This window comes from Malania oleifera, chromosome 8 (genome assembly GCF_029873635.1).
Source record: "Malania oleifera isolate guangnan ecotype guangnan chromosome 8, ASM2987363v1, whole genome shotgun sequence".
NCBI lineage: Eukaryota > Viridiplantae > Streptophyta > Magnoliopsida > Santalales > Ximeniaceae > Malania > Malania oleifera.
In genome coordinates this window covers 96,180,009-96,241,996 of record NC_080424.1, presented here as the reverse complement: position 1 = coordinate 96,241,996, position 61,988 = coordinate 96,180,009, and the positions used below count along the sequence as shown (strand labels likewise).

The window sequence follows — 61,988 nt, the reverse complement described above, 5'->3', positions numbered from 1 at the left end:
ATATATATATATTTTATTATTGTTAATATTCGTATTATTATTACTATTGTTTATTCTTATCATTATTAATATTGTTATCACTATTTTTAGTATATTGTTATTGCCTTATATGTTTATTTGTATATTTATATTATTTTGAATGCACATCTTTTTGTATAGTTTGTATATTTGTATTATAATTTTGATTGCCTTATATAATTATTTACACATTCATGCACATTCTATTGTATATTAGCTTACATATTTTCATATTATTATTGTGTTTCAATTTTAGGGTTATTTTTTTATGTTTCCATATTGTATAGTTTACATTTTAATTGTGGGATTGATTTGTTTCTTTAATTATTTTCATATTGTATATATTTATATATATTGTTCTATTGTTATATTATTGTCATATTGTGATTGTTGTAGCGAATATTCCTATAGTGTATATTGCTATATTGTTATATGGTGTATATGAGTATAATGTTATATTAAGTATGTTGTTATATTTAGTATCTTTAGATTACACGTTCATATTAAGAATATTGGCATATTTTAGTATTATATTAAGTTTAGTATTTTGTTCTATATTATTATTATTATTATTATTATTATTATTATATTTTGTATTATTAGTGTATATATATATATATATTTTTTTTTAGTATTCTAATATATATGGTATTATTTTGTTTTAGTATCTTTAATATCTTCATATATATAGTATATGGTATTTTATTGCTTATTATATGTATTGTGGTAGTTTAATATCTTAGTTTTTTATCCTATTATCATGTATTGAAATCTCCTAGAGAATTTTAGAAAATATTTTAAATTATTTATGAAAAATCTATAAATTTTGAAAATAAATCTGGGAGCTATTTTTATAAAGTATTTTCTTGATTTTTATAATCCCTATGATTTAATTGCGGGGGGTATTAGCCTTTGGGCTTCACGTACCCTAAGCTCTGAGGGAATATATATATATATATATATATATATATGTATATATTTATTTATTTATTTATATTTTACATGTATTTATAAATTCATAAAAAGGAATAATTTAAAGAATTATTAGATTAACTTAGGGATAATTTCAAATTAATTAGGTACCGTTCTTAAGGACGGGCGCGTAGGGGGTGCTCGTACCTTCCCCTCGCGTAACCGAACTCCCGACCCCAACTCTGGTAATGTAGACCGATTCTACCCCTAACGGGGTAGTATTCATGTGTTCTAACCGCACTAAAGGTTAGTGGCGACTCCGATATCCATGTTTTTCCTTAAAAATTAAAATTGATTTTAATTCCGCCGCCCGGGGCACACGCGCTCCCGGGACGTCGCGACAAGGGCGTTATGGTATTGATAAACATGTTATTATGAGATTACTGAAAATGCATATTTCTGAGTATACTGTACACTGAAAAATTCGTCATTCTATAACATGCAAATATTATGGTATTTCTGTTAATAACTATAAACATGGTATTCACAAATTCTATAAATATAGTACTGTTCTGTTATCAACTCAAGCCACACAAATAAATATTAATATTTTCAGGTTCTGGAAACTGTATATATATATATATATATATATATATAATATGAATAATAATTTGATCAAACATATAGTTCGTACTGAAATCGTAAAAGGGTTTGCTAGCATAGCATATTGCCCTTACCTGATTACTGGAAAGCCCCTACTAAATATATGTCCTACCCCCGCAAGGTTTCCCACTCAATTCCTTGAAAACAACATTCACCAGAACAAAACATCGTTATTTTTCTGTCTACTTCATTTCCTACAACTGCTGAAAAGCCTAATTACGAATAAAAGACCTTACCCTGAACTTGGGAAGAAATTCAACTCAATCCTACCGACAATCTGCCCCGGTAACCTTGGAGGGAACTTCGCCAGGAGTGTCGTGGTGGCCTCAGATCGTCGATCCAGCAACTGACAGGGTCAAAATCGAAGAGAGATGGAGGAGAGGCCGTAGAGAGAGAAGAGAGGGAGCTTCTATTAAAAATCATGTGTAAAAATATGAGGTTTACACTATTTATATTGCAGCCTTTGTCGACGAGCCACATCATCTCGTCAACGAGTCTAAGAAGCAATTCGTCGACGAGCTCTCCCCTTCATCGACGAAATTCAGAATCGCCTAAAAACATCCTCTCAGTATCTTCTTATCAACGAAACATGCCCTCGTCGACAAGACCCTTTTGTACCCTCGTCGACGAATCCCTTGTGTTCGTCGACGAGGCCATTAGAAAATTCCTTAGGTTATTACATCCAAAGTGGAACGTCACGTTCGTCGATGAAGTCGGCTGCTTCCTTCTGTTACTGTTTCCATTTTCCCCCATTTTTATTATTTAAATACCATTATTCTTCGGGTCGTTACATTAATTATATATTAAACACTTCAACTACACAATGTTATAAACTATTTCTTCCTTACTGAGAGGTGTCTCACCCCGTCGATGATTTAATCTTTTCAAGTTATCTAGGTGATCGAGCTTAGGTAGCTCTAGGGCGGGGTAGTTTTATGAGTGGTACCAAAACGATTATGTTTTTAGTTTTTATATTTAATATGTTTTGTTTAGGTTTGTAATATGATGAAAGAGGTTGTAATTATTATGGATTTGCATGTTTAAATATAGAACTCTGGTATATTTTGTTGAGATTATTTTATTATTATCGCTGCGTGAATGGTATCAGTGATGCGTGTTGGTCTCATAACATTCTGGGCCCTACGTGGCGGGTCTGGGGCGTTACAGTTGGTATCAGAATATAACGGTCTTGCGGACTTTAGGATGGTCAATACTAGAGTATAGGTTTGAATTGAATAAGGGTAGGAATGGGTAGATTAGGGTGTTGACAGGAGTTTGAGTTTGTTTTGTAGCTTGGAGGCAGAAATCTCTTGATGGATTTCTGTGATTTTCTGAATCAGTTGACAGTTTTAGAAAACCACGATAAATCCATCGACAGTGATGTTTCCGAGCGGAGTAACTGAAATTTGGTATTTGAATTTGAAGGTTAATATGATTGCAAATAATTGGATGTCAGATGTTAATGAATGATATGGATATTAAAATGATTACTTGTTATATGATTTTGTTAGATATATTAAGATATGAAGATTCTAAATTGCCTCTATTGTATATTTATATTCAGGGATGGATCCTAGAGGCAAAGGCGTGGAAGAAGGAGGAGGAAGCAAAATGGGAGCTTCCAGCGGGGATGAGATTGACACCTCTCAACTGTTACAAGGAATAGCTCATAAGGTTAGGGAAAAAATGAGAAGGGATTTTGGGGGAACAAGCTATCCACCAGTGCACCAGGGTTGCACCATTGATCAATTTACTCATCTGAAACCCTTGTCTTTTGAGGGCGGCACTGACCCAATTAAGGCTGAGATGTGGATACAAGAGATGAAAAAGATACTGGCGATATTGAACTGCATCGAGGAGCAGAAGGTTCTTTTCGCCACTTTCAAATTGGCCGGAGAAATTGAATGGTGGTGGCATACAATGAAGCTGTTGGAGGAACAGTGGGAGGAGAGGAAATTATGGCAGAGGACAGATGCAGGAGATTGGGGGTCGTGAGGTTTAGGGAGTGCAAACCTACCCTTTATATCAGACATGTGGAAAGAGACACTTTGGAGAGTGTCGAGCAGGGAGAGGCGTTTGCTATCGCTGCGATAGTTTGGGACATTTGGTGCGAGATTGCCCTACACCACCTGGTGCCGCTCCTGCTCCAAGACCTTACCTGAGAGGTTATCAGGCGCCTTGTGGAAGCCACTAGAGGAATGTAGCTCTGGAGAGGGTATATGCGTTGACGCCGGGAGACGCGGAGGTCGCAGGCAACGTCATGACAGGTACCCTTTTTGCTTTATCATATCAAGCTATTGTTTTATTTGATATAGGTGCCACCGTTTCCTTTGTGTTTGTGGGATAAGTTAAATTGTCTGGTGTTGAGACATAGATATTAGATGTTGAATTGTCAGTAGCAACATCGACAGGGTCAGTGGTGAGATGTCGTAGGGTGCTCAGGGGCTATCCAGTAGAAATTCAGGGGAGAGTATTTTCAACTAACCTAATTGTGCTATATATGCATGCATTTGAAGTAATATTGGGTATGGACTGGCTAGCTACTAACTATGCTAGTATCGATTGTCATTTGAAAAGAGGTGATTGTAAGAACTCAACCCGAAATATGTAGATTGACTAAATAGCGAAAGGCTAAAAAGGTAAATTTTGCAGGCTTCGTCGACGAAGGCCCTCGTACTCTTCGTCGCCAAAATTCAGAGCCTCGTCGACGAAGCATGCCGAACGTGTTGTAAAATAACAGGATAGGATTTGTCGCCGAGGGAGCCGGTTTGTCGAAGAAATGTATGGATGATTCATCGACGAAGGCACCATCTCGTCGACAAGGTTGTTCGGGTCAAAGGGGCTATAAATATTCATTTCTCTAAAGAAGATGCTTTCTTCCTTACTGAGAGGTGTCTTACCTTGAATATACAAATATTTTTCAAGTCTTGCGAGTAGCCGAAACTAGCATCCTAGCGTCTAGAAGCGTGGGTGTCGATTAGCTACGTTTAGTACCTATGTAGGTACGAGTTTTGTAATTGGGTTGTCATTGTTGGGTTTTATAGACACTCGGAGTATGTATTGTATTTTGGGATGTGTATTTATAGTTTTGTATAGACTCTAGTATGGTATGATGTATGTATAGAAAGAACATTTTTCACTGCATATTTGATGAGTATGGATACGTATGTGAATGTGTATAGGGTTCACATGTACCCTACGGGGTCGGACCCTCATTCAGTATTGTATCATGTATGTTTAATTGATACAGGGACAAGTTAGGTTACTATATTCACACTTGGGACCCATCTGCAGGTTCGGGGCGTGACAGTGATATTCAGACCACCAAACAGGAATCAGATTTGTGGGGTCTTGGGTGCATTCCCCGCCTCAGTTAGTATCAACCATTTAAGCGAGAAGACTACTCCTGGACGGATGTCAGGGGTTATAGCCTATGTAAAAGAGGTGATAGAAAATAAATTGAAGCTTGTCAGTATACCAGTGGTAAAGGAGTTTTCAGATGTTTTTTCAGAGGAACTATTCGAGTTGCCTCCCGACCGCGAGGTAGATTTTGCTATTGATTTACTTCTAGGGACGACACTAATCTCTAAAGCTCCTTACCGAATGGCTCTAGTAGAATTGGGAGAATTAAAAGATCAGTTGCAGGATTTATTGAATAAAAGGTTTATCAGAGCCAGTGTGTCGCCCTGGGGAGCTCCAGTTTTATTTGTGAAGAAGAAAAACAGGTCTATAAGGATATGCATAGATTACAGAGAAATAAACAAAGTAACAATTAAGAACATGTATCCTCTATCCTGTATAAATGACTTATTTGATTAGTTTTAAGGTACACGAGTCTATTCCAAGATCGACTTCAGGTCAGGTTATCACCAAGTGAAAGTTAAAACTGAAGATATCTCAAAGACAGCTTTCAGGACCAGGTATGAGCATTATGAATTTCTAGTTATGCCATTTGGTCTAACGATTGCTCCTATTGTATTCATGGATTTAATGAATAGAATCTTTCATTAGTATTTAGACTAGTTCATTGTGATTTTCATTTATGACATACTAGTCTACTCAAGGAGTTTTGAGGAGCATGAGACACACCTAAGGTTAGTACTTCAGATGCTCAAGGAAAAGAAATTATATGTCAAGTTTAGCAAATGTGAATTATGGTTAGAAAAAGTTGCATTTCTGGGACATGTTATATCAGGAGATAGAATCTCAATAGATCCCAACAAGATAGAGGCGGTGGTGAATTGGGTCATGCCAAGAAATGTTCAGGAAATCAAGAGTTTCTTAGGACTGGCAAGTTATTACCGTCGATTTGTAGAAGGATTTTCAGCATTGTCAGAGCCTTTGACGCGACTAACTAAAAAGAATGCCAGGTTTGAATGGGACGACTGTTGTGAGCAGAGCTTTTAGGAATTGAAGTCGAGGCTCGTCACAACACCAGTATTGACCATTCCATCAGAACGTAATGGTTATGTGATCTACTGTGACGCATCTTTGAGGGGGCTCAAAAGTGTAGGGTAGATTAGTAGCATATGCCTCTAGAAAATTGAAAGAATATGAAAAGAATTATCCCACTCATGATCGGGAATTAGTTGTAGTGGTTTATGCACTAAAAATTTGGAGGCATTATTTGTACGGAGAGAAATATGAAATATTTTCAGACCATAAAAGTTTAAAATACCTTTTCATGTAGAAGGAGTTGAACATGAGGCAGAGAAGATGGTTAGAGCTCATCAAGGATTATGACTGCACCATCAGTTATCATCTAGGTAAAGCTAATGTGGTGGCTGATGCGTTGAGCCGAAAGTCCATGATAGCCGCATTGTCAGCAGTAGAAATTTAGCGTCTGATCTAGATGGACTTGGAGAGGCTTGGCGTGGAGTTAGTAGAAAGTGATCATCAAACATTTATTGCCAAATTGGTTGTGCAGCCTACCGTACAGGAAATGATTAAAGCTGCTCAAAGGGATGATGCAGAATTAGCAAAACTTATAACTAAAGTGCAAGACAGACAGGGAGAGGAGTTCTGTATATATTCGATGATGGAACTTTGAGGTTCCGTACCAAGCTATGCGTGCCTGTAGATGTGGATATCATAAGTACGATCCTAAAGGAGACTCACAGATCTTTATACATGGTTCATCTAGGTAGCACTAAAATGTATAGGGATCTGTGAGAGTTTTTCTGGTAAAGCAGCATGAAGAGGGAGATTGCTGAGTTTGTGCAGTAGTGTTTGAAGTGCCAATAAGTAAAGGTTGAGCACTAGAGGCCGACGGGTCAGTTACAACTACTTTACATCCCAGAGTGGAAATGTGATCACATTTCTATGAATTTTGTGACAGGTTTACAACCGGTACGGAAGGGACAGAATGTTATTTGGGTGGTCGTAGATCGACAGACAAAGATTGCTTACTTTATCCCTATCAAATTCAATTACTCCATGGACAGACTGACAGAATTATATATTTAGGAAATAGTATGATCACATGGTGTGCCAGTGTCTATAGTATCAGACCGAGACCCATGTTTTATGTTACGATTTTGGAAGATCTTGCAGGAAGCTATGAGGTCTCAATTATCATTCAACACGACATTTCATCCTCAGACATACGGGCAATCTGAGAGGACGATTCAGATATTAGAGGATATGCTACGGGCATGTGTGCTGAATTTCGAGGGTAGTTGAACCCAGTATCTGCCGCTGGTAGAGTTTGCATACAATAATAACTATCAGACCAACATCGACATGACACCTTACGAGGTGCTTTATGGTAGGAGATGTCGTTCTCCTCTATACTAGGATGAGATAGGTGATAGACGAGTTTTGGGACCAGAAATAGTGCAGCAGGCGTACGATAAAGTTTGGCTTATTAGAGATAGAATCAATATAGCTCAGAGTCGGCAAAAAAGCTACGCAGATAGTCGCCGCCGAAAATTAGAATTCGAAGTGGGAGACCATGTATTTCTGAAAATAGCGTCATTGAAAGGTACTATGAGGTTTGGGAGGAAGGGTAAGTTGAACTCTAAGTTTATTGACCCTTTCGAGATACTTAAAGAGAGTGGGGTCAATTATCTACCGGGTAGCTTTACCACCAGTTTTATCCAGAATACATGACGTATTTCATGTTTCCATGCTAAGGAAATACGTCCTAGATCCCTCCCACGTGGTCAATTATGTAAAGATAGAACTCAGAGATTCACTAGTTTATGAGGAGAAAGTAGTACAGATCTTAGACAAGAAATAACAGGAATTGCGTAATAAGAGAATTCCTTTAGTGAAAGTCCCGTGGAGGAATCATGCGGTGGAAGAAGTTTCATGGGAGCTTGAGAAAGAAATACGACAGAAATACTCGCACTTATTTAGTGAGGACCAGCGGTAATCAGGAAAAGATACAGGTAAGTATGTTAAGTTTCTTTTGTGCAGGTTAGTTAATACATGTAATAATTTTCTGATAGTAGGTAGTATTTTGGTTTGGGAGAAAATTTTCTTTTATGTATTTGTAATCTCCCAGAACCCTGAATGTAACCACGGTATTCCTCAGCTACAAGTGAGGGTAAATAATAAAATAAGTAACCCATTTTTCTCAAGAGATGGTGTATAGTTCAGATAGCAATTTCGGGGACAAAATTTTATGAGGGGAGAATGTAGAGACCCGAATAATTATAGAAATTAAGTAAATAAAATAAAGGAGAGATAATGATTTTTCAAAAGGGACACAGTAGGGTCTTGTCGACGAACGCAAGGCATTCATCGACGAGCAGCCTTCTTGGGCTCGTCAACGTGGACTCGTGTCTCATTGACGAGAACTTTCCGAGAGGGATTTAGCAAAGCCTGAATTTCGTTGACGAGGGTTACAAGTTCATCGACGAACTCCCTTCATGGACTCATCAACGAGGTGACGGGTCTCATCAACGAATCCACATTTTATAAATACACCAACCTCGAGATTTCATCGTGAATTTTTGCATGAAACTCTCTCTCTCTCTCTCTCTCTCTCTCTCTCCTTCTCTCTAGATTTTCGGCTTCGATACTCACTAGTTCGATGATCGAAAGCCGCCACGCTACTCTTGGAAAAATTCTATTCAAGCCTGCTGGAGTAGTTCGTTGGTTAGGCCAACTTAGGCACCATCCCAAAATTTAGGTAAGTTGGTTATTTTAAGTTTTATAAGGTATTTGATGTTTCTGAACTAAGAAAAATGTTTTAGATAGAACAATACCGAAGTTTTGTTGGAAAAAATGTAATTTTAGGGTATTGAGCTGGAAAACACCACAAGAGTAGGTTTGGTTAATTTTTTAGGCTTCTCAGTAAGTCAGGTAAGGGGATAAACTAAGTCAACATTTTTTATGAAATAATTTATTATTATACAACATTTATTTTCAGAAAATATGTATGATATGGAATTGTGTTTAGGAAATACTGCTGTTGAACAAGGAAATGGTTTTAATACATTTTATCAGGAAATATGATTTTAGTTCAGATTTATGTTAAAACATTACTTACACTTGTGTGGCATGAGTATGATTTTCCATGAAAATTATGTTATACCACGATATTATGTTTTCTTTAGAATAAGCATGTTATGGCAATTTTCAAAAAAACCATAAAAACAGCATAGTAACTATGGTTCTGAAGTATTATGTTAAACAATACATAAATATCGAGATTCGGTATACTATGTTTTATGCCGGCGCAGATGTCGTGATTTATATGACATGATATATCGGCGCAGATGCCGTGACTTACATGTTATGATATGCTGGCGCAGATGTCGTGATTTATGTTGGCGTAAATGCCGTAATCATGTATGTTATGTCAAGAATTCATGAAAATATGATCATATCAAATATTTCTATAAAATATGAAACAGTTATGTATCAATATCATGAAATATATTATATGTTATCAAAACCTGGATGGCTTAGTTTAGTTTCACGAAGTACGGTACCGTAGCTACATGTTCAAGATCATGATTATGTTAGTACTACCACACATCTCAAATAGAGTATAAGAGATTGCAGTCGATGTCACTTCATGGTAGTGCAGGTGTCCCACTAGCAGTCCGGACCAGGTGAGGGCAAGTCCATTGTACTTACAAACTTATGTTGACTTAGCGTGGTCGGCCAACCATTGCTAGGTCTCGCCTTCGGGCCGCACAACCTTGTCATGTGGGGGGTAAGACATGACATCAGCTAACTATCCATCTAGGGTATTATTTCACGTATTATATAGTTATATAAGATGATTTACATGTTACAGAAATATAGCCTGATATGTACGTTACGACTGATTATGTTTATTCAGAAATTAAACAAACAGTTTTTACGAATATGATTTATGTACAGTATACATTTACCACACGGAAATACCCATGTTGCAATATACTGATGTTAGTTTATTTTCCTTACTGAGAGGTGTCTCAACCTAATATTACAAACATTTCAGGAAATCCAGGTAGGAGGGTGGGTAAAGCCCAGCAGCAATAGAGGTTGACCGTGCTACCCTGTCAAAAGAGTAAGTAGGTGAGTTAGGGTCAGATGGGTTTTTGGGTTATGACCCTAGAATACTTTTTGGGTTCTTTTATGGGCGTTTGTATACATATGACAAATTTAGTAGAACTCTAGTATGGTTCTGGTGTTTTATGGCATGTATGTAATTTTTATGTTTTCCGCTGCTTAGGTATCAGAGTTGTATGACAGATATATCTTTGGTACCATAGGTCCAGGTTGATCACGACTATGATAGCTTAGCAGGATTATTATGTATGTTATTATGGAAAAAATATATATAGAAAAATAGGCAGGTCGTTACATTACAAACGAAATATTTTGATTTAGCTTTGGTCGGCCAACCGAGTTAAGTCCAGTTTTCGGACCGCACAACTCGTCATGGGAGTTAAACATAACATGCATCGGCTAAAAAGGAGTCTTTTACACATATTTGGGTATTTATATGATTACAGCTTTTAATAGGCATAAATATTGTTTTGGAAGAAAGTATGAATATTTATTTATATATGTGATCTATAGTTTACAAATGAAATTTTTAGTCAAATAAAATGATTATTAAATTATTTTTACACTAAAGCTTATATTAGTCACACACTGATAATAATCTAGTTCTTACTTACTGAAAGGTGTCTCACTCCAATAATTAATTTATATTTTCAGGACGTTTCGGAGACTAGGCCTAGCGAGCTTCTAGGCGGGGATAGAAAAAATATAGTTTAGAGTAAGTGTTTGTGAAAAACCAGTTATATATATATATATATATATATATATATATATATATATATATTGTGGGATGTAAATATTGTTACTTGGTGATACCCGTATAAATTTAGTGATTTAGTACTTTGGTATTATAATATTTAAGGTTTTAGATTATTTTCGCTACTTGTATTAATTTTATTTATGAAAAGTGGCATCCTGGACCCCACTGGGTTCAGGGCGTCACATTCGTGACTTTATCAATAAAGTTCCTACATACAAACCCAAAAAACCAAGCACTTCCAATTTTATTTTTATTTTTTTTTTATATTTTAAATATAATATAAACATGTTTTTTCCATTCTTTCAAATTTTTTAATATTTAAAACATAAAATTTAATTAAGTTTTTAGAAACTATGATGTTTTACCATTTGCCCACAGGAGTAAGAAATTCGATTGTGCGGGGACTATTGGACTTTGTGATAAATAACTTAAATTTTAAAAATTTATAACAAAAATATTGTATAGAAGTTGACGGTATGAGTTTTTAGTTCTAAATTTGAATTTAAATATGTTTGGAGATAAAAAAAAATCAATATAATTTTTGTAATACGTTTTTTTTTTTTTTTTTTCTTTCAAATTTTTACAAATCCAAATCAAAGCTTGAAATCTAAACTCATAATTAAATTTTATGTCATACCCTACTCCTTTTTGACAAGTCTTAATGATAAGGGTGAATTACTAAAAAACTTCTCTCGTATATTTTGCCCATTTTATTAGTTGTGATTAATACACCCATTTTTTAGGCCCTCTTCGTTGGGAATGATGAGGGATCCATACCAATGGCAATGGGGTTTGTGTTTAAGTATGTTGTTTTAGCTTCATTGTTATGTTTGATGTCTACTTATATTTTATGTCATTCAGGAGATGACATCTTGACAATCTGATTATGAGACTTCTATAAAAGAGATTTCTGATTCAAGTACTAAGAAGAAATACTGAAAATTTGGGAATATATGGATTAATCTACGTAACCGTGCTTGGATAATTAATTTTTTATAATAATATAACTAAGTCATTTTGAGGAATTTTTGTATTCCCTCTATTTTATTTATATGGTGTTGTGTCTCTTTGCATTGATGTTTTACTACTATCATTAATTTCAATATTGTTTTGGATCTTAACACATAACGAATTGGGTGTTGTGTTTATACTTTTGACTCTTAGCTATATTTTTTAGCCCATAGTTGCAAAGTACTCTAATAAAAAATACTAATGATTAAATTTGTAAAATCGGATCACTAGGGTTGAATTGTTGAAAGTGTTTTTTAAATAAAATATAAAAAGAACTAGTAAAAATATATGTGCTAAGAGCAAATTTAAATGTACAATCCCAAAAAAGAATAAATTGCACCCATTTCATCAGGATATTACTCATACCCATATTTTTTCAAATAACATTATACAAATTTAATATCCCTAATTGGACATCCAATCCTCATTACCCTCCTACATGTATTGCCTTTTATCAATTTTTTCATTGAGGCTCCTTTTTAGGGGCGAGATTGTAACGATCCGAATAATAATGGGATTTAAATAATAAAGAGAAAGGGAAATGGAGACAGTAACAAAAGTCAACTTCGTCGACGAACACGACATTGCACTTTGGAAGGAATAACCAAAAGGAATCATCAGAATTCGTCAACGAATACAGGGGACTCGTCGACGAAGGTATAAGAAAATTCGTTAACGAATACAGGGGATTCGTCAACGAGTGTATAAGAGAATTCGTCGATGAATACTCGACGAAAAGATACCGAGAGAGGTTTGAGCCGACTGAATTTTGTCGACGAATTTATTAAAGGATTCGTCAACGAATGACGTGGCCCGTCGACAAATCCTTTACTCTATAAATAGCAAAATCCAAATTTTTAACTTCCTAAAAAAGCTAGCTCTCTCCTCTCTCTCTCTCTCCCCTTCGGTTCTCTCTCTTTCTTTCGTCAATTTCGGGCTAAATTTACGCCGGATCGACAATCCGAAGCCACCACGACGCTCATGGGGAAGCTCTCTCCAAATCTGCCGGAGTGGATCGTTGGTGAAAGCAAGTTGGAAATCATCCCTAAGTTAAGGTAAGACTTTTTAAACCAAATTTGGTCTTACAATAGTTATAGGAAATGATGTACGCATGAAAATACTGAAATTTAATATTGAAAATTTTTATTTTCAGGGTATTGGTCAAGAAATCCTACGAGTGTTAGACTAGATTATTTTGGGGGCTTTCTCAGTAGTTAGGTAAGGGGATGAACTAAACTAGTATTTTATGAAAAATGTGTGTATATTATTATAAAATTTGATTTCAGGGAAATGACTATATTTATATATGATTTATATTTGGAAAAATATGGTTAAAATGATGGTATGTTAAATATGCGAAAAATCTGTTCAGTGTGGCATGAGTATAAAATGTTTGAAATACTATTTTCTGAAATGAGATTATGATACGGATTTTTATAATGGGAAAACCGGCGTACGGGCCGAGATTTTTATATATGCTTCCCGGCGTACGGGCCGTGCTATGATGTGATTTGCCAGCGTACGCCCTGTGCTATAATGTGATTTGCCAGCGTACGGGCTGTACTATGATGTGATTTGCCAGCGTACGAGCTATGCTATGATATGTTTGCCGGCATACTGGTCGTGCTATGATGTGATTTTTCAGCGTACGGACTGTGCTATGATTTGCCGGCGTACGGGCCGAGCTATGATAAAATGTGTAATACTAGCATACGGGCCGATGATTTTCATGATATACATTTATATGTAAAATGATACGATTGATGTGAAAATTAATGATATGAAATATCCATGTATCACAGTTTCAATATATGTTATATGATATCAGAACCTGGTTGGTTTGGTTTAGGCTAGCACTTGCACGGTACCGTTGCTATATGTCCATGGTCTTCATGATCATGATATCTGTGTTAACACCGCTGTATGGAGTGGTGTGAGATTGGATGGTCGATGTGGTTTATAAGAAGTGTGTGATCGCCCCTAGTGTACGAATCAGGTCAGGCAGACCCATCGGACTTATAGACTGTACTTTTGACTTGGTAGTGATCGGCAAACCATTGTTAGGTCCCACCTTCGGTCCACACAACCCAGTCATGTGGGGGTAATACATGATAATAGCCAGCTAACCTATCAGAAATGTTTTTTTTATGTTATTATTATTATATGAGATGAGATATGTTTATAAAAATGCATTATGTTCTGTCATGATTTGATATATATATGTTTTCCCAAATTTGACAAACAGTTACAGCATATGTTATGTATGGTATATGTAGAACACGGAATACTCATGTTGTTACACACTGGTATTAGTTTATTTCCCTTACTAAAAGGTGTCTCACCCCTCAACTTTATAAGCTTTTCAGGAGCCCCAGATAGGAGAGCGGAAAAAGTCCCGCTAATATAGTGTTGTTGATCTACCCTTTTTGAAGGGTTAATTTTTGTAGGGACAATTAGATTTTGAGGGAAATGTTCCTAAATCTTATTTTTGGGATGTATATACTGGATTACAGTGGATATAGTGACTCTGGTATTTGTGTAATGAGATGGATGTTTTATGTTTATAATACTATGATTATATGTTTCCTACTGCTTAGACTTCCGTTTTATGTTCTAATGTATCCTTGGTACCCACGGGTCCAGGTGGGCTATGATCTGCTGAATTGGAATATGTGATATTGATTTTGTTATTATTATGAAGAAAAAAAAATATGAAAATTAAGCGGATCGTCACAAACATCATCTTTAACATCCAAGTCTTCTATCATCACACCTCTTTTACTTTGCTTTCACTTTTTACCTCACTTACCTTGAATTATAAATTTTTATCAAAAAGTGATAAATGGAGGTAATCTTGTACTTTGCCGTTGTCCTTGAATGCTGTAATATAGCAACTACAAACCACATCTTAGTCGTATCTTGCATTATCTGCCTTAAGTAGAACATTTCATTTCATCTAGTAAGCAAAGACAATCACCTTTAATACATTATCTGCCTCCAGTAGAACATTTCATTTCATCTCATTTCATCTAGTAAGCGAAAGCAATCACCTTTAACATACTCAAACTATAACACTATACACAACAAATAATCTACACCAAGTCTATCATAATTGTCACTCAATGATTGCTTCATAGTGTCATTAGAAGGGAAATAGTTCAAACCCCAAATTGTTTCAAGTGCTCTCGTCCTATCTTCATGGTCTCCAAGATTACCCAAAATAAGATGTCTGTAGAGCCTCTATTGTCTACCAAGGTTCAGCTCACCTTGTAGTTAGCAATGTCACACTTAGGGCACATATATATGCCCTAGAGAAACAAAATGACTTCCCTAAAAAAGTTGTCAAGAACTCTGACCAAACAGATCAATTTTGCCAATCAGTACCTTGCAAAAACAGCAATATGTTCCCTTGAGGCTTTTTTTCTTCTGTGCGCCAGCGTGCTTGCTCTTTTGGTATGGAGTGGGGGTGGTTGTCCCAAAATTGATAAATGCATAAATTATGCGAGTCAACTCTTAATTCCTAAAACAAGCATTTACAATAAACAACAAAACTTGGCCCGGTATAACATGGAGAAAGAAGGGCTCATTTGATCGCTCCTAAACAAGAGTATCAGACATGACCAAAAAGGGAAGGAAGGAAGTTTCAAATGGTATAAAAGATGATGGATACATTATCACCTATCTCACAAAAAAAGGTGAACAGATCAGCACATCTCTTCTTCTAACAGGTGTGAGAGAGAAGTCATTCATTGGCTTTGCAGTCTTGGAAAATAGGTGAACGTAAAATACAGTCATAGGCCATACAACACAAGCTGCGTAAATGGGGACTTCAAGGCCTCCATATGGTTTTCTGGGCACAGATGATACCCTCCTTACCTTGCACATAAGTCATTCGAATCTCCCATCGCAAACTTCTCAATATTCCCTCCAACGGATCTAATATCTCAGCCTTATCACGGATAATTGCCCAACCCCCAGGCCGTAATATCCGTTCCATCTCAACCACAATTGCTACAGGTAACTTACACCTGCAAAACAATGTCATCAGAACAGTGGTGAATGCAAATGCACAAGTATTTCTTTGGCATTTCAAAAAATGAAAAGGAAACTACTACATTTTAAAATGTTCTGTCAAAGCCTAGCTTGGAATTGGATATACACTCCATTTGGGCTATGATTCAAGTAGCAGCAATTATATTTAACCCTACACCCAAAAAAGGACAAAGAAGAAGGCAACAATCATTGCATTTTATTGTGGAAGATGTTTAGAGACAAAAAAAAAAAAAAATTTACTTTAAAGCCTTTCAAAGTGAATAAAATGAATGACCTTTGTTTTTTGTCTCCGTCCAAAAACAAAAATTGTCACCTTTTGGTTTGTATTTACCATGATGCAATGAAGAACAAAATTGGAAGGGAATATAAAGTTGTCAGACAAATTACAAAGCATTTTAAAAGCCATAGTTTGTGTATCAGCAAAAAAAAATTCACTGTTATGCACATATGACATGTTGAAATCAGTGTGCCAAATTTCTTGAATTGCCCTTGTAGTTGGTGTGTGCATGTTTGTGTAAATATCAGTAGTCCACATAGAAAAATGAATCAAAAGACAGTCAGACCATTCAAACTGAGCACTAAAAGTCTAAAAACCCAAATCTGAATTTAAGTTGCAAAACTATTCATGTTGGTGCAATGACAGGCTCAGTGATGGTCAAAGTGAAAAACTAATGGTTGGATGGCCTTTATTGTTACATACATACGTACATATTCAGTAATCCATGTGGAAAAATGAACCAAGAGGACAGTCAAACCATCCAAAAACTAAGCACTAAAAATCCCAAAAACATTATGAATGCGGCACACCTATTCATGTTTGGGCAATGTGAGGCACATGATTGTCAAAGTGAAAAACAACTGTTTGGATGGGTTGGACAGCTGTGTTTGAACTCAAAAACTTATTAATACTTCACATTATATGAATAAATATAAATTGTGTTGAAATAATAAATATGAATTGTATTCTTGAGATGGTACAATCATAGAGGAACCAAAAAAGAAAAGATGTCATGGAAGAAAGCTCAATTTAACCTGTTCTTAAGCCGTGCAAACAAATGATCGGCATGCAAAAGGTCATAGGATCTTGGATAAGTAGCAAAAGGCTCACACCAGTCATGATAAATGCCAAAAAGCCCACGTTCATAAATGACAGGTAGTGTGTCAGGTGCATGGATGGGAACAACATTCATTACCCAAACCTTATGCTGTGATAGAGCAGCTGCAAATCTGCATGAACACATAATCTTTCCAGTAGCATACAGGTGGAAGTCACAGTTAAGCATCTTAAAGAAAGTAATACATGCACATGCATATATTGCATTGGATGTCAAGTTCACACTATTTAAAACTAACAGGCGATGACTACTTTAATCATTTTTCACCATATCATAGTACTTAAGTGTCACATCAACAACAATCAATCCTTAAGTCCCACTAGATGGAGTTGGCTACATGAACCACCATTTCACATGATTTAGGGCATTATACTCAGAAGTTGGATTGAATAGGCTCTGGAACAGTATTGCTATCAAGCCACTCCAGCCACAACATGGTTTTTTTCGCCTCCCTTCCCTGTAACTCTTTGACACTTTCAACTTAAATTATATTGCTCCAATATATAATAACAATAACAATTGAGCCTATATTAGGGATCCACTTGGATCCTTTTCCTCCATTCAACTAAAGTTAACTTTGTGCAATTATTTCTCTTTATTGTAAATGGTCAAACCCCCATTCTTTAACAATTTATTTCTCAACTACAAACATTTTATACCATAAAACTTAGCTGGCCTTCTAGGTACCTTAATATTTTCATCTAAGCTGATAGGTATTCTCCAATTATACAACTCAAGCAGCCTTTCAGTTGGTATCTCTTGCTTTAATTGTACAAGCAATACCTAACTAAATTCCCCGTTTGTTAAGAGTACTTTATCTAAGACAACAAAAATGCTCGGTGGTCTATTGTGTTTTTCCTTTACATTTATTAGGTACTTCTCAGCATCTGGCCACTAATTTTTACTACACCCTAATTTATGTTTCAAATTTTACTACCATTACTCTCCATTTTCCACTTATAATTTTCATTACTCCTATTCCTTCTCATGTTCTAATGTTTATTACTTTACCTCATACAAAGAAAAAGCTGTACATTTTCAAAGAAAATGGGACTTCATGTTTTGTTTGCATACCCTCCATAGCTGGCTTTCATGTCCATTACATTCCGGATATTTGACCAGTCAATACCCAGCCCAGTCAGATAAGACCTACTCAAAATTGCTTTCCAGTGATTGGTGTCTGCAATCACTTTCTCTTTATTGCTCAACCACTCAGGAAAAGTTTCAAGCCTCTTGGGCCACTCCTCAGGCCACTCTGTCCCTCGTTGTTCAATTGCAACAGGAATGGGATTTAGGCAAGCCTTCATTGGAACATACCTGTCACAAATAAAATGTTATAACTGCTGAAATAATGGACATAATATCAAAATTGAAAAGACGGTTCACTATCCAGCAATAGACTTCCATTATCATGGATGATCTTTCAGTGAAATTAAGTTGCAAAATGACAAAGACCTGTTGATTGGGACTTATTATTAAAGGCCAATACCTGTTGTTGGTAACACCAAGTGGGGGCCCTTTTGGGGAAGAGGGGTTCATGATACATGAAATGATTCATATCTTGAACATGGTCCCATATTGGATTGTGCTAAAGATTAGTAAGATGACATGAAGCATAACTGTTTTCCAGAGAAGTTAAAATGTCAGTTGTTAAATTATGAGTGGCTTTTGCCAGAAAAAACAGCATTTTTACTTGTTCTGGAAAAACAATTGCATGGAAGAAAGTCTAGTTTTCTTTTCCGTTTTCCTTCTAAGAACCTTATACATATTACTACCCATGAACATGGTAGACTGGTCTCAAAAGTTATCCAGCATGACCAGCCACCTTGCTCAGGCCATACCAGATTAGGCATTCTAATGCAAAGTTCTTATATGTTTACAGATACACCATTTTCCCAATAAGAATGGTTAGTTTTCCCCTTATGTTTTAAAAGAATTCTACGATGCAAAGGGGTGTCATCATTAAAGCTTGTCTATTAACCGACACCGCCCCCCCCCCCCCCCCCAAAGAAAAAGATAGATAAATAAATAATAACTAGCAAAGCATGTATCTATTATTATCCCAAAAAAAGAGTGGTTAATATCCAAATTCATTTTGAGAAACAACAAAAATAAAAATCCCATATGTTAACAATGAAAACATACCATTTAAAAGCCACCAGCGTAAGTCAAGTCAACAATACATGCAATAGTTAAGATGGCTTAATCATACTAAAGACGAAGATGAATTCCAAAACCAAGTTCTCTCCAGCTTACCAGGCTGCGTCTGGTTTCTCATCTTCCTTGCATAGAGGAGGATTTTTCTTCCTTCTCAACTCATATATATCATTTGATTCTGGCTTCTGATATATTTTTACACCCATTTCACTAACTTCATCAGTTTTGTGAGCCAGAACATTCCAACAGATGGATGCTGTTAATGTAGTCATAGCTGGAAAACAAAGTAAGAGACGCAACAAAGGATTACCTCATAATGAAGGATATTCTAGCATGGATGAAACAGGAAAAACAGTAAAAATGGACAGTTGTTTCAAAGATACAGCAAGAGCCAACAGTTTTGCAAATTGGCAGGCATCATGTGGAATAAGATCCACAAAGATGTGACAGCCAGATGCCTCATTGCACATAAAGGCCATTTTACAGTTTCCAGTCTGCACAAAGTATGCTTCTTTAAAATAAAATCATCCAGCCAATCCTCTCAAGTCAAGCCTATGAGTAAAGATGGAATAACAATAATGTCTAAGTAAAATAGGCCAGCCAATATATCATTATCTTAATATCAAGAGAGGTACTCAGGAAGAAACTAACAATATCACACTGCAAACAGCCTGAAGGAAGAGAAATGTATTCTTTGGTAGTGTTTGGGAGCATGGGTTTCAGGGTTTGGATTTGGATTTTTGTGGATTTGGAAGAAAATCAATACAACATTTTACTATGTTTTGTTCAAATCCACCCAAATTTAAATCCAAGGTCTAAAATTCATGCTCCCAAACACTACTTCAATGATTTTAAACGAAACTGATGTCTTTCATAGGAAAGAGTTTTACTATAAATTCAAAAATCAACACTAAACCTTCTTCATCTTCAATATTGTCATGTTTAGTTGACAAAATGAAGTATCCACCAGGCCTCAGAATCCTATTCATCTCTATAAGAAGCTTACCCCCTGAAAACGAAGGAGAAAACAAGATACAATTTCAATGTGGTATTAGTAATAACTAATAAATAATAAAATACAGGTGAAAACTCAAGAAGCAGAGACAACAAAAGAAAGAAGAAACAAAAAGAGACGTGTGGTAAGGAAACACAAACCAGTAGAATGCCAAGGTACACTGCAGTCACCACAATGAATAACATCAAAAACACCACTAGGGAAAGGAAGCCTTCTGGTCCCAAAAAAGCTAACAACAGCAGCCAAACCACGCTCAAGGGCAACTTGTGCTAGGTCCACTAGGTCATTCTTCAAGCCCAGTGATAATGCTAATACCTCCTTATCAAGCAGAGAAGCCCCAAAACTAGCATCTGTACATCCAATGTCCAGTACTACGCGAATATTCTTTCCCCACTCAATATCTGGTACCATCTAGGAAACCCGATTAAATTCCCAAATGTCAAATATGCCAAAGAAAGAAAGCGTGCAGATAGCATCTTGCTTATATGTTTTATATCAACAGTCCAAAAAATTAGCTGATTTAATAGATTCCATCCATGGACATAGATGAAATGTGTGTGCACAATGTGCAGAATAATAATTGTGCTTGCCATAAAGGAGCAGTGCTGTAGTGCAGGTTGAAAGGGTGGTGATGATAATTATGATGGTGATGCGTCTGTGGTGATGGAATGTCCTTGATAGCAGTGGGGTGGTGAAATCAGAATGAATAATTTCTGTATTTCTTGAATATGAAATTGTACAAGCCAATACACAATACTTATAATACAACCGGGTATTCAAAATATGGAAACAATCTCTCTCAATAATATACAATCCTTTACATAAATATCACCTAAATCACTCCAAGATACTCGGGATCGGAGTATGTCTCACGAACAGCGTCCCAGACATCCTTCGCTGTTGGTCAAGCTCTTGCCAGAGAGTTGTCATCTCCATGAAGTAATCGGTGACATCTCTCTCTCCTTGCCGCAGCTACCACAATTGAGTCTTTATCTTGAAAATCTAGGAGTACCTTTCGGCATCGGAATACGTCTCGCGAACAGCGTCCCAGACATCCTTCGCCGTTGGTAAAAACAGGTAAATCTTTCCGATCAAAGGCTTCATCGAGTTTATGAGCCACACAATCACCATGGAATTTTCAGATTTCCATTTTTGCAGAGCGGCTACGTTGGTTGAGGTTGGCTTCTTCCTTTCGCCGGTAAGGTATCCCAACCTTCCTTTGCCTTCAATCACTAGTTTGATGAATTGAGCCCATTCACGAAAATTTTTTCGGTTCAATCTCTCCACCAAGAGTGGGAAGGCTGAGTTGTCTAGCCCATTCGAACCCACGATGGAGGTAACTTCAGAGTCACCGTCAAGAGTTGCAGAGGAGCTCGACCCTCTGCTGTTGACGGCGCTATCTTCCATTGCTAATTAAGGTTTAGAAACCCTAGCTCTAATACTATGAAGATAGAATAAATTTCTATATTTCTTCTTCTAATTATGTACATCTCAATCTTACATTATATAATACAATCAACTATTTTAAACAAGGAAATAATCCCCCTACAGAATAATATATAATCTTCTACATTTACCCACTTTCCTAATTTACTCATTATTCACAAAGATACTTGGGATTTTAACAGGATCCCAACAGTCCAGTCTTATCTAAAAGATCAAGAACATACTTCCTCTGTGACAAGACAAAATAAGCAGAATCCTTCCGGATGGAGTATTACAATAAAATACAAAGTGATCTATTACACACAGTTGAAGGCCAAATTTAAGTACTACAACACTGAAGTGACCAAACCATGCCCTTGGAGGTTGTTTTAAACCATATAGTGACTTCTTGAGCCGACACACTAAACCTGACTCCCCCCTACGCAACAAATCCAGGTGGTTGCTCTATGTAGACCTCCTCCTAAAGATCACCATGTAGGAATGCATTCTTCACATCTAACTGGTGTAGAGGCCAGTGATAGGTGGTGGCTAAGGTGATGAATAAACGTACTAAGTCAAGTTTGGCTACAGGGGAGAACGTGTCTAAATAGTCTAGGCCATACACATGAGTATGTACCTTAGCAACAAGGCAGGCTTTCAATTGAGATAGGGAACCATCTGGATTAACCTTCACAGTATACACCCAACAACAACCAACCACTGACTTATCAAGAAGAAGACATACCAAGCCCCAAGTATCATTATCCTATGCAACATGCATCTCTCCTATCATTGCATTCCTTCACCCAGAATGGGATAGGGCCTCAGAAATAGACTTGGGAAGAGCAATAGAAGATAGGGTACTAACAAAACAGTAGTGTGAGGGTGACAAGAAATCATAAGAAACAAATTAGAGATTGGATGTTGGGTACAAGTGTGTTTACCTTTTCGAACAGCAATAGAAGGATCGATCACTTGGGGAAGAGGATCATCTGACGAGGAAACTGGAGGCGTAGAAGTAGAAGCTACAGGAGGCTCTTGCATATTGGGAATGAGCCAAGCAATGAGAAGGATTCAAACTGGATAAAATGCAAGAGGACTAGACGAAGGAAATAAGTTAGGATCGAGAAGGCTAGGCACAGGAAAAACTCATCAAGGTCAACAAAACTCAAGGAATTAGAAGAGTATGGTGTAGACTCAAAAAAGGTGACATCAGTAGAGACAAAGAAAAATACATTTGATAGCACGAGGATCCAATTTGTCCCTTCCTGGATTTAACTGATGAACCAAGGGCACAACCAAATATACGAGGAAGGGCGAATAAAGGAGCTTCAAGGAAGATAATTGAATATGGGATTTTACCACCAATGATTGAATATGGCATTTTATTGATGAGAGAGCAAGCAGTGAGAACAGCATCACTCCAAAAAACTTTAGGGACATTCATTTGATACAAAAGGGTTTGAGTGACTTCAAGAATATGTCGATTTTTTCTCTCCGCAACTCCATTTTGTTGTGGAGTGTGAGCAAAAGATGATTGATGGAACATGCTAGAGCACGTAACGAAAAATCAAGCCTCGGATACCATTACAGGCTGCTAATGCGGTGAGTAGGAAATTCACAGCCGTAACGGCTGCCGATAGGCCCGACACCTTATCTCCTCGAATCTGCTTCATTTTTTGTGTTTCTCTTTGCGTGTTGCTGCTTCTTCCCCCTTTATATCTTTCGTCCAGCTTAGATATACTGATTTGAAGCTTCGAAACTGAAAACAGAATAGAATTTCTGTACTTCTTGAATAAATTTGTACAAGCCAATACAAACTACTTATAATACAATCTTTACTCGAAATATGGAAACAATCTCCTAAAAGGATCTCACTCAATAATATACAATAAATACCTCCTAAATCTCTCCAATATACAAGGGATTTCTACACTCCCCCTCAAGTTGGGTCATAGATATTAATCATGTCCAACTTGCAGATGAAATCATTGCAACTCTGTCGAGCTAACCCTTTGGTAAAGATGTCTGCGGTTTGTTCCTTGGTAAGTACATACGTCATACAAATGATTCCTTCTTCAACCTTTTCTTTGATAAAGTGTCAGTCCACTTCTACATGCTTAGTCCTGTCATGTTGAACTAGATTGAGAGAGATACTAATGGTTGTTTTGTTGTCACAGTAGAGTTTGATAGGGAATTTCACCGAGATCTGTAATTCTTCCAAGAGTTTCCGTAACCACAGTCCTTCACATATCCCTTGTGCAGCTGCCTTGAATTCAGCCTCAGCACTACTTTGAGCCACTACATTTTGTTTTTTACTCCTCCAAGTCACCAAATTTCCCCATACAAAGGTGCAATATCCGGTGGTAGACCTTTTATCTTCTATTGATCCTATCCAATCTGCATTTGTGAAAACTTCTACTTCCTTACTTTCACACTTCTTGAAGAAGAGTCCTTTGCCTGGAGAGCCCTTGAGATACCTAAGGATCTTGTACATGGCATCTAGGTGAGTCTTTTTGGGTGAATGCACGTGTTGGCTTACCACACTAACTACAAATGCAATGTCGGGTCTGGTAAGTGATAGATAGATGAGTTTACCAACCAATCTCTGATACCTCTCCTTTTCAACTGATATTCCGCAGTCTTCTACTCTCTTTACTGCTTCAATGGGAGTTTCACTAGGTTTGCATCCAAGCATGCCAGTTTCGGTTAGGAGATCAAGGTTATACTTTCGCTGAGAGACACTAATACCCTTTTTTGATCTTGCAACTTCCATTCCTAAGAAGTAATGCATTTGTCTCAGGTCTTTAACTTCAAACTCAGTAGCTAGGGCTTTCTTCAATCTTTCCATATCCACTGTATTATCTCCAGTTAGGATTATATCATCGACATACACAATCAGAATTGTTTTCTTACCATTTTCAGACTGATGAAAAAACATAGTGTGATCTGATTGCCCTTGTCGGTTTTCTTGGTTGGTTTTTTATCACCTTCGCAAATCTGTTGAGCCATGCTGTAAGTGCTTGAGTCCATACAGGGACTTCTTGAGTTTACATACCCTATTTTCTTCACCTCTCTTACTAAAACCTGAAGGTATCGTCATATAGACTTCTTCTCCTAACTCACCATTTAGAAATGCATTCTTAATGTCGAGTTGCTGCAGTGGCCAATCCAAGTTGGCTGGCACGGACAGGAGGACCCAAACTATATTCAATTTTGCTACTGGTGCAAATGTCTCCGTGTAGTCAATGTCATAGGTTTGTGTAAACCCTTTTGCAACAAGTGGTGCTTTATATCATTCAACTGTCCCATCAACTCTATATTTCACTGTGAAGACCCATTTACAACCTACTAGCTTCTTCCCTCTCGGCAAATTCATAACGTCCCAACTTCCATTCTTTTCCAAAGCCCACATTTCCTCCATGACAGCTTCCCTCTATTCAGGAATCTCCAAGGCTTCCTAGATATTCTTTGGAATTTTTATCCTATCAAGGCTAGAAGTAAAAACACGAGACTTTGTATACAGGCTTTTATAAGACATGTATTTTGACCAGGGATATTGAGTACATGATCGAGTTTGTTTTCTTACTGCAATGGGTATATTGATGTCATCAGGTACAAGCCTATCATCGGGGAAGACGATTGCCAGTGCTAAGGAGTGTGAGAGACTCTACTACTTTGAAGAGGCGAATGTGAATGAATAATGTGAAATTGCTATTTGTGATTCTGCATCTGTTTCTAGGGAAAGTGAAATTTTATTATGGCATTCTAGGATGGGTCATCCAAATTTTCAATATCTAAGACGTTTATTTCCTTCCATTTGTTCAAATAAAAGGTCTTCTGAATTTCAATGTGAGATTTGTGAACTTGCAAAACACCAGCTTAATTCCTTTCCAAAATTCACATACAAACCATCCAAACCCTTTACTATGATTCACAGTGATTAATGGGGGGCCCTCACACTCTCTGAATCGCACTTACATAAGATAGCTTGTTACTTTTATTGATGATCATACTCGTATTTGTTGGGTTTACTTGTTGAAAAATAAAACTGAAGTCCGTTCTATTTTTGCCAATTTTCACTCCATGATTAAAACACAATTCCAAACTCACCTTCAAATTTTACGTACTGATAATGGTACGGAATATTTCAATAATATATAGGGACATTATCTTCAAGAAAATTGAATTGTTCATCAAAGTTCCTGTGTGGATACCCCTCAACAAAATGGGGTTGTTGAACGTAAAAATAGGCATATTCTTGAAGTGTCCTGAAAAGCACAAAAAGATGGAAGAAATTTAGCAGAACAATCGGAATTCTTAGTCAACTGGCTAATGGATAGTAAGTTGTAGGATAAATTTGGAATATGAAGAATGAACTCTAGTGTTATGGAGTCAGAGAGTCGGATATTCCCTTTGCCTGCGACAGACGAGAGTGATCCATCTGCAATTTTAGCTTTCAAATTTCCAGCACAAGGTGAATATGATGAGAAAAGATGATAGGCATCGGTCATGTGGTCAGAAGTACCAAAATCAATAATCTAAGGGGTTTTGGATTTAGAGGTTATATTCAAGGCTTACAAAAAATTACCTCTTTGGGCTAAAGAACCCGAAGAAATATTTGTGGAAGACGAAGCTCTGTAATAACTAAAGGAGGTCTGGTCCGCCAACTGCATGAACATTTTTTCATCAATCCCAATCTCTCAGTCGGAATCAAAAACATCAAAGTCTCGCTCCAGTCTTTCCTCTTCTTCTTCTCCTTCTTCCTCCTGTTGAATAGCATTTTAACGTCAACATTCACGAAGAACGGCCCCTTCATTGGCCTGCATTTCATTCGGCAGGGGAAGCAACAACCCATCAGAAGCAAAAAATGCCCTTCGAGTCACCCGCCAATGTCATACACATTACCGTTGCCATTCGTAACAAGGATCGACGATGAGTAGGGAGTTTGGGAGTAGTAAGGGGTCGAATCTTCGCTGAAACCGTATGGTTTGGTGGGCGGGGGGGCGCCGTCGTGCTGGTGGTTGACAGCGACGTCGTAACCCGAGTAGCCATCTTCTTCGAACGAACGATTTGGTTCCGTCATGTCTCCATCATTACTGTATGCATCAAACGAAGACATCTCTACTTTTCTCTCTCTCTTAGAATGGGAAGAGCCCACCAAACTTCTTGGGCTCGCACCACCGAAGATCAGCAATGAGGAGGATCCGGTCGTAGCAGACCAAGATGTCCTTGATCTCCTTCTTGGATTGCTCATTGACGTGCTTCTGGTGGAAGGCGATAAGATGAGGGCCTTGGTGATGCTCTAGCGAAGGCACCGATCAAGGCAGAGATGGCCAGATGCAGCGTGACGAAGAGGAATCCATGGAGTTCTTGAACCTTGTGGAACTCTGTTGGAGGACCTCGTGAGATTCAGAGGTAATCGAACTTCTACTTTGGCTGGCAATTTCCGTCATTGATAACTAGGTTTAATCTCCTAGCTCTGATACCATCAAAACATAATAGAATTTCTGTACTTCTTGAATAAATTTGTACAAGCCAATACAAACTACTTATAATACAATCTCTACTCTAAATATGGAAACAATCTCCTAAAAGGATCTCACTCAATAATATACAATAAATACCCCCTAAATCTCTCCAAGTATACACGGGATTTCTACAAAAACCCCAAAAATCAGCTTCGATTTATTATTTGAAGTTGTACTTCGTAGGTCGGCCGAGTCAGCTCTTCAATCTGTGGAGATTTTCACAATTTGTCAGCAAAATTGCTGTTATTTGGCAAATTTTAGGGTAGATTCTACAAAGAAATCTTGAAATCAATAAGAAATTCGAGGATTTGGAGGCTTGCAGCTCAAACTCACTCCATATGGTAGGTTTGGCCACTGTTGGGACTTGGGTATGCCTGCTTCCAGACTCTAGTCTTCCTCTCTTTTTTTTTTAAAATTATTTCTTTTAATTTGAAACAGTAGAGACTACTCCAGACCAATACAGCGCTACACAGCCTACGCTTTAGCCTACTAAATTACTAATAAATTAGTAATTTAGCTTATTTTATACTAATTATTTTAATTACTTTTATTTTATTATATGTATGTAAATTTGTAAATAATGATACAAGTAAAATTTATTAATTAATATCAAAATTAGTATAAAGTATAGCATAGAATCTATAGAATACAGATTTACAATTGATATATAAGTAAAAAATTATTAATTACTATAAAATTTCTGCAAATTATAAATCTACATATTTATTTTTTTAAATATCTTGACAATTAATAATTTAATATTAGATCTACAATTTATAATATATTCTAATTTCTGCACAATTAGTAAAGTGACTCAAGTACACTACCTTTTAAATAATTAAATTGTAATATCTACAATTCTATATTTATTTTGTTAAATCGGTGGCTCTATTAATAATTTAATATTACATCTACAATTTATAATATATTCTAATTTCTGCACAATTAGTCAAGTGACTCAAGTACACTAACTTTTAAATAATTAAATTGTAAGATCTAAAATTCTATATTTATTTTGTTAAATTGTAAATTGTAATATAAATAATTGTATTATATATGTATAAATCAACTAAAATTTTTAATAGTTAGCAGCTTAAAGTCTTAAATTTAATCCATCATTTATGTTTTGTTATATAATTAGCTAATTATGTACCATTTTTGTAACGACCCGGCCCTTTACACGGACTCAGGTGTCACTCACATACATCAAATACCTATACCTGTTCAAGATATGGAAACAACCCGCCCTAAACAGGGACATACAGGTGTAAAACATACATAATCATGATGTAAATGTCGCGGAAAAACATAAACATCCATTGGGATTACTACTAGCCTTATACCAGAGTTCACTAATACATCCATAATTTACATACATTCGGACTTAGAGTAATCGTCATATTACAACCCTCCAAAAAGGACTTTCATCAAGTTTAGTACAAAAATTTAGATGCTTACGTAAGCTAACCAAAATAACCTCCCTAGTCCTTTTATCTACTAGGACCGACGCACGGATGGACCTGAAAACAAAGGTTGTAAGATAGGGTGAGACACCTCTCAGTAAGGAAGAAGGAGTTACAACAGTGTGTGACTGCATACATGCATATTTTCATTCAACATCTGGAATATAAATCAAATATTTTCAATACAGTAATGCATCAGGTATATCATTATTCATATTACAAAATTCCCACATCTGTCTTTCGACTATTTAATGATTTATCAGATGACCAACAGCAAAATATCCCTATAACCAGTTTTACCCCGTGGCTCGGGTTGTGCACTGGTACTCGTCCAATGCCCTGTTCGTGCAGACACTGCCGAGTACCTACATACGATCCGACTGCCTCCATTGGCCCAATATCAGCCAATGGTTTCACCCTGCTAGCCGACCATCTTGGTACCCACATCGTTTAGTACGTGTGGTTGCACGTGTACATCTAGCTACGATATCGTGCCGTATCATATAACAGTAGTTTATTTCAACTCTGCAAAGAAAGTATTTTTCAACCCTCCCGGGACTCTCAAGCTGTGGTTCTGTGTATCATAAATTCAATTTATACAAATATGATTTTATCTCCCATAATCTATATCAATAGTATAGAAATAATTCCATCGGGTTCAAACCGGCGTCTTTCCACTCAGTTTACCCCTCTTTGTTTACTGATGCGGCTCGGTGTATCACCAGCCTCTGTTTATCACATTGTCAGTATAACAAATTGAAATTTCATTCCCATATTCTATATCAGTAGTATAGAAAATACATTCATTTCCATTTCAACATATATCACACAAGTTTAATACAAAAACCCGCTAAATGATAGAAATTCAATATACATAGTTTAACTAAATAAATAAAGGAATCGAGCCTCTCCTACTATAGTATAAACACAAATAAAGATGTTTGTAAAATTTGGAGATCATACGTCGAAATCCTCGTTTTTACCAAAAATCGTAAAATCGTCAAACCGGCATTTCTACTCGGTAGAATTTCACAAATAAGCAGTTAAATCATACATAATAACATAAACTAGCTTTTTAGCGGTTTAGTTTTCCAAAATAACTGTTGTAATCAAGTTCCCCTTACCTTATATTCAAAATGAAACTTCGTACGAAAACGGTCCAAAACGACAACTCAAGATCCCGAAAACCTAAAACCACAGAACATAACCTTACTATGTTTTCTACTGCTATCCAAATATCCAATCAAAATTAGGATCAGATTCCTACCTCGATTCTTGGGAAAACCCGAAACTCTCCGAAACGACGATCCGATCCACTAAAAGTGTAGAGTTTTCTCTTCTGATCCACGCAGTACCCTCCGTTTTTGGAAACGGATGACGAACGGCGAAGGATCTTAGAGAGAGAGAGAGAGAAAATGAGAGAGAGAGAGAGAGAGAGAGAGAGAGAGAGAGAGAGAGAGAGAGAGAGAGAGAGAGAATGAAAGAGAATAAGAGAATTTATAGAATAAATCCTTGAGAGAGAGAGAGAGAGAGAGAGAGAGAGAGAGAGAGAGAATGAGAGAATGAGAGAGGATAAGAGAATTTATAGAATAAATCTTTACTTAGCCCTTAAGTAATCTAAATAAATATCTCCTCCAAGATATTTATATATAAATATCTCAAAATATCTTCTCCAAAATATCTTTTTTTTTTTTGGGTCGGGTTACTACAATCTCCCCTCCTTATAAGAATTTTGTCCCCGAAATTCACCAACTGATACCAAACGTACTCAACCTTACGTCAGAGACCTACAGAAGAGTCGGCAGCCACCCTCAAAGCAGCTTCGGCGCGAAGTTATTATCTACCCTCGCTTATGGCGGAGGAATACCGTGGTTACAATGTGATGCTTCGGAAGATTACACACACAAAACTCTCCCGAAGACCATACCACCTATACTACTATACATAATTACATACCTTCCGAAAATAACTGCGGGTACTTCTGGCGTATTTCTGACTCTAACTCCCATGAAGCTTCCTCCACTGTATGGTTACGCCATAATACATTCACTAGCGGTATTTCCCTAGTCCGTAACTGCTGAACTTTCCGACCTAATATCAGTACTGGTACCTCTTCATATGATAAAGTCTCACTGATCTCTAGAGGTTCGTAACTCAGTACATGCGATGGATCTGGTATGTACTTCCTCAGTACAGACACGTGAAATACATCATGAACTCGGGATAATGCTGGAGGTAAAGCCACTCGATAAGCAACCGAACCTATCCTTTCAAGGATTTCAAAAGGCCCGACATACCGAGGACTTAGCTTCCCTTTCTTCCCGAATCTCATCACCCCTTTCATCGGAGCGATTCTCAAGAATACCATATCTCCTACTTCAAATTCCAACTCTCGCCGACGAGTATCAGCATAACTCTTTTGTCGACTCTGAGCTGCTTTAATTCTTTCCCTGATCAATGCAACCTTTGCAGAGGTCTGCTGAATCAGTTCTGGACCTAGTATCTGCCGCTCACCTACCTGATCCCAGTACAACGGAGATCGACACCGACGACCGTACAAAGCCTCATAAGGTGCCATCTCTATGCTCGCCTGGTAACTGTTGTTATATGCAAATTCAACAAGCGGTAGATATCGTATCCAAATATTACCAAAATCTAGCATACAAGCCCGCAACATATCTTCTAACGTTTGAATAGTTCTCTCCGACTGTCCATCCGTTTGTGGGTGAAAAGACGTACTGAACATCAATCGCGATCCCAAGGCATCTTGTAAACTTTTCCAGAAACGAGATGTAAAACGCGGATCTCGATCTGAAACAATAGATATAGGAACACCATGGAGTCGTACCACCTCCTGTACATAAAGTTCTGCCAGCTTATTCAAAGAGTAGCTGACTCTGATTGGAATGAAGTGTGCAGTCTTTGTCAACCGATCTACTATAACCCATATGGCATTCTGCCCATGCATCGCCGCAGGTAAACCCGTCACAAAATCCATTGAGACATGTTCCCACTTCCACTCAGGGACGTCGAGTGGTTGAAGTGGTCCTGCCGGCTTCTGATGTTCTGCTTTAATCTGCTGACATGTCAGGCACTGTTCTACAAATTGGGCGATCTCTCTTTTCATATTAGACCACCAGAAAGATTCCCTCAAATCCCGGTACATTTTCGTACTACCAGGATGTACAGTGTAGAGCGAACGGTGTGCCTCCTCTAGAATAACCCGTTTAATCACGGCATCATTCGGAACGCAAACCCTGCTGCGGAATCTCAGTATCCCATCACCAGAAATACTGAAGTCCGGCTTTAAACCATTCCGAACTCCTTCTATAACCTCAACTAACTTTGGATCCTCTTTTTGCGCTACACGGATCCTCTCTTGTAAGGTCGGTTGCACCACCAAGCTGGCAAGGACAGCCTGATGATTTTCTTCTACCACTTCCAAGCCCAACCTTTCCAAGTCCATACAAATTTGGTGCTGAACTCTAATCGCTGAAACAGACGCATCAACAGACTTCCGACTCAGAGCATCAGCTACCACATTAGCCTTTCCTGGGTGATAGCTAATAACACAGTCGTAGTCTTTAATCAACTCTAGCCACCTGCGTTGTCTCATGTTCAGCTCCTTCTGGGTGAAAAAGTATTTAAGACTTTTATGGTCAGTAAAAATCTCGCACTTTTCACCATACAAGTAATGCCTCCAAATTTTTAATGCAAATACTACCGCTGCTAATTCCATATCATGTGTCGGGTAGTTCTTCTCGTACTCTTTAAGTTGCCGAGAAGCGTAAGCAATTACTCTGCTCTGCTGCATTAGAACACAACCAAGACCCTTCTTAGAGGCGTCACTATAAATAACGAATCCACCATCCCCTGAAGGAATGGTCAGGATTGGAGCAGTAACCAGTCGCCGTTTCAGCTCCTGGAAACTCAACTCACATTCCTCAGTCCAAACGTACCTCACGTTCTTCCTCGTGAGTCGCGTCAAAGGACCTGCTAAACTGGAGAACCCTTCTACAAAACGACGGTAGTAACCTGCAAGACCTAAAAAGCTTCTTACTTCCTGAACATTCTTCGGTCTCGCCCAGTTCACTACTGCTTCAATCTTACTCGGGTCCACAGATACACCTTCCTTGGACACGACGTGACCAAGAAACGCAATCTGCTCTAGCCAGAACTCACACTTCTTCAATTTAGCATACAATTTCTTATTCCTAAGCATTTGCAAGACAAGCCTCAAATGCCCCTCATGCTCTGCAGCGCTCCTAGAATACACTAGGATGTCGTCGATAAATACCACGACGAACCGGTCTAAATATTCGTGAAAGACCCTGTTCATCAAATCCATAAACGCTGCAGGTGCATTAGTCAAACCAAAAGGCATAACCATAAATTCATAATGGCCATACCGAGTTCGAAATGCCGTCTTAGGAATGTCTTCCACTTTCACCTTCAGCTGGTGATACCCAGATCGTAGATCAATCTTAGAGTAGATCTGCGTGCCTTGAAGTTGGTCAAACAGATCATCGATTCGAGGTAGCGGATATTTATTCTTTATCGTCACCTTGTTCAGTTCTCTGTAGTCGATGCACATCCTCATCGACCCATCCTTCTTCTTAACAAACAAAACGGGAGCTCCCCAAGGAGAAATACTAGGACGAATGTACCCCTTGTCTAGGAGCTCCTGAAGTTGTTCCTTCAGTTCTTTCAATTCAGCTGGAGCCATACGGTACGGAGCTTTCGATATCGGCGCCGTACCTGGAACTAGCTCTATCGCGAATTCCACTTCCCTATCCGGAGGTAACCCTGGCAAGTCCTCTGGAAACACGTCAGGGAACTCGCACACTACAGCAATTGTTTCCAACTTATTTTTTTCAACCGGCGTATCTTTCACAAACGCCAGATACCCTTGGCAGCCATCTAGGAGTAGCCTCCTAGCTTGCAAAGCTGAAAGAATTTGTGGTGTAGAACGCACACACGACCCCTGGAATTTGAATTCCTGCTCCCCTGGTGGTTTAAACAACACCTCTCGCCTGCGGCAATCAATACTAGCATAACTGGCCGACAACCAGTCCATCCCAAGGATGATATCAAAACCATGCATGTCATAGACCACTAGGTTAACTGGTAGTATTCTTCCCTGAATTTCCACAGGGAAGTTATGGACTAACTTACTACACCCGATTGCAGACCCAGACGGCGTAGTCACTACCAATTCATAATCCAACAGTTGCACCTCCAAACCACATAATTTAACAAAATTACGGGAAATAAAAGAATGCGTAGCTCCAGAATCAAAAAGTACTATAGCTTCATGAAAAAACACATAAATAGTACCTGTGACCACGTCACCAGCGTTCTCAGCATCACCAGGAGTCAGAGAATATACCCTAGCCTGGGCAGTACCCCCCTGCTGACCGCCACGCTGTGTCGGAGCATTCCCTCTGTATTGCTTCTGTGTGACTCCATCATTCCTCTGCCTCGGACAGTCTCTCATCTGATGTCCTTGTCTACCACACCGCATACAGGCTCCCGTAGACAACCAACACTGCCCCTGGTGTTTCTTACCACATAAAGAGCAATGTGGAACACTTGCGGCATTCTGGGACGTGCCACCACTATTTTTCTTCCATTTACTCTGTCCTGCCCCAGATGAATAATTAGGAGGCGCTGGCCTCTTCTTCGTAACCTGAACCTCTGCATCCTCTAGTAAACACTCCTCTGCTACCGTGGCTTTATCAACCAACGTAGCAAAATCTTGTAACTGCAGAATCGCCGTCTGCTTACGGATCTCGCTCCTCAGACCCCTCTGAAACTTCCAAGCCTTCTTTGCTTCATCAGGAATCACGAATGGAGCAAATCGAGACAGCTCCTGGAACTTGGCAGCGTACTGCTGCACTGTCAGTGAACCCTGATTCAAATTCATAAATTCCTCCATTTTCGCATTTCTCATTGTGGCCGGAAAATAACGTTCAAAGAAGAGCTCTTTGAATCGGGCCCATGTCAACACTATCGGTATCGGTCGGTGCTCCTCCATCTGCTTTACCGACCCCCACCATCTCTCAGCCTCCCCTGCCAACTTGAACGTGGCGAAGGTGACTTTCTGCTTTTCAGTGCAGTTTAACACACCTAAGATCTTCTCGATCTCCTGGATCCAATTCTCAGCACGAACTGGATCTGTACCGCCCACAAAAGCAGAGGGCTTCAATCTGGTGAACTGCTCAATAGAGCAACCCAACTCAGTCATAGGACGATCCTGCCCTCTATTCGTACGCACTACCTCAGCCATAAGCTGCTGTGCGAATTCACGTAACACACTAGTAGAGTCGTTACCAGCCTCGGGGCCGGCACCCTCACTACTACTGCCACCTATATTGGCAGTGATATCCCTGGATTCCATCCTGAAAACATTTACGAGAATTCATTAGAAGGTAATAGCCTAAGCATCAACTAACACTATCATACTATAGACTCAGTTCCTTAAATCCACATCCTGAATATCGAGGTACTCCATTAATTTAACATCATCATTCTAACTCAAGTTCTGCTCTTCCACTTGGAAACAACACCATCAATAGATTGCCATGATTTTCTGAACCCTTCGAATGATCCAGAAAAACACAGAAGTCTGCCAATTGTTTTCATCTCCAGGTATACAAAACAAAACTCAAGGTCATATCCATGTCCTATACTCTGGTATATTCTAGACTGTAACAACTAGCAAGTTTAGCACATATCCCTAACCAGGCAGTATGAATCAAATCATACTTCCGACTGGCTACGGGCTCTGATACCAACTGTAACGACCCGGCCCTTTACACGGACTCAGGTGTCACTCACATACATCAAATACCTATACCTGTTCAAGATATGGAAACAACCCGCCCTAAACAGGGACATACAGGTGTAAAACATACATAATCATGATGTAAATGTCGCGGAAAAACATAAACATCCATTGGGATTACTACTAGCCTTATACCAGAGTTCACTAATACATCCATAATTTACATACATTCGGACTTAGAGTAATCGTCATATTACAACCCTCCAAAAAGGACTTTCATCAAGTTTAGTACAAAAATTTAGATGCTTACGTAAGCTAACCAAAATAACCTCCCTAGTCCTTTTATCTACTAGGACCGACGCACGGATGGACCTGAAAACAAAGGTTGTAAGATAGGGTGAGACACCTCTCAGTAAGGAAGAAGGAGTTACAACAGTGTGTGACTGCATACATGCATATTTTCATTCAACATCTGGAATATAAATCAAATATTTTCAATACAGTAATGCATCAGGTATATCATTATTCATATTACAAAATTCCCACATCTGTCTTTCGACCATTTAATGATTTATCAGATGACCAACAGCAAAATATCCCTATAACCAGTTTTACCCCGTGGCTCGGGTTGTGCACTGGTACTCGTCCAATGCCCTGTTCGTGCAGACACTGCCGAGTACCTACATACGATCCGACTGCCTCCATTGGCCCAATATCAGCCAATGGTTTCACCCTGCTAGCCGACCATCTTGGTACCCACATCGTTTAGTACGTGTGGTTGCACGTGTACATCTAGCTACGATATCGTGCCGTATCATATAACAGTAGTTTATTTCAACTCTGCAAAGAAAGTATTTTTCAACCCTCCCGGGACTCTCAAGCTGTGGTTCTGTGTATCATAAATTCAATTTATACAAATATGATTTTATCTCCCATAATCTATATCAATAGTATAGAAATAATTCCAGCGGGTTCAAACCGGCGTCTTTCCACTCAGGTTTACCCCTCTTTGTTTACTGATGCGGCTCGGTGTATCACCAGCCTCTGTTTATCACATTGTCAGTATAACAAATTGAAATTTCATTCCCATATTCTATATCAGTAGTATAGAAAATACATTCATTTTCATTTCAACATATATCACACAAGTTTAATACAAAAACCCGCTAAATGATAGAAATTCAATATACATAGTTTAACTAAATAAATAAAGGAATCGAGTCTCTCCTACTATAGTATAAACACAAATAAAGATGTTTGTAAAATTTGGAGATCATACGTCGAAATCCTCGTTTTTACCAAAAATCGTAAAATCGTCAAACCGGCATTTCTACTCGGTAGAATTTCACAAATAAGCATTTAAATCATACATAATAACATAAACTAGTTTTTAGCGGTTTAGTTTTCCAAAATAGCTGTTGTAATCAAGTTCCCCTTACCTTATATTCAAAATGAAACTTCGTACGAAAACGGTCCAAAACGACAACTCAAGATCCCGAAAACCTAAAACCACAGAACATAACCTTACTATGTTTTCTACTGCTATCCAAATATCCAATCAAAATTAGGATCAGATTCCTACCTCGATTCTTGGGAAAACCCGAAACTCTCCGAAACGACGATCCGATCCACTAAAAGTGTAGAGTTTTCTCTTCTGATCCACGCAGTACCCTCCGTTTTTGGAAACGGATGACGAACGGCGAAGGATCTTAGAGAGAGAGAGAGAGAAATGAGAGAGAGAGAGAGAGAGAGAGAGAGAGAGAGAGAGAATGAAAGAGAATAAGAGAATTTATAGAATAAATCCTTGAGAGAGAGAGAGAGAGAGAGAGAATGAGAGAATGAGAGAATGAGAGAGGATAAGAGAATTTATAGAATAAATCTTTACTTAGCCCTTAAGTAATCTAAATAAATATCTCCTCCAAGATATTTATATATAAATATCTCAAAATATCTTCTCCAAAATATCTTTTTTTTTTTTTTTGGGTCGAGTTACTACAATTTTATTCTTAATTTCTTGTATAAGGATAACTTTTTATTTTTACTTATGTGTATAAGTCATCTAATCAAGCATCAAGATGCTGCGTGATAAAAAGGGAAGTGAAAAGCTACCTAGTGAAGACATTGGTTGGCATTTTACTACTCCAGTGGAAGGTAGTAGACATGTTGTCTTATGTAAATTATGCGGAAAGACAATTAAAGGAGGAATTACACGATTGAAACAACACTTTGCACATAAAAAAGGTCAGGTGTCTTCGTGTCCAAATGTAACAATGTAGATTAAAGAAGAAATGATGAAACATCTACAACAATATGCAAAGAAGAAGAAAGATTAAAAAAAAAAATGCAAGAGAAACTAGAAGCTCAAATTAGAGGAGATTTTGAAAATTTGAGCGATGAAGAAAATTCATATGAGCAAAGAATGAGATTTGCTCGAAAAGAAAACATACGAGCACAACACGAATGGGAAGAGAGGCAAAGATTTAGGGCAAGAACTGGTGGAAGTGGTAATTATTATGAGCAAGTCGATGGCTCTAGTAGTTGCAGAGCTGGTAGTTTTGGTAGAGCTCGGTCACAAAGTATTCGAGAAACTTGAAGTAATGGATGACAACGGATAAACCTTGATGCCCCTAAGCTAGATTAAGGGCGATGGATCCTACTCTAGAAAGAAGTAGGAGTGCCAAGCAACCAAAAATAAATGCCAAAATTCTAAAAGGTTTAAGGAGTAAATTAGGAAAAGTAGTGGAAAAATTCATAATTTACAATCAAATTCCAGCGAATATAGTTGACTCTCCATTTATGCAGTCGATGCTTGATGTTGCTATAGAGGTTGGAACAGGGGTGAAGGGCCCATCACTCTATGAGGTCTCTGAAATATATTTGGAACAAGAATATCAGGAAATGAAAAATTATATATCTTCTTTTGTTGGCATTTGGAAGGAGAGAGGCATAACCATTATGTGTAATGGTTGGTCAGGGCCCACAAGAAAACACATAATAAACTTTTTAATTTATTACAATAGAGGCATTATTTTCCACAAGTCAATTGATGCCTCTGATGTCTTGAGTCAAACAACTGAATATTATTTTAAGTAATTTTTTCATTTTGATTGACTTAAATCACTTGATGACTAGTATATTTTTAATTATGTAATAGTAATTACCAAATCTATAATTTTATTTCAGATTAATGGACAAGGTGGTTATAAAAATTGAAGAGGAAAATGTTGTCCAAGTAGTGACTGTAATGAAGCTACAATGAAGGTGGGAGGGAAATTATTAATGCAAAAGAGGCTCAATCTCTACTGTACATCATATGCAGCTCATTGCATAGATCTTATTCTTTAAGATATTGGTAAGAAAAGTAATGTGAAGAAGGTATTAGATGATGCCAAAATAATAACCTCTTTTATTTATAACCACACATGAACAGTGAATTTCATGAAAAATTTCACAAATAATAGAGAATTGCTTCGTTGTGCCATCACTCTATTTACCACCAACTTTATTGTCTTGGAGACCATTGTTAGGCATAAACAAGCAATGAGGGAAACATTCACATTTGATGCTTGGAAAAACTCAAGGTTTGGAATGGCAAAATCAGGCCCAGCATATGATGCGAAGAATATTATCTTCGGAAAAGAATTTTGGCAAAAGGTGTCCGATATAATTAAAGTACAGGAGTGAAGGTTTTTAAATTGGTTTATGGTGATGAAAAACCAACCATGGGTTTCATATACGAGGCAATTGATAGGGCGAAGTGGGTCATTCAGAAAGATTGTCGATTCTACAAAGATTATTGGAAAAGTAATGATAACCAGTGGAGTTTTCAATTGCACCAAGACTTGCACACAATTGGTAAGTGTAAATAAAATATAATTTTTTTTTATTTCAACTTTTAAATTATGCATAGTACATTAAAACACTATAATTGATTAGCATGTTTTTAAATTTAATTTTAGGATATTTTTTGAATCCCCAATTTCTTTATGGTGCCCCACTGTAGAAATCTCGAGTATCTTCATGTATCTAGAGTAAATTAGGAAAGTGTGTAAATATAGAAGATTGTATATTGTTGAGGGTGATTATGTTAGGAGATTGCTTCCATAGTTAGAACTTCCGATTGTATTATATATTGTAAATTGGGCTATACAAATTCATTCAAGAAATACGAAAATTATATTCTATTTTCATGGAATCGGAGCTAGGGTTACTAAACCTTAGCTAACAATGGTCGACAGCATCGTCAACAGCAGAGGGTCGAGTTCCTCTGAAAATCTCGACGGCGACTCTAAAGCCACATCCATCATGGGTTCAAATGGGTTAGACAACTCAGCCTTTCCACTCTCGGTGGAGAAATTGAACCAAAAAAATTTTCGTGAGTGGGCTCAGTCCATCAACCGATGTTGCAGCCCTGCAAAAATGGAAGTTCGAAAATTCCATGGTAACCGCGTGGCTCGTAAACTCGATGAAGCCTTCAATCGGAAAGATCTATCTGTTCTTACCAACAGCGAAGGACGTCTGGGATGCTGTTCGTGAAACGTACTCCGATGTCGAGAGTTACTTTCAGATCTTCGAGATAAAGACTCAATTGTGGCAGATGAGGCGAGGTGAGAGAGATGTCACCAAGCATTTCATGGAGATAACACACCTTTGGCAGGAGCTTGACCTGAGCATCGAGGAGGAGTGGGAGTGCTCCGGCGACAGCACCCGCTACAAGAAACGACTCAAGAACGAAACGGTCTTCGAGTTCTTGGTTGACCTCAACCGTGAACTGGATGATGTGCAAGGAAGGATACTTGGCCGATGACCCCTTCCATCGACCCGAGAAGCATTCGCAGAGGTGAGGCATGAGGAGAGCAGATGAAAAGTGATGTTGAAGACACCTATGGACCATATTGGGCCTGAAATATCAGCCCTAAACCCAAAACCAAATGGGCATGAAGTTTTGGCCCTAATTTCAAAAGGCCCTACGGGGTATGGGCAAAAGCCACATAAAGGGAGATTATGGCGCGAGCACTATTGCAAGCCAGGTCATTCAAAAGATACCTGCTGGGAAATTCATGAAAAGCCTGTAGATTGGAAGCCAAGGCAAAATCAAAAAAATCATGGCTATCAGGCAACTACTGATAATTCAGCTAAGAAGTCACAAGGCAAGAAAAATAACAATACCACTACCAGTGGTGTATTCAATCCAGAGCAGTTGGACCAGCTATATAAAATGTTCTCCTCCATTCAAACATCGGGTCAGTCTTCCACTGGTTCTTTAGCCCACCGAGGTATTATTTTGTCAGCCCTGAACACTACATCCCATTATAAATCACCATGGATAATTGACTCGGGTGCCTCTGATCATATGACTGATTCTTATCATTTGTTCTCATCTTATTCACCATGTGTTGGAAATTTGAGAGTTAAAAAATTGCAACTGGATCTCTCTCATCTGTTGCAGGCAAAGGAAGTATTCGAATATCTGATTCTATAACTTTAAAATTTGTCCTACATGTCCGTAAGTTGTCTTGCAATTTGTTATCCATTAGCCAGTTGACAAAAGATTCCAATTCCTCTGCTAAATTTGTTTCATCTCACTGTGTTTTCCAGGACCTATCATCGGCGAAGACGATTGGCCGTGCTAAGGCGTGTGAGGGACTCTACTACTTTAAGGAGGCAAATACGAGTGAACAATGTAAGACTGCAATTTGTGATTCTGCATCTATTTCTAGAAATAGTGAAATTTTGTTATGGCATTTTAGGATGGGTCATCCAAATTTTCAATATTTAAGACGTTTATTTCCTTCCATTTGTTCTAATAAAACGTCTTCTGATTTTCAATGTGAAATTTGTGAGCTTGCAAAATACTAGCGTAATTCCTTCCCAAAGTCCACATACAAACCATCCCGCCCATTTACTATAATTCACAGTGATTTATGGGGGTCTTCACGCTCTCTTAATCGCACTCATACAAAATGGTTTGTTACTTTTATTGATGATCATACTTGTATTTGTTTACTTGTTGAACGATAAAATTGAAGTCCATTCTATTTTCGTCAATTTCCACTCAATGATTCAAACACAATTCCACACTCACATCCAAATTTTACGTACTGATAATGGTACGGAATATTTCAACACTATCTTGGGACATTATCTTTAAGAAAATGGAATTGCACATCAAAGTTCATATGTGGATACCCCTCAACAAAATGGGGTTGTTGAACGGAAAAACAGACATATACTTGAAGTAGCTCGGGCGTTAATGTTCACTACAAACATGAAAAACTATTTTTGGGGTGATGCCATTTTAACAACTACACATCTCATTAATCGAATGTCGAGTCGAGTTCTTTCTTTTGCCACTCCTCTCCAGAAATTCCACGAATATTTCCCCAACTCTCGACTCCACTCCAACCTCTCACTGAAAATCTTTGGATGTACTGCCTTTGTTCATATTCATGCTCACAATCGGGATAAATTGGAACCTTGTGCCATTAAATGTGTCTTTATTGGTTACTCTTTTACTCAAAAAGGCTACAAATGTTATGATCCTGTCTCAAAACAAATGTTTGTTAGCCTTGATGTCACGTTCTTTGAAACCACTCCTTATTTCCAAAAGCCCTCTCTTCAGGGGGAGAAGTGGAGTGAAGATCGGTTCTTTGGTTTCCATACTACTAAATCTGTGCCATCTACTGTGTCTCCCATTGCATCATTTCTTGACCTGTCATATGCAGATGATCACTTAAACTCAAGGGGAGATGCAAAAAAACAAATTAATAAGGAAACACTTGTTTACTCAAGAAAGTCAAAAACAAAGAACAGGGACAATCTCATACCTGAGGCACCAAAAGAGTTGGAACCGGTGATAGCTCTAAGCAACCATGAGTCCACGCCCAATCCCGGTCAGGCAATAAATGGCCATGAGCTTTCTTCTGATAAGTCTGCAACTGATGACATCAATTTACCTATTGCAGTCAGAAAACAAACCAGGTCATGTACTCTATATCCCTGGTCAAAATACATGTCTTATAAAACCCTGTGTACAGGGTATCGTGCTTTTACCTCTAACCTGGACAGGATAAAAATTCCAAAGAATATTCAAGAAGCCCTGGAAATCCCTGAATGGAGGGAAGCTGTCATGGAAGAAATGTGGGCTCTGAAAAAAAATGGAACTTGGGACGTTATGAATTTGCCGAAAGGAAAGAAGTCAGTAGGCTGCAAATGGGTCTTCACAGTGAAATATAAAGCTGATGAGACAGTTGAAAGATATAAAGTCAAACTTGTTGCAAAAGGGTTTACACAGATCTATGGCATTGACTAGACGGAGACATTTGCACCAGTGGCGAAATTGAACACAATTCGGGTCCTTCTGTCCTCGGCAACTAACTTAGATTGGCCACTACAGCAACTCGACATTAAGAATACTTTTCTAAATGGCGAGTTAGAAGAAGAAGTTTACATGACTATACCATCAGGTTTCATTAAGAGAGGTGAAGAAAACAAAGTATGTAAACTCAAGAAGTCCTCGTATGGACTCAAGCAATCTCCCAAAGCATGGTTTAACAGATTTGCGAAAGTAATAAAGAATCAGGGATATCAACAAGGGCAATCAGATCACACTATGTTCTTCCAATAGTCTAAAAGTGGTAAGAAAACAATTCTGATAGTGTATGTTAATGATATAATCCTAACTGGAGATGATACAGTGGAGATGGAAAGATTAAAGAAAGTCTTAGCTGCTGAGTTTGAAGTTAAAGACATGGGACAAATGCGATACTTCTTGGGAATGGAAATTGCTAGATCAAAGAAGGGTATCAGTGTCTCTCAGCGAAAGTATATACTTGATCTCCTAATCGAAACTAGCATGCTTGGATGCAAACCTAGTGAAACCCCGATTGAAGCCATAAAAAGGGTTGAAGACTGCGGAATAATAGTTGAAAAGGAAAGGTATCAGAGATTGGTTGGTAAACTAATTTACTATCGCATACCAGGCCCGACATTGCATTTGCGGTAAGTGTGGTAAGTCAACACATGAATTCACCGAAAAAGACTCACCTAGATGTTGTGTATAAGATCCTCAGGTATCTCAAGGGTTCTCCGGGTAAAGGACTCTTCTTCAAGAAATGTGAAAGCAGGGAAGTAGAAATCTTCACAGATGCAGATTGGGGATGATCAACGGAAGATAGAAGGTCTACTACAGGATATTGCACTTTTGTATGGGAAAATTTGGTAACTTGGAGGAGCAAAAAACAAAATGTAGTGGCTTGAAGCACTGCTGAAGCTGAATTTAGGGCAGTTGCACAAGGGATATGTGAAGGACTGTGGTTACGAAAACTCTTGGAAGAATTACAAATCCTAGTGAAATTCCCTATCAAACTCTATTGTGACAACAAAGCAGCCATCAGTGTCTCTCTCAATCCAGTTTAACATGACAGGACTAAGCATGTAGAGGTGGACCGACATTTTATCAAAGAGAAGGTTGAAGAAGGAACCATCTGTATGACTTATGTACCTATTGAGGAACAAACTGCAAACATCTTTACTAAAGGGTTAGCCCGACAGAGCTTCGATGACTTCATTGGCAAGTTGGATATGATTAATATCTATGATCCAACTTGAGGGGGAGTGGAGAAATCCCAAGTATCTTCATGTATCTTGAGTAAATTAGGAAAGTGTGTAAATATAGAAGATTGTATATTGTTAAGGGTGATTCTGTTAGGAAATTGTTTCCATAGTTAGAATTTCCGATTGTATTATATATTGTAAATTGGGTTGTACAAATTCATTCAAGAAATACAGAAATTATATTTTGTTTTCACCCACCCTCTCCTGAAGTTGCTAGAGAAGTTATGGATGAGATTAAAAAAGTGATAACCAAGCTGGTACCCAATATAGACACTCAAATTTGGGCTATTAATCAAGTAAGTATTGGTTCTATTGAATAATGAATTATTTTAGTATTCTGTAATACATTCTATAATATTTATCTAATTAATTAATTAATTAATAGTTGTTATTATATTGAGATAGGTAGGAGACATTTGGAACCTCGTTGGCTCAAAGAGTAGTGAAACAAACAAATCCTGGTAAATGTAACTAAATAATGGATGAATGGAACTATTTTGTCATTTTTATGTTCAAATTTGACTTTTCAAAAATACCCTATATTGACATATGTTTTTCTTCAATTATTTATGCAGCTGAATGGTGGACTCATTATGGCATGTGTGCTCCTAAGCTACAAAAAATAACAATCAGAGTTCTTAACCAGACCACATCAGCTTCGAACTATGAGCATAATTGGAGCACCTTTAGCCTCATCCATACGAAAACAAGAAAAAGACTAAAGTACATAAGACTACAAAAACTTGTTTTCATGCATTACAACATGAGGTTAAAGTTAGGACATACAATGAGAAAAAGCCAATAGGACATCGAAGATAGTTTCAACCCTATCAATTTGGACTATATTTTCAAAGAAGCTAATAATTTGTGTCCATGGTTAGAGGAGAGACAGGCACCATTACTCGACGGTCAAGACAACTCAAATTGATTAGATGAAGAGGTTGGTGGTACTACAGAAGGAGGTGATCAACCACCAATAAACGTGTATGATTCAAGTTCAAGTCTTGAACGTACACAAAGTGATGATAATCTTGGTTTGAGCCCACCAAGCGATGATGATGGTGGTAGTGGTGCTACTGGGGCTGGGGGTGATGGTGGTGAGAGTGGCGATACAGAATATGATTACGAATATGACACAAGGAGATCATTTGTACAGGATACATATCCTCCTAGTCGTTATGAACTACATGATATACCCAAAAATTATGACTTAGGCATTCCTCCAGAGTACCAATCTTCATAACCCAGGAGGGGGAGTGCTACTAGTGGTGGCCCTAGTGGGAGTCATGGTGCACAAACTAAAAGAAGTCCCCAACACCGAGATCATGATTCTGCTGAAGATTCATATGGTTTGGTTCATAGTTTTGAAAACTTTGGTTTAGATGATTCATCATCCCAATCATATGATTCTCATCAAGCATATCCACCACCTCAACACTATGATCCATATTATGCATCTTATCCTTATCCTAGTGGGTCAAGATCTAGTGAGTCTTCTTCTAGACGCTACCCAGAGCCAGCCCTAGCCCCAGCCCCAACTTATGGATATTATTTAGGATATGGTCAAGGAGGAGATTATGCACCTCCTATATCAGTTGGATTTTCACCACTAGTAGATTTTCAGGAGCAACAACAAAATAACATGAACATGGGTATATTCAGCTATGTATTTCCACAATGGTGGGGAGATAATTCCCAAACCCAAACTCAAAATAGAGATGCAGATTATGAAGTCCATCATGTGCTATATTGTAATATTGTATTCATGTATTTGACTATTAATACCAATCATTTTTCAAATTCATGTATTTGTATATTGAGTATTGACTCATTTTTAGTAATTTTATGTCTCTAATTAATTGATTCTTCATTTTAATTACATTTCTACATTGTTTATCCATTAAAGTAGTGCAAACTATTAAAAATGAATTCTTTTTTTTTTTGGTAAACAACACACTAAAATTAATATAAAAATCATAATGCCTATTAAAAAGCATTTGTAGGTTGAATAAAAACAATCAAAATTCATTAAAAATCATTACCTAATGAATTTCATGCTTATTCTTCAATTTTGGCATGGTTGTGCATGCATGAAACAAATTCACAACCATTACGCCCACTTCCTATTACGTAACACCCGCATCTCGCAAGTCCCGCGACCGTTACGCGATGTTACCCACAACCGCAATTTCAAACCTTGTGCCAGAGGCATATCAAACTGAATTCTAATTTTGAGAACAAAAGGCACAAAAGATATTAAACAACTCAAAGTGATCTTTCATCAAATATAACCAAATCATTTAGGAATAGTCATCGACAAAAGTGACAAAGTATCAGAACCCCAACTTTGACGTGACACGACTAGGACCCCAAATATCGGAATGGACAAACATAAAATGGCTAACAACTCTTTTATTGGCTCGAGAGGCAAAGGGAACACAATGATGCTTTCCTAATTAACCAGACTCGCAATCTAAGGTAGACACAAAACTCAAAGCAGGAACTAGTTATTTTAACTTGTCCAATGATATATGACCAAGGTGGCAATGGATTTGATGTAGTGTGACAGCAACACTACAAGCAATAGGAGAAGAGAGCGACTCAAAGTAGTAAAGTCCTTCAGCCTCATGTCCTGTATCAATCGTCTTCCTCGTCTTCAGATCCTGAATAAAACAGAACTAGGAAAGAAGGTTACAGAGCAATTTAGAGACTTCGTAATTTGACAAAAAGACATAAGATTAAAGGAAGACTTAGGAATGTAAAGAACACAAGAAAGAGGGATGGAGGGAGTAGGATTTACTGTTCCTATTCCCTTAGCAGCAGTAATGGACCCATCAGCAAGGGTAACTCAAGGTAGATTTGTAGAATACTGAAGAGTAGAAAAGAAGTTGGTGACATCTATCATATGGTCAATAGCAGCAGAGTCAATAACCCAGGGACTAGTGGGAGAGATACCGGATGACATGCAGATGATATGATTACTTTTCTGAGCAAAAGATGCAATGTGATGAGATACTTGTTGGGATGCCTGATACTGCAGGAACTTTAAATAATCTTCGTCTGAAACAGCTATAGTATGCTGTTCACTCAAACAAGTAACTGACAAGGGAGACGCACCTTTGGGGTTTGAGAACTCCATCTCATCACAAAAACAATCTCAATAGAGCAGAAAATCAAAACACACAGCGGGCACCATGTTTTTTCAAATTCACCAACTCGATCCCAACATAAACAACCTTCGACAACTTATGCAAACCACAAGCCCACAATGTACCAATCAAAAAACACAGCAAATACCACTTTCAAGCTCAGTAAACTTAATAAACATTGACAAACAACTTCAATAAGCACCAAACAACCATTTCTCAGATGTTGTAAATGAGCAACAAAAAGAGGTAAGATCTTTGAACAAAAAACATAACCAAAAACTTCAATAATGTGTTCATAGAGGGATTCAAGCCCTGCTAGAAGAATTCAAGTCAGAAACATGCCTAAAATTTGCTTCACGTGGCGGCACATGAGGTCGGCCCTGGCAGCCTTCGACCGGTGCGTGGGGAAGTTGCTAGAAATGAGATTTCAGTAGGGGGCAGATCGGCAGTGTCTGTGGGTGACTACAGTGTTGATTTTGCAAAATCTACTGCAGATCTTGTGTTCCTGAACTGGCAGTGTCGCCCAGGAATTTTCCTGCAACTTCTATGGATTCCGGCAGCTGCTGGCCTTTTTTTAGGGCCATAGTGTTGCTGGAAATTCTTCTACAATGGTGACATGCAGCAGATTTAGGGTTTTGGGCTTCCATTTGATGGTGGCTGTGACAATTAGGGTTTAGGTCTCAGAACCTGGCTTTGATACCATGTTGAATAATTGGGTGAAATGGAAGACCTAAACACAATGATAGGTCTCTCCCTCCATTTATAATATATGTCAAGTACAATGGGAATGACCATAATACCCTTACTAACTCACACTTATTAATAACAAAACTTTAACACATAATAATAATAATAATAAATGACTAAATAACCATTAACAAAAGCAATTATTTCCTCAAGCCCTCATCCTTCTCATGATAAAACAAAAACATGATCCATCCTTTACTAGATGCAACAACAGAATTTCAGGCAAAATCCAAAGAGGTATAATCTGAAGTCATCCAAGCAATGTTGAGTTTTAAAATTTGAAAATACAAGGCTGCAGGACCATCTCTGCTCCGCTCGACATCAAGCCTAAGTTATATGGATTATCTCACATCCCTTGCCAACACAGTCCAATTCCCAGTTGACCATGCCTGGCAAAACATGGAGATGTAACTGCATTTTCAACATACAAGATTAACTTGTCTCCCCTCACTTTAGTCCTTCATCAGCTTCCTGCTATTCGCATGTTTTTTTTATATGAGAGAGAGAGAGAGAGAGAGGTTGACTATGTAGTCCGGCTCATATTGTGTTCGCAAAATATGAATTGGTGCCTGTGGCCCACCACGTTCAGTTTGACACGAAGTTTAAACGCAACATAGTTTTGGTGAATAGTTTTACCAAAACACCTAACTTTGTAAATTAAATGGGGAAGACCTCAGGGACTAGCAATCTTACAATACGTAGTACTGGGACAAACTGTAACTGATTATGATTCGTTTCAGTTATTATTGGGAATCCTTTGAACCCATTAATTCATTATAAAATATAAAGAGATGAAGGGTACTTCTTTAAGGAAGATGCCGCTTTGGCCTTTTGGAGGAAAAATTAATGACTCAGCTTCCATTTCTTGCTTTGCATAATGGTGAAAGATTCCAGAAAACAAAAAGCACAAAGCAGCCAGTATTCTGACACTGATATAAATTGGATTATAAGAATTATATTTCATAGAGGATAATAGTTTGTCCACATAATGCTCACTTTTCTTATTAACATCATAGTTTCATATTGAATGTAGCAGACTGAAGCATAAAGCATGATATACCACTTTGAAGAAATGAATCTCACCTCTTCAATAGATTCAACGTAGTGAAGAATGCCACCCTTGAATTCAGATTGATTCTGGGGAAATGTAAGATATTCTCCAGACTCCATCACCCAATTATGTGTCTTAACAAATGCAGCAAGTTTTGGATGCGCCACATTCTTATACAATATCTGTAACAATGAAAAATGTGGGCAGAATAGAAAATTCAGATACCTACCTCTATCCATGCTGAATTTTAAAAGAAGGCACAAATTCATCCCCTCACATACCTTCATTTTGCTATCAGGCCAGCGAACCGGAGACCTGTATCCATCGCGAGGAAGAGGAACTATACACATTGGAGGCGCTCTTGGGCAGCTTCTTTCCCTATGTCTATACCGCTGTAACTTCACAGTGGCACCTTCAATGTCAATACAAGGAATGTAATTGTGCTTGCTTCTTGTGCTGCACAATTTCCAAGTGTAATGTGCTTTTGGATCAAATAGTGGACCTAATTTTTTTTTCTTCTTATTCTTCCTAGCACTTTTTGATCCACCACTCTCATCTTCCACCTTCTCTGAAAATTCCTGATCCACAGAAAAAACTAAATCATCATCTCCTTCCACCTCTCCACTTCCTTCTCCTTCACCATCCGGCTCCCCTTCCTTACCATCTACCTCTCCTTCCTCTTTTTTTTCCTTCTGCAACACCTCACTCCCAGATCCCTCTTGCCCATGATTCGTTCTTCCTTCTCCCTGAGGCAAGTTTAATTTATCTCCCTCTTTTACCTCATTGGCTTCTTTCTTCTCACTTTCTTCTCCATAACTATGCCCGTTCACAGACAAAGACACAGACCCGTTGACCTTTATCTCTTCCTTACCTTGAACGGATTCAGATTTCACCTTCTTTTTTTCTCTGTCTCTTCGATGTTGTTCTGGTTCCTCTTTCTTTGAGTGAACCCCATAAAATCTGACCTTTGTGTTTGCCGATGTGGGTTCGGCTATGTCGCCAAAGCTACTCCTTTGAGAAGTCACGGAAGTAGAAGGAAAAGAAAACATTGACCATATGAAGATAAAACAGAGACCCAAGATGGCCACTGCCGTCATCTTTGCGCAGAACCCACATGGGCGCTTTGCCTGACGACCAAACCGAGCTACAGCCATTTTAAACCCCAATAATTTTGCTTTTTAGGTTTTAAACTCAAAACATCAATCAAGAATCTCTACAACGAGACGAGAGATCCAGAATTTCTTTTTAATAAATTATAAAAAATAATGTAATGCGAAGTCAGGGAAGAAATTTAGTAGGACGCAAGAATTCGAGCAACAGAGGCACAGAGCAAATGAAGACGAGATCCGTCGAGATTTGCAATCAAAAGAACTAAAAGTGGCGAGAAACCCTTTTCGGTAAATCATCAACGGGCTTAAAATCAAGATTATCCTTTAAAAATTAGGAGATTTCGAGTACCCAGATTAGTAAAGCTGCAGAAGTTGAGCTGCGGCAGGTGGGTTTGTTTAGTACTGTGCCTCTACCAAATACCACTCTCTTCTAACGAGTATAATATCAGAAAACAAAAAAACAAAAAAAGTTGATGAAACAAAATAGGAACGACAACAGATTAAAAAAAAATAAAAAAATTTAAGACAGAATCACAGAAACGAAGACAGGAGAGAGGGAAACTCGGAGAGAGGAGGGGTTAAGAACAATTGAGGAAATTGTTGGAGAATACTATCGTCGGGATAGCGGTCAGTGGCCAGTGGGCAGTGGATGTGGTATTTTTGTTGTGTTAGAAGTTAGAACTTGGAAGAGTAAGCGGAGATTCTACGTCGGAGACTATTTCTCAGGCTCCATTGCCATGCGCAACGCGATCGCGGATCGAGAGAGGAGGAAAGCTCATAATTTTACGGGTGATTCCATATTTGGTGCATGAAACTGAGTTTTTTCCCGTTTTATTATTAAAAAAAAATAAAATATAAAATAACACTCTCATTGGAAAAATTTTACCCAAAATAATGCTCACGAACGAGATTTAAACTCATGGACTGTTCTACCTTCGATGCGTGGCAACAAGAGATATAGCAGGCAAGTGACGTGCGGCGACATTGGACCAAATCTCACAGCTTGGAACTACGAGATTTAAAGAGAGCATCAAATTGGAACGTGACGCGTGGCAAAAATCTCGCAGAATCAAGCTGTGAGATTTGCGCCTGAAATCCATCCGCGTGGTGACACATGGTAAATCTCGTAGGATAGTCCTGCGAGATTTGCTTCGTCTGCTCAAATCCTTCCCAAGCTCTCTCAGAAGACTATATCGCAGAGGAGAAAAGGTTGTAGAGGACCGTTCGAGCTGAGCTTGTAGAGAGGACCGTTCGAGGTGGCAGGTTACCATTCAAGGTGGCAGGTGACCGTTCGGACGAAGGCAAGGCTATTTAAGAGCCGAAGATGGGGTAGGTTTTTTTTTATTTAGAAAAAACGTGAATATATTATTTTACTAACTGAGATTTATTTTCTGTTTTGAGTTGGTTTCGTTTCATATTTTCGTTCCGACTATTTGGGTTCATTGCTGCATCTAAAGGAAGGTTAGTTTTTTCAATTAACAATTTCATTAACGTGCAATTTTAGTGAAAGCAATGAAGTATCATAAGATCCATGAATATATCTATATTTATAAACCTAAGTTTTCTTCACAAATCAGTTACCCATGCCATGTATGTTTGTGTCTCTGTTAGTATGTGTATATACTTAGTTTGCATAATGATCTGTAGAACTTGGTATTACTCTACACTTAGGGCCTGTTTAGTTCTTGAAAATAAATTTTTTTTTCCATTTCCAGGTTTATTATTACTATCTTTAGAAATTCAATGTTTAATTTCAATTGTGTCACTTGAGTAGTTTTGACTATTTTAGCTTATAAAATTTATTTATTATTTGCTTAATTGATATTACTTAAGATTCTATGTTTCATAATAAAAAATCGAACCGCAACATCAAACCAAACCAAATCAAAAAATTGGTTAACCATTTCTTTGGTTCATTTTTGGTCACAAAATTTTAATTTTTTTCATTTATTAGTTTGGTTTTTATTTGGCCCATTCAATAATCACAATTAACCAAACCAAACCGATATACTATAAATATATATATAATGCATATTATGTATAATATCATGTAAATTTTTAATAATTTAATCTTGAATATTTTAAATTAAAAAAAGTATATTGATGTAATATTCATGCTTCAAAATTTATCTTGAATATTTTAAATTTACATATTCATTATTATCAAAGAAAAAATATTATTTGTAGTGTCTTTGAATTTTCAAATTATACTTAACAGTTCGGTTCAATTAACCATGGAAATTAATTTAAAAATCTATCAACAGAATTTCAATTACCATTTTAAGCGAACTGATTTCAATTCGCATTTTGTAGAGAATCGAAATATTGGTTCGGTTAACGGTTCGAGGGCATTGTTCAGTTAACCAAACTATGCCCAACATTTGTAGATACTACTTTTTATTTTCAAGGAGATCAAAATTTTTCAAATCGAAAAAGAAATTTATTCTTTTGACATGCATATATGCAAATAAAAGGGGTATATATTTCAATATTATCATACATTATGTTGAAATGTAAAAGGATTGGTTACGTTAAATAAGACAATTCGCTTAAATGAAGTTACTAATTTTTAAATATCAATACGGTACCACGAGCTCATAATATCAAACACTAAAAATTACATACACAAAAAAATATTTCACCAAACTAATCAATGAAAACACGAGATGTGTACGTAACATCCCTTATTTATCTCGAGTAATTAATTACTTTTAAAATGTTTGTCCTTAATATCTTAATTAGCTAGTAAGTAAATAAACATGATAAATACAAATACATATTTGAAACAATCGAAACTTATCTTACTTTAATTGCAAGTACTTGTTGAAGTTAAAGTAGTAATTAAATTCTTATTTTTGATGTGTCCAAAATAAAACTGAAATTTGTCGATAAGCTTACGATATTAGACATCATAAAAAATACAATATATATAAACTAGTCCATAAACATCCCTAAGTCACTGTCATCAAGAAATTATTTTCATTTATATTTAATATTTTAAAAATGAATAAAAACATTACATGCCCTTATTCATGTAATTTATCTAATAGAGTAAGTAGTGAGTTTAAGAATCGAGAGTGGTAAAAACTACATCCATCCTATTTAGAGCACGAATCTTGAAATTGAAAAGTAAGGACTTGTCTATTTGTTGGAAAACAGTTTTCATTTTTCTATTCAAGTTTTTTTTATAAAAAAATTATAAAAAAGTAAACTATTTTTTTATTTTACAACATATGTATGCGAAAAAAATAAAAATAGTGAAAATTTATTTACCTTTAGAAATAGTTTATTTTTATTTTTAATTTTTTAAATAATTACAATAATGTAAGTTATGTGCCTACTTTTTTAAAATTTTAACAAACTCGAGGTTCAAGAACACTAATAAAACTATAATCCCTTACTTTTTACAAAGAGAAAATTCTAATAGAGACAAGACCATTATAAACTTTGAACACTAAAAATGAACATTCCACACGAGAAAGAGTTAGAGAGACAATTTCTCAAATAAAATAACTGTTGTGAATATAAAACTCTCAAATGAAATTAAAAGAAAACAAAAGAAGATATGATCTTCCCTTCAGTTTTTGATATTTTCTCTTTTTGAAGGAAGTTAAACAAAATAAAATAAAGTAGAGAGAGATTGTGAGTAATAAGATAGGAGGAATTTGATAATACAAACTATATAAATGACAAAAGGTATGTGGTTAACTAGTTCTCTTTATGAGATAATTATTTAGATCTATCATTGTAGTGTCATCTTCATCAAGCTTTTCGCATCACTTCTCCATATTGACTTATCAAAATTTTTAAATTATATTGTATTTGAGGACACAAATTTGAAACTTTATATTTAAATTTGTTTAAATTTAGATAAAATTCAACAGAGCCTAAACTTTAATCATAACTGATGTGTGGATTCTCACTCCTCCCAAATTTTTTTTAAGAAAAAATAGAAAAATGAATCTCATTTTTTTTCTAATGTATCAAAAGTAACTTTCTAAATTAGTGACAAGATGAGTTCATTGGAGATAAATGATATATTAAAAACAATTTTTTATTCATGTTTGGCAGCAATGTGAATATGATAGTGACATGCATATAAGTTGAAGGAATTATAAGTTAATTATTTAGTATACCCTCAATGGCACATGATGTTTTGGAGCTTTGCAATCTATATTTGAGATATGTATATATACATACATATATATATAAAATTAATTTAATTATATAATATAAATATAAAATGTTAATTAATTTTTATGAAATATTAAATAAATATTTGTGACACAAGCATTAATTGAAGGCTTGCTTACAAAAAAGTTTCAAAGATATTATATGTTATATCTAAGAAGTCTTTTTTTTCTAAGCGCGAATTTAAATGCCTCCTGCATGGCTGATACAGTGATGTGAATTGCATGCTGGTAGATATCATAGGTTCTCGCATGCTTAAACTATATTATTATATTGTCTGCAAACGTTTAAGGGTCATTGTAAAAATGGGTAAATGTTCAAATTACACTCGGCATGCTGCCGAAATTTCGATACGACTTTTCGTAGAAAAGTCAGAATTGCATACAAGAATATTTTCAAAGTGACAAGTGAAACATTTAGAGAATATTGCATGCACATGAATGTAGTGAAAATAATTTTTGTTTACTATTCACTTAGCATATCACTTATACATAAAATTGTTATTTTGCGTAGGTCTTTTACATTTCCCGAGCGTCAATCTAGATGGCAGGAAGTTCAAGCAGTATTCCAGTTCCGGTATTGTTGTACATGGGGGGTAACATTATAACCGGACAAACCGGTGTTAATTATAGCCGCCAGTTCAACCTATTAGAATTGGTCATAGGTGTAAATTAACTAAATTGTATACGAAGATATACAAGTACTTGCATATTGATCCAAATCAATATGCATTGCGAGTAACTGCAAGATACCCGATTAAGGGGCATCATGATACAATCTTCTATGAGGTTGTTCCCGTAACTAGTGATTACGGTTTGCGCATGGTGTTGGATGCACACTGCGTAGGGACGACATATTTGACTGTGCAACTGTATGTCGAAAACATTCCTCAGATGGGTGTCGCCGTAGATGGGCAGCCAGGAACGTCTATTGAGCACGTGGTTGAAGCGAAGGAAGAAGATGCAGATGTTGGTGGGATGCCTATTGTGGATATGAACGAATGTCCACGATCGTCATTCGAGCCGCAGACGTACGAAGGAACTACTATTCATACGAATTATCATGGTGTTTGCGAAGAAGTTTCAGCAGAACAACCAGGATCGTTGTTCGCAATAGCGAACAACGCGCTAGACGAGGGGATGAACATCACGAACGATGTTCATTTACAAGATGACACGTACGAGGAGAAAATTGGCGAAGGGACGAACGAGTTCCACGATGATGTTGACCCACCCCCCCCCCGTGAATCGAACGATGCGACGTATACGGCAGATTTCATGGACGAACCTCCTATGTATGGTGTAATTGACGTGGATGCTGCAGATTTGTCCCATGGTGACGAGCTTCCTATATGGGTAACTCGTTGGGATGAATCATTAGAACTGAGTAAAGGGATGCTATTCGGGTCGAAATATCAATTGATAGTTGTTGTGCGAATATACCACGCTCAAACACACCATGACTTCCACGTCCTGCAATCGACCCCACTATTATGGGTTGTTAGGTGTAAGAACTCTGAATGCAGTTGGAGACTATGTGTGATGTATCGTCTGAAACATCGATTTTTCAAAATCACTCAATATGGTGGTCCGCACACATGCTTGAATGAACTCCTCTCGCAAGACCATAGCCAAATCACGTCGTCCCTTATTGCTAGTGAGATTGTGAATATGATAAGGGGTGATGCGTCGACCTCAATTGTTACATTGAAAGAATTCATAGATCGTCGTTTCGGCTATTCCATCTCATACAAGAAGATTTGGTTAGGAAAACAGAAGGTAATTGCCCAAGTATTCGGCGATTGGGAGAAGTCTTATTAGACTTTGCCTAGGTGGATGGAAGCAATGTGCACTTATAATCCTGGTACTGTCGTCAAGTGGAGGTTGAACCCTATACTAGGCAGCGATCTGACCGTAACATTTGTATCAGTCTTTTGGGTGTTCGTAGCATCTATTCAGGGTTTTCCCCACTGTCCTCCTGTGATATGTATAGATGGGACACACTTGTACGGTAAGTACAAGGGAAAACTCCTTATTGCGACGTGCCCGATGCAAACAGGCAAATATTTCCCCTTGCATTCGCTATTGTGCAAGAGGAAGGTTTGGACACATGGAATTGGTTTTTGTGTTGTCTTCGTTCCATTACCGACAAGGACGACATTTGCCTTATATCAAATAGGCATCCAGGGATCATCGCTGTAGTATCTCACAATCCCGATTAGCAGCCACCGCGCACCACCGATTCTGCCTTCGACACGTTGTAAGTAACTTCAGCACGAAAGTGCACAGTGTCAATCTTAAGCGAATGGCTGAGCGAGCGGGAAGGGAGCATCAAGTTAGAAAGTTTAACATGTGGATGGAGAAGATCTTCGATGAGGGTGGGGAACCCACGAAGACGTTCTTTAATCAGATTGCTCCTCATATGTGGACTTAGTGCCATGACGGTGGCAGAAGGTATGGGAATATGATGACAAACCTCATCGAATGTTTCAACGCCGTCCTTAAGGGCGCTCGTAGCCTCCTAATCACTGCCCTTGTGCAACTGACATTTTATCGTGTTACACATTATTTCAACAGCCGACAGGAGGCTGCTCGTAATGCAATATCAGGAGGAAATGCATTAACTCCTCATATATTGCTTGCGATGGAAAAAAGGAAGTTGAAGGTGACCGGACATCGCGTGATGACGTTCAACCGATCTAGAGGTACTTTTAGCATGACGATTGCGTAGTTGGGACCTCATAAAGGAAACAACGTGCAAACCCTGCACATTCAGGATTTGCACGTCTGCTCGTGTGGGAAGTGGCAAGCCTTGCACTTTCCATGCTCCCACCTTCTCGTTGCATGTGCGAAGACACGACTGAACGCCATGCAGTACGTTGAGCCTTGTTGGAGCACCGCCGAACATTATGCGACATATGCGGCAGATTTTCAGCCGATTATGCACGAGGCGTACTGGCCAACATCGTCGTTGCTGACTATACAGGCAAATCCAGCGTATGCTCGACATAAAGGTCATCCTAGGAGCTCTTGTATACATAATGAGATAGACGCTAGGGAAGGTAGGAAGAGGAGCACGTGCAGTATGTCATCAAGAAGGACATAATCGCACAAGGTGTCCGAGAAGGACCCATTCGGGCGATGCAGCTGGACCGTCGCATTGATGTCGTTTGTAGTTTGAGGCTCTTTCACACCCTTCTTTTTTTTGTATATAACTATTCTGATGCAACGATGCATTTTACAGGATTGATCCATGGTCGTTTGATCCGAGCGTTTTGACGATGGGCGATCATCACAAGGCCAGCCGAGCGTGGGCTGATGGGCATGCGGAGCCCCTGTTCTGCTGAGGGGGCACGCAGTTTGCGGAGCATTGGTTAGAGGCAGACCCCCGCATTGTCCACCTGATACTCGATGCAGGGTTTTATGACATTTATCGGATTGCTCACATCCAGCTTGATTGGCATCTTGTCACAGCATTGGTGGAGTGATGGAGACCCGAGACGCACACGTTCCACCTACCTCATAGCAAGGCCACCGTCACATTACAGGACGTAGTTGTTTTGTTCGGGTTGCCGATTAATGGGCGAGCCGTCACTGGTCGCACTGCCAAACCAGTGGAGGGACCTACAGACCTTTAAGGTCGACTCGCCCTGCGTACTATGTGCGAGCGTTTATTAGGCGTCGTTCCACCTGACAGCGAGTTGGTTGGGGCACGCATTCGTATGCGGTTCCTCGAGGGGGATGCATTTCGTGAGCTCCAGACACATGCAGATTTTGAGACGATAGCATGCCACGCACGAGCCCACTTGTTGCGTTTGATTTGTGGGGTGATCTTCTCTGATGTTTCCGGCAGTTATGCGCATCAGATGTTCCTTCCACTCCTTGAGGACTTCGGAGCGTGTCACTCGTACAGTTGGGGTTCCGCCACTTTGGCGTGGTTGTACAGGGAGATGTATCGCGCCGCGCACCACTCGAAGACACAGATTGCGGGCCCCCTTCGCTTACTCCAGGTTTGGGCTTGGGAGAGATTTCCTTCATTCGCGCCTACGCGGCGAGGTTTCTTGTATATTGAGAGGGGTCAGGACAGTCGTCCGGTTGATCCTCTCCCACTCGCATACCGGTTAGTACAAATTTTATCTATCCCTCCTCATTCACTCTATAACTATTATAAATACTAATTCGTAATACATAGTAGTTTTGCTTTTGGGAACTTACGTTTCATCTTATACAGATGGAGGGACGACTTGAGGGCATTGATAATTGCGCTTCACACATTGCCCTGGTACAGGTTTGAGTTGGACATGCACCGGGAGCATGAGGTATAAATCAGTTAAAGTGTAGCACATGATATTCTTTCTTTCTTTCAATTATGTATAGTCCGCTTATCTTTTTGTTTTGTCTAAGTGCAGTTTTTATGAATGCCCAACATGGAAGAGATTTTAGCCGACATGCCGCTTGACTATGTAGACGGGAGGGACCTGTGGGTAGCTCGAGTGCCATTCATATGCTTCATATTATTGATTGGTATCTCCCCGATCGAGTCATATGACAGTTCGGGTTTCAACAGGTCACTCTCGCCCCATTTATGACTTCGGGGGTAGATATTATTGGGGACGATCTCCACGGCATGGATGGGCGTGGTCGAGGGGTCACAGACTAGTCGAGTAAGCACGCGATATTCGTCACTGCGTGGGAGCATCGGAGAGACTACATCGTACGAGGAGTGGCGGAGCACGGTCCGATGCATCTAGATAACCCATACTTCACTTGGTAAGGTCTATCACACGCCGCTTCGTCGACAGGATCGCAGCTGTATATTTGAGCCTCGTAAGAAGACTAATGTCACAACTCATTTTATGATATATACGTTCTGATTTGAATGCGTTAATAATATATGTTCATATCCTGCAAGCTGACATAATCATTAAGGCAAACCAGATCTCGTCGGATCCTGCGATCCACTGATTGATGAGTGCTGCACTGGACCTCGTCCACGAGAATGGTCGACGGATCCCAGAACGAGAAGGTTGACCTGATGTACCAGCACGAGGAGGTCGAGCAGCTCCAGTACGAGGAGGACGACATGCCTCCTCTAGTTGTCCAGGGACTCCCATGTCCTCCCCACCAGTCGTACATGCCGAGTACTTGTTCGGCCCATTAGTGCCTTATGCGCCTTCCACTACAGCTGATATTGCCAGACCGTCGAGCAGACCAACTGATGCCCTATCCGACTCTGCTGCTACCCCATTGATGTCATTTTTATTGGACGATCTTTTCGATGGGGTGGAGGTCGATGCACCCCCTATGCCACCTCGTTCTCGTCCTGAGACATTGTATCATTTTTCACCGCGTGCGCTCCACATGGCTGATGATGATTATGCAGCACCTCTGGGGGGAGAGGATCCACATCCAGCACGACGGGACAGGACACCCGATGATACTGACCAGCAGGGAGAGGGTAGACGCAGATGGCAGCCATCACGACCCCGGAGACGACCTCGCTGCGGCACGGAATAGTTTAGCATTATTTTAATTGCATTTTATTTGTATGTATATCATTGATTGTTTTGATTTCATTTGTATATAATTGATTTTTTTTTATTCTTTTGTATATATCATTTAATAATTCGTATCTCTAAAGAATTCAATACTGCCAAATATAAAAAATGACACATAATTCGTATCGCTAAAATTTGTATGTCTAGTTAAGTTAATTACTTAAATTGAATTGCCTTTTACTGCAAAATTCGTATCGCTAAAATTTATATGGTATTTGGTTAATGAATTTTACTTTTCGCCGTGTATTTACTGTCGTGAGTAGTCAAAGTAAGATTACTTGTGTATTAAAAAAAAATAGCTTGAATTTTTTTTAAGATAATTTTCGTATAATTTTCCAAGACTATGAAAACAAATTAGACATTTAAGTGTGCGTGGAAACTAGTGTCATAGGTATTTAAGACTATTTATTGTATTTAACTGTAATCGAGTTTTAATAAATAACTTTTTAATAAAATAATTTTATGCCTTATCTCAAAATAATAAATTAAATAAGAATAATCTACCTACCCATATGATAGTATCCTAAGATAATTTTCATATAATTTTAATCATTTCTCAGTTAAATTCCAATAGATTAGTACTTTGTTTTGTTGGGTCTCATAATAATATTCTCTTCCCCTCCATCGTTCAAAAATTTCTAACTTGATTTACCACTACATGCAAGAATTTATTATGTCATGCTTTAATTATATTTAAAATCGATTTTCAAATATTTTTTAACAGTCCCATCCTTAATGACTCGGGGGTTGTAAATTGAATTTCTATTAAAATTGTTTTTATGCAATAGTCCACATGCATATATTTTAGAGTTAAATTTAAATTTAAACAATTAAACAATTAAACACATTCCCTTTTAATAAATTTAATCATAACTTTCCCTTATAAATATAATTTAGAGTTAAATTTAAATTTAAACTTAAATTTAAATTTTTAAATTTAAAATATATAATTTTAACAACTTCCCTTATAAAATTTCCCTTATAAATTTAACAATTAAACACATTGTTAATTTTTTAAAAATATAATTGGAAAAAGTAAATTTCTCAATAAGTTATAAAAATGCCTAGTAATTATAATGCTGCAAAATATTTATTGGATATAATATTTAAAATTAACAATGTGTTTTATTTAAATTTAATTATAATTTAAAATATAAAATTTAAGTTTATAAATTTTATAAACTTAAATTTAAAATATAACAATTGTTTAATTGTTAAAATATAACTTTCCCTTATAAATTTAAATTTTAATTAAACTTTAATTTTTTAAAGTTATAATTTAAATTTAATTATAACTTTCCCTTTTTACAACTTTAAATTTAAATTTAAATAATAAATTTAAATTTGTCTTGCAAAATGTTTAATTGTTAATTTTAAATATTACATCCAATAAACATTTTGCAGCATTATAATTACTAGACATTTTTATAACTTATTGAGAAATTTATTTTTTCCAATTATATTTTTAGAAAATTTTGAAATAATACAAATTATTTTGTCATACTTATATAATTAGTTGGCCCAAAGCATCAAAGCAGTCAATTTGAAATTTTTGTTCGGTCTCTAATCCACTTATTTGACTTTAATCATTATATTAATCATATATTTTTTTTATTTACTAAATTAATGTCATTTTAAAATATCATTTTATTAAGGACAAATTTTGTTATTCCACATGCATTTAATAGTTAACTAACAAAATATTTATTTCGTCAATAAAATTAAATTATAAGAAATTTTTTAGTATTTTTTTGTAAATTCAGGGGTTAGAATCATATTTTGAACTTTTTTTTTGGATTTTATCCAAATTTTTATGACAAAATACTTATTTATAATCAATAATTTTTTTTATGTAAATCTTTTTTTTTAATTATATATTTAAAATTTAAAAATTTAAAAATTTAACTTTAACTTTAACTTTAAATTATATTTATAAAGGAAAGTTATGATTAAATTTATTAAAAGGGAATGTTATTATTTAAATTTAAATTTGTAAAAAAGGATAGTTATTATAGCCGTAAATCTCGCAGGACTAACCTGCGAGATTTGTTCAGTGTCACGTGTCACCACCCTGTTGGTCTGAGGCTTTAAATCTTGCAGCTTCATGCTGCGAGATTTTCTCTGCAACCGTGCCACGCGTTAGTTTCTCA

General features: G+C 37.5%; 1 protein-coding gene across 1 annotated transcript; it reads right to left on the bottom strand.

Moving 5' to 3' along the window:
* Positions 1-15,328: 15,328 nt before the first annotated feature.
* LOC131163018 (probable methyltransferase PMT28) lies at positions 15,329-50,896 on the bottom strand. The gene is made up of 8 exons (XM_058119706.1): positions 49,263-50,896; positions 49,014-49,163; positions 20,353-20,623; positions 20,114-20,206; positions 19,297-19,471; positions 18,115-18,357; positions 16,958-17,152; positions 15,329-15,900 (listed from the first exon to the last, which is right to left on the bottom strand). Exons 1-8 carry the CDS (start codon positions 50,133-50,135, stop codon positions 15,702-15,704), a joined length of 2,199 nt encoding a protein of 732 aa, XP_057975689.1. The 5' UTR covers positions 50,136-50,896; the 3' UTR covers positions 15,329-15,701.
* Between the last annotated feature and the right edge of the window lie 11,092 nt (positions 50,897-61,988).

Bases quoted from the DNA above. Each gene is read 5' to 3' on its own strand.
- LOC131163018 (XM_058119706.1), bottom strand. From the start codon at position 50,135: ATGGCTGTAGCTCGGTTTGGTCGTCAGGCAAAGCGCCCATGTGGGTTC. The intron at 49,164-49,262 runs GTATGTGAGGGG...TCATTGTTACAG, and splicing joins GGCCTGATAGCAAAATGAAG to ATATTGTATAAGAATGTGGC. The intron at 20,207-20,352 runs GTTTGTGTTTCC...CTTCGTTTTCAG, and splicing joins TGTACCTTGGCATTCTACTG to GGGGTAAGCTTCTTATAGAG.